General features: G+C 49.0%; 1 protein-coding gene across 1 annotated transcript; it reads right to left on the bottom strand.

The window, feature by feature from the left end:
• Window positions 1-20,683: 20,683 nt before the first annotated feature.
• Window positions 20,684-44,639, bottom strand: PTK7 (protein tyrosine kinase 7 (inactive)). Its single transcript, XM_083175327.1, has 20 exons — window positions 44,486-44,639; window positions 38,631-38,924; window positions 38,156-38,258; window positions 37,880-38,070; window positions 36,212-36,362; window positions 35,474-35,604; window positions 34,029-34,295; window positions 32,435-32,568; window positions 32,192-32,327; window positions 31,989-32,108; window positions 31,542-31,691; window positions 29,844-29,994; window positions 29,072-29,199; window positions 27,997-28,191; window positions 27,768-27,908; window positions 27,399-27,631; window positions 24,442-24,516; window positions 22,845-22,996; window positions 22,430-22,608; window positions 20,684-22,005 (listed from the first exon to the last, which is right to left on the bottom strand). The coding sequence occupies exons 1-20, from the start codon at window positions 44,523-44,525 to the stop codon at window positions 21,845-21,847; spliced, it is 3,132 nt and encodes a 1,043-aa protein (XP_083031453.1). The 5' UTR covers window positions 44,526-44,639; the 3' UTR covers window positions 20,684-21,844.
• Window positions 44,640-57,380: the final 12,741 nt, after the last annotated feature.

Genomic DNA, 57,380 nt, shown 5'->3' with positions numbered 1-57,380 from the left:
GGAAATGGTTGGTTTATTTACTTATATAGAGCCGCATATTTTGTTGCACTTTACAATTGGAAACCGTGATCAAACAAACTTGGTAGTAACAAACTGATATGGAGGTAGGAGGGACCTGCTCGTGAGCTTACAATCTTCCAGTGCCTCGTATCTGCACAGAGAACTCTAAGATGACCACATTTGCATGAGAAGTTCAGTAATTACATTTCCAATACCTTCTCTACATCTGGGAACAGACATTCCGCCATGCTTCTGAAGACAATGTGAAGATGGCATACAGCAGATTGCACCATTGTATATAAATAGGATGCTAGGCCTAGTTAAGAAGGGGGAAGCTTAAGTATGTTGTGTCTAATACAGAAAATGTTGTGAATGGAAGAAGCTTTTGAGCGCTGTATGGGTAATAACCTACGTTGACACGTCCTCTGTTCAAGCTCTCTGCCTTCTATTGAGCACCGGTTTCCTTTTTGGAGGCTTTTGCTAGAGCAGGGGTAGCCAACCCTAGTCCTCGAGAGCTACCAACAGTGCACGTTTTGCAGGTCTCCTCACAGAATCACAAGTGAGCTAATTAGCTCCATCTGTGTATCTTTTAAAATGTGTCAGTGATTGAGTGCAGCTAGGTTGTCTGGAAAATGTGACCTGTTGGTAGCTCTCGAGGGCTAGGGTTGGCTACCACTGTGCTAGAGCAACGAACAGGTACTTACTGCTCACAAACATGGTGGTGCCGGTATTACAGAGGTTGTTAATGGCTCGGATATCTTGCTATTGGTAGTGGGTCACTTGTAATTAATGATTAGCTTAGCAAAAAAGCTGTACCACAACGGTCCAGGTTTTAAGTATATGCATGCATAAGAGGGTAATTCAGTAGCGCTCGCTAAACAGCGGTCATTTGCAGCTTAGCGAGTGGTTTGATGTTAACACACCTCATCTTCAAGCCCATCCCCCTGCGAAGGGCAAATCCCCTTGGTACCATGTGAGAGAATGTACCTGAATATCGCCTGCACGTGGCCGTAGGGGAGAGAAGACATTCAATGAATGCTAACCATCGATTTGACTCCTTTCCGAAACGGAGAGAAAATCCGTTTACTGATCTTGATTTCCATTGGAGTCCGCTGAAGTCTGGGTGGGTGCTGATGACGTGTCATCAGACACCCACCCTGAGAGAGGAATGCCATGCCTGTGTTCCCAGGGGAATGTCCATAAAACACTGGGCATCCCCCCCCCCCATAGGTCATAGGCCAAATCGCACATTGTCAAAATTGGCACCATGCACTTTGCATAGTCAAAATCAGCCATAGCCAATATCTCACCATGTGTATGCCCCTTTAGGAGGATTTGAATTGCAGGGCTACCCATCCGGGTAGGCCAGATCTAGTGCAGGCAATTGTGATATATTCCACAACCCTGCCCCCTGGTGGTTGACTGTACATCTGCTTCGGAGCTGGCTTCCTAATGACTGAGCTCTAGTGTCTTCTTCTTCCAACAGTACTGTTCTAGTAAGCTTATTAATAACGGAGGTGCCATAAGATAAGGGCCAGATGCAAATGGTAAAGTGGATGGATATTGCATTCTTTAAAGAAATTGCCAACTGCATGTGCCGGATCAGACTGGACGTTGTGGAGATTGCTCCTGTGATCGGATTAATACCACTATTGGGTGTTTCTGGCAGCGACAACGTATTTGCAAAGGGATGTTCCATTTCCCATAGACTACCAGAATGATTGCACGGATACCTTATAGTGTGTATCCAGCCATAGAGGGGATGGATTGGATTGTTGTGCATGGACACATCAGCTTTGCCTAAAAAGTGGAGAGCCCATGCTGTGTTGGTGATGGGAATTTCTCTTCCATCATTTCCCCCATGTGACCAAACTTTATAAAAGGAAGGTTTCTATCTCTTTGTCAAATAGTCCACATCACTACTTTCTTGTTTTGTGTGAACACACCTGAGCTGTTGTTGAACTATACCATCCCAGCAGGTGTAGGTCAACAGCTGGAGGGCCAAAAGTTCCCTATCCATTACAGCAGGCCTGGCAAACGAGTGGCTCCCCAGCTGTTGTGAAACTACAGGCTCCAGCATGCCATGCTACAGTTTGTCTATGGGGGAATGTTATAACTGGTCCTGGGCATGCTGGGATGTGTAGTTTCACAACAGCTGGAGAGACACCAGGTCTGGGTTAGAGGATAATGGTAAAAGTAATGAGATTTGGGGGCGTGGCCTGACCGGGACCTGGAGTAGCTGCATTTCCTGAGAGCTCTCCACAAAACTCCCCAATAAAGCCCTTAAAAATTACCCTGCAGCACACTGACCACCTCCCTGTTGCACCCGACCACCGGGGCACCCTGCTGGGAGAAGCCGCGGAGCCGGGAAGCGTCTCTGGACGTTTTTGCGGGTTGCGGCCTACCCGCCGGGAAAAGCCGGGACCTAAATTTGGAGGCCCTGCCGGGTTTGGAGCTCCAGGGCGACGATCGCGGGTATTCGGACCCGCCGACGCAAACGGAGGTACTGTACTGCTCCCCCTTCTCTCCCTAACGCCTGGGGATATCTCCAGAGGCACCCAAAAGCCCTGCATTTATATTTAAAAGAGGAGATTGCTCTGAGGTTGCTGCTGTAGTGTATCAGCATCACAGTAATGACGGCGGCCATCTTGCTACACCTGCATACACAGTACACCCTATGAGTCCAATCTACAATCTCCTGCGATTGAACAACCCCTGGTACTGCTTTGCTTATCCCAGTCTGAGACTTACCTGGCAAAGCTCCTGACTCCTTAAGTGTGCCAAACTTTGATTGAGATTGCTGCAGAGAGTGCCATTTATATTTCACATCAAGGCTGCACTTCTCATCCCTGGTTTATAGCTGCCTGTGGATCCTGTCACCTTCTACACTACCCCCCCACCTGAATTTTCTGTGAACTAAGCTTGCACTGCGTTTATTATTCATCACTTACCATACTAAAAGGTCCTCGCTGCCTAATCTCTAACTGACCTGTTACAGGTCCTATAACAGCTCCAGCACACCCTAGTGGATCTAACGCAGATTTTTGCATCCCTATTTGCATAAATGTGATCACTCTGACTTCATGGCTGCCACTACCTAATACCGGAACTCCAGCAACTACCATGCCTTCTTAGCCTGAGTCAAACACCCCCACGGTGCCATCCTTTAACTGCATCCTAATTCTTTGTCCTTTGTGCCGTCAATATCAACATGCCCGCTAAGAGACCCAAGGACGCTGTCCCGGCAAAAATTTCCATGTCCTCGCGGAGATCCTCTCAAATCCCTGCCCCCCATTCTAGCCCCCCGAAGCACATGCCCTCCCCCCTGGGAGTAACCGAGGAGCTTACCCCTGCAATTGGAGTGGCAGGGATAGACGCAAACTCAGATGAACCGGTAACGGTAAAGTCCCTATGCCAGGTTTTCTCGGCATTCCAGGCTGAGATAGCCAAAGATCTCAAACTAGCCATTCGAGAGGTCAAAACTGAGCTAGTGGCAATAGGCGACAGAACAGACCACCTAGAGCGGAAAATGGAAGAACTGGTTGCGTCCCACAACGACCTGATATCCTCATACGATCAACAACAACAGGAGATCACCCAGTTTAAATCCAAGCTGGCGGACTTAGAGGACAGGTCCAGACGTAATAACGTGAAAATCCGAGGCATACCCGACTCTGTGGCCAACTCCGAGCTTGAAGAATATGCCGTCTCCCTCTTCCGCAAACTTCTCCCCTCTGTTGATCGACCGCATACACCGCCTCCCCAGACCCAAGACGGTCTCCGCCGACCTACCCCGAGATACCCTCCTCAGAGTTCACTTCTTTACGATAAAAGAACAGCTACTAAGAGCGGCACGTGAGCAAAGGAACACTGACGTCCTGGGAGGCCTCCAGCTGTTTCAGGACTTCTCCCCCGCCACCCTGGCTAACAGGAGAGCATTTGCCCCCATCACTTCGGCACTAAGATCCCAGGATATCCGGTACCGCTGGGGGTTCCCAGTCAAACTGATAATATACCATGATGACACCTCGTACACCATATCCTCCCTGGATGTGGGGATCAAGCTCCTACTGGAATGGGACATCTCGATCACAAGACCTCCAGAACCGAGACGCCCGCAGCCCATGCGCCAGGAATGGTCCGACACCTGAAAGACTGTCCCTCTCCACGTTTGTTCATAATTGCTGATCCATGGACCCTACGGTCGTCCCCCCCTGCTTCCTCCTCCACCGGGATGAGGACTTAGCGATGAGTATACTTTCTCTATTTGTTTAGCAAAGTAGGGCGTCAGACGCCTAGTCCCATGGTTATAGTTGTAACTTTTTCTAATTTTAGTTAGTTATATGTTATGGTATTTGATAGTACATTAGACAGTTTATCATAATCTTATACTATCTACTTCTGACTACTTAGATGTGTCAAATGGTTTCTTTGTAATATTCTCAGGTTTTATTACACTATAATATGCTGGTTTTCCCCCCATTATATGTTTATATTTGTTTGTATAATTATGAGTGGCGGCCTTGATTTCTCTCCCCGCTCAAAACACAGGCCACCCCCCTAACCTCTAGTTACTACTGCACGAGTTTCCCCTTCCCTTTTTCTCCCCTGCAGTAGTCATGCGGGCCCAATTACTGGACCCTTTTGTTTTGCCTTTCCCTTTTTCTTACTCTTTCCCTCGCTCTCTGTCCCCACCCTATTCCACATCTTTCATCCCACCCCCTCCCCTCCCTGTAATGGATAGCAGAGACTGTTGCCCTAGCCCTCACCAGACCAGATGCCCTCCACCCTTATCGTACCCCCTTAAGCCCCTGAATGCCTAAGTTCCTATCACTCAATGTTAAAGGTCTGAACTCTCCCAATAAGCGCAGGCTTGCCCTTACATATTTTCACAAGCAAAGGGCGGATGTGGTTGCGCTCCAGGAGACACATTTTGCCTCCCCCAACCCCCCCACCTTTAAGAACTCGAACTATCCCGTAGCCTACTATGCTAACGGCCCATCCAAACGAAATGGAGTAGCAATCCTGATTAGCAGCCGCACCTCCTTTGTCCATCAATCCCAAATAGCAGACAAGAATGGCAGGTATCTAATTCTGACGGGTCTCCTCGAGGACAAGCTGACGACCATTGTCTCCATATACGCTCCTAACTCCAACCAACTCCCCTTCCTACGCAAACTACTCTCTCTAGTTAGGAACTCCGCCAAAGGCTCCCTCATACTGTTAGGAGACTTTAATCTGACCCTAGACCCCTTGCTGGACAAATCCCGACGCCCCAACACCGGCCAATCTTCCTCCAATAACATGTCCTTAGCATTCCGCAACCTCTTGCTAGAATTCGATCTCTATGACACCTGGAGAACTTCTTACCCCACCGGACGTGAATATACGTTTTATTCCCCAGTACTCAACACGTACTCTAGGATCGATTTCATCCTATGTGATAAATGGGCTTTGCAACACACCACCAAGGTGGACATCCTCCCAATTACTTGGTCTGACCACGCGCCAGTTCTGTGGCAGTGGGATTTCCAACCATCTAAAATCCCCCCCAGACCATGGCGCCTTTTCCCACACCTACTGTCTGACCCCACCGCCAAAACATCTATTTTAACATCCATCAACTCCTACATGTCTCATAATGCACCACAAGATACCTCTGTGACCACCCACTGGTGCGCTTTTAAAGCGGTCACCAGAGGGGCGGCCATACAAGCGGGAGCAACCCTAAAAAGAAGGGCCATTGCAACACAGAAAGCCTTGGAGACTAAGCTGAGCGCCCTGGAATCACAAAATAAGTTAGCCCCATCGAATCTCCTGAAGAAGGAGCTGGCCAACATACGTGGCCAACTCCAAAAACTCCTCCTGGCGCGTACCCAGTCCGCCCTGAATAGATTAAGACATAAATTCTATTTCTCCAGCAACAGATCCGGCAGAATGTTAGCCCGCAAATTACGTACCCAACAAGCCAGGAATAGAATCAAATGTATAATCTCCCCGTCCAAAGAGAAATTTAGCAACCCCAAAGATATAGCTAACCAATTTGCAGACTACTACTCCAAACTGTACAATCTATCTTCAGACCCTTCCACACCACAGCCCACCAGTGACACCATCTCAAGTTTCCTACACGACCTACAACTCCCTTCCATAACCCCGGAACAATTAGACTCCCTAAATGCCCCCTGGACACAGTCAGAGGTTCAATCGGCCATTAAATCCCTTCCCCGCAACAAGGCCCCTGGACCCGATGGGTTTATTACAGACTTCTATATCACCTTCAGCGACCTTTTATCCCCATACTTGACGAATCTTTTCAATGAACTGTCCTCCACAGGTCATGCCGCCCCAGAGCTCCTAGAGGCCCGCATAGTAACTATCCCAAAACCAGGTAAAAACCCGGCCTTCTGCCAAAATTATCGACCTATCGCACTATTAAATACCGATATTAAGCTATTTGCTAAACTTATGGCGCTTCGTATTAACCAAATTCTGCCCTTGCTGGTGCACCCGGATCAGGCGGGATTCGTCCCGGGGCGTCAGGCCTCGGACAATACCAGAAGAGTGTTTGATCTGGTCGACTCTCTCTCGGCGGAACAGCACCTCCTCCTCCTATCATTGGATGCCGAAAAGGCATTCGACAGACTAAACTGGAAATATATGGAGGAGGTGCTGTTGCGCTTTGGCTTCAGGGATCGGATTCTCACATCAATCCTATCCTTATATGGCTCCCCGTCGGCCCGGGTGTTCACCAACGGCTTTGTTTCGGACCCATTTAAGATCTCAAACGGCACTAGGCAGGGCTGCCCCCTCTCCCCCCTAATTTTTGTTCTTTCCATAGAACCTCTGGCCATTTCCATTCGTAACAACCCAAATTTCCCAGGTCTGCAAAAAGGATCCAGTAACCATAAACTTAGCTTATTCGCAGACGATGTACTCCTTTTTGTGACCAACCCTATTACCTCCCTTCCGTCTCTCCACTCAACACTAGCTTCATATAGCGCAGCCTCATACTATAAACTTAATACTACTAAAACTGATGCCCTCCCGATAAACATCACTAACTCACTGCCTCAACTGAAATCCATATACAAATACAATTGGCAAACCAAATCAATAAAATACCTTGGCATACACATTACCCCCCTTATGGCAAATGTCTTTGATGCCAACATATCCCCCCTCCTCACCTCCCTTGCCGCCCTTTCCAAATCCTGGCTCTCTTTTGAAATTTCCTGGTTGGGACGCATGGCAGCTTTTAAAATGTCATTACTTCCTAAACTAATGTACCTGTTTCGTACCATCCCATATATCTTCCCCAAAAAGTCCCTACAACTTGCCACTTCCATTCTGACAAAATATATCTGGGCAGCGAAACCCCCGACTATGGCCCGCTCCAGGATGTCAATCCCAAGAGCCTTCGGGGGACTTGATCTCCCCGATCTGTTCCAATACCAAGCAGCATGCCTACTAGCCCCAATTAAGCATTACACTGACCCTTCTTCCCCCAGGGCATGGGTGACCATCGAACAAACCCGCTCCCCCCTCATCCCATTATCAGATCTCCTTAAGATCCCGAAACATGTTAGACCCAGCCTCCCGAACCTGCTTCCATCCACTATAGCTTCCCTCCACACGTGGGACCAACTTATAGCCTCGCTCCCCCCTTCGAACTCTCTTATAGCCACCTTACCTATCACCACAGTAGCGAAATTGATACCCAATCTTCGATTGACGGTCTGGAGAGCCCATGGGATTAAAACCCTAAGCGACATCCTGGAAGCACACTCTGTGACTCCCTTCACCTCCCTTGAACACCAATTCTCTCTCCCCAAATCGGAATATTACCACTATCTGCAACTCGCTCACTGGTGGAAATCTAACTTTCATAACTATTCCCCCCCAGATGCACTCTCCCAAGTAGCCCTCACGAGGCCCAACATGGTACATTCTAAAGGGGATATATCATTTTGGTATAAAGTCTTGGTGACCCCTTCTGAATTTTCCAAAACCTCAGCCCATAAGAAGTGGGAGGTGGACCTAGGCGGACCACTGTCGCCCGCCCAGTGGCGTCAAATATTTCTATCTTCCTACACAATGTCCCGCTGCCTAAATCACACTGAGATGCATATCAAACTCGTCAACAGACTCTACCTAACCCCCGACCGCCTCCACACCTTTTGGCCTTCCTGTTCTAATAAGTGCTGGAGGCAGTGTGGCGGTGTGGGAAACATATACCACATCTTTTGGTCCTGCCCAAAACTCCGGGAGTACTGGGAGGAGGTCTTCAATTTAGCCTCCACAGTCCTCCAGACGTCTATTACTCCCTCCCCCCATATCGCCCTGTTCCATATCTACCCCCAGGATGTCCCGACACAGAAAACTTATGTCCTAGGGCATATCCTCATCGCTGCTCGGGCCAATTTGGCACAGCAATGGAAACAACCCTCCCCCCCTTCTCTCCTTAAGGTTATCCTGAAGACTAACCATCATTATCTTATGGAAACCAATGCCCTACCCCTCTCCTCCAGACCTCCCCCCCCTCACTCTCGCTGGCTGCCTTGGTTTATATACACCTCGGAGGGTGATGGTGCTGGTCACCTCCCCCCCGATACCACTTCGATTTCGCCACAATTCAATCTGACTGAACTTCCTGATGCCTCTCCAGTTCAATGTCAGCCCCGCAGCCCTGCTCCCTCTACCTCCTATAACTGAGAGTCCACTAACCCTAGGCCACAGGGCAGCAATGTACAATGTACAATAATAATCAATGCTTGTGTTGTACTGTTTGAATTTATGCTGTTACCGTGGATCACTCTGCGCAGTGATATGTTATGATCTATGTCTGATTTGTAACCCCCCTTATGTTTGCTATCCACGCCCCTTCCCCCTCCCCCCCTCCCTCCCTGGAATGCCCCCTCTTCTTTTTTGTACCCCATATAAATTTTCTGCACCAATAAAAATCTATTGATGGAAAAAAAAAAAGTAATGAGATTTATAGGCTGATTTCCCATCATGCTTCTTCCTCTGACCACCTTATGAAATGTGCAGGGGAGCTACAACTATCTCCGTATACCTCTAACTACATGTTGGCAACAAGTGGTAGATTAATTAGGCAGGTGTCATGACAGTGATTAGGAAATAAAGAGCCACTTTACATTAACTCCTTCACTTCCACATTCTCAGTACTTCAGAAAAGAGACAAATGCAGGTAATAAGGCACTATTGTAATTAGTATTAACAAATAACATTGATTTAGTCTCAAACACCAAAGTAATTGAACATCTAGGGAACAGTGACTACAACATGGTTTCACTGGAAATCATCTTCAATAAATTACATCATAAGGGACTGGCAAAAATACTAAACTTCAGAAAAGCTAACTTCGAATTATTCAGGGAAGCCCTAAAAGGAATGGTGTGGGAAACGGTGTTTGAGGGGAATAATGCAGAGGAAATGTGGGATACGCTAAAAAATGTGCTTGAATCATTAACTATTAAATACATTCATAAGTAAATAAGGGTAAATTCAATAAAAAAAATCCACCATGGTTGGACAAAACAGTGAGGACAGCAATCAACAATAAAACCAGAGCGTTTAAATCCTATAAAAATAACTTAAATGAGGAGGCTTTCAACAAATACAAAGAATCAAACAAAACTTGTAAAGGGGTAATCAAAGTAGCTAAAAGGGCATGTGAAGAGCGCATAGCCACTAAAAGCAAAACCAACCCCAAGAAGTTTTTCAAATACATAAATAGTAAGTGAATAATTAAGGAAAACATAAGCCCATTAACCAATACCAATGGAAACGTTTTTACAGGGGATAAGGGAAAAGCAGAACTGTTAAATGAGTTATTCTCATCAGTATTTACTAAGGGAGAACAGACAGTGGAACGCACAAGTACCACAAATGGGATGAACAAGCCGGATCTAAATATTGTTTTCACGACCTAGGAAATAATATTGAAGCTCAGCAAACTCAAAACAAATAAATCACCAGGGCCAGATGGGATTCATCCTAGGGTACTAATGGAATTAAGGGAGGAACTAGCGACCCCTCTGCATTACATCTTTGATAATAGATAAAATAAAAGACTGGAGAATAGCAGAGGTAGTGCCAATATTCAAAAAAGGAAAAAGGGAGTATCCAGCTAATAACAGACCTGTGAGCTTAACATCAATAGTGGGTAAACTATTTGAAGGATTTTTAAGGGATGGTATCCAGGAATATTTAGACTGTCATAGTTTAGTCAGTATTAACTTATTAACGAATAAAACTTATATTAACGAATTATCAGGTTCGTGAAGAATCTGAGTAATTCGGGGTACAATTCTCACTTACTTATGAGTACACATCTCCAGTAAGTGAGAATTGTACCCCGAGTCACTCAGATTCTGTGCAGAATACACCTGTATCTTAATCAAGCATATAGACAATATATCCTACTAGGAATATTATCTGGCTTTAAGATAAATCAAATTTAAACCAAGAAATGGTGATGTCTACAGACTTTTAAGGCAAGACCATGTATGAATATTGAGGCTCACACACGGACTCAACATCTGTATGCAATTAGCCTGAGTCACTATGTATCCCAGAGTTTGTGTCATTTAAAGATCAAATTGAACCTTCCTATTGCGGATTTACTCCATCTACGAAATCTGTTGAAAGTAACTTCTGTGAAAGCTGCAGAAAGTAATTTTTTACACAATCTGCAAACCCCTGCTGAAGTCCCGTGTGGGGACGAAACGCATTGGGAATATTTGTTTGCTATTTTGAAATATCTGAACCTTTTAATGGTCTGAACCAACCACCAATACCGAGTGGAAAAAGATACTTTTAATAAACGTTTGAAAATTCATGGACTTTTATTTACTTTTAGAAAGTTTAAGGATTACTTAAAGGCTTGTTTGACCTAATCCGTAAGGTCATCTTAAAGGGCGTCATCTAACAATTGTTTCATATATATATATATAGAGAGAGAGAGAGAGAGAGAGAGAGGACAATAAACCGGCACTCACTTTCTCCACTTATGTATCCTGCTGGGGTGCCTCCTTAGGATTGGCTACTTTGTTCCAGAATATTATATACACACACACACACACACACACGCGTCAACAGCAGTGTAGACCCCTGGGCATAGCAATGTATTGGGGCCCGTACCAATCCTCCAGCGGTGGGGGAAGCTTTGATGTCCCACGGGTGGTAGGGGGTGTTATATCAACCACTCAGCATGTAGGGCCTGGATCAGTAATTTCCACTAATTACCCCTTTACTGCACAGATGGTGGGAGATAGGGTGGGAGAAGGGGGCATTGGGCTGAATGAAAGGGCCCTGATACATAACTTCCAGGGTGGTAGAGGATGTCTAATACGCAGAGGAGGGGTGTATAGTGGAGTGGGCTTATTCATAATTTTCTGGTGGTAGGACAGCTTGCTTGACTGCAGATATCTCCAGTTCCCGGAAATAGATTTCTTAGGTTTTAATGGAATAAAAACTAGAGAATCCCACCTACCAAATGGTACAGGGGACTAGGGGATCAGCGTTCAGGAGGCAGAGCAATCTGCCAACGAGTATATAATACTACATACCAGGTGTGTGGAGCTGGAGCAGTAACCAGCTGCTGCAAGGCTGATATCTCTGGTTCTGGGAACAGTAGAGACAAGCTACTAGTGTCCCTTAAAGGGGGAGAGTCCCAGCTTTTGGAATATACCCTCAGAAAAACTCTAAGTCAGACAGAACCTGAAATATCTGAGTCAGGCTGGAGTTGATTACATAAGGCTTCAGCTCATTTCATCATGGTCTTGGATACCCACGCAGAGGCAATAATAGGGCGTAAGGTAAAGCCCACCCCTTCAAACACAGCCTTAAGAACAGCCCTCAATTTTCTTGTCCACAGTGTCTTTAAATGCAGCACCCCCTTGAACCGGTAAAGCCGTGGATTTGGACAACCTGGCAGCAGGCGCATCCACGAAAGGAGTCTTTTCCCATAATATTACATGCTCCTCTGGCATTGGGTACATGTTAGCAAATCTTTTAGGCATGAGAAGCCTCTTATCATGGGTTTCCTATGCTTCTCCCAGTAAAGCTATCATGCCCTCATCTGAAGGAAAGGTAACTGAATCTCTGCGTATTTTCTTGAATACACAGTGAGCTGGCACTTTATCCTCATCTGATAGAATTAAAGTCTGTTTATCTGCAAGGATCAAATCCTCAATTCCCAGGAGAGAAGATTCAACTTCTTCCCTCTGGTCCCAATAACATCCTCAGCGCACACACCTTCCTCATCAGAATCTAAATTCAACAAGGGGAGGTGTAGATAAGGGGTGTCTGGGTGAAGTAACCTCAGGGGTTTTGGCAAGCTGTTCAATAAATGCATTCATTTTTTGAACACTGCGCAGTGTCATGTATAACCTGCAGTAAAGCTGGGTCCCCCTGAGATGGGGTAATAGAGCCCACAGACGGTTGAGAGGGTTAAAGGGGGCCAGGAGATTTCACAAGGTCATCTCTCTGCCCATTTAAAGCTTGCACCAAAGCATTCATAGACCTCCCCAAGGCAGCTGCCCACGCAGGTTCAGACCTCTGGTGGTGAGCCCCACTGGCCACAGACTCACATAAGGGGCACACATTCCCCTGATCCATCTGTTCAATAGTTAATTTAACACCACAAAATCTGCAGTTAATTAACATGGCAGATGCTCCCTCCCCAAGAGCAGCAGCACTACACCTTTCTGTCATAATTACACCCAGTGCACAATGTCAGGCGAATGTACAGAATAATGTAACAGTGTACTTATCTGTCTGCGCTGCTGCAATGGACACTCAGCAGTCACCAGGGAAAAATCTGCCCAAGAGAAACTTCCACTCTGAACTGCAATGTAAATCCTCCTTCAGCTCCGCAGTGTGGAGAGAAAGGGCACCAGAACAGAGAGCAGGAAGAGACCAAGTCTCTGCTTCAGCGGGGAAGGAAGCCTATTGGCGCCTTTTCTCCCTTTAGCTGCTCCTACAAAGTGTTTCTCCTTACAAATGTCTCCCCTCAAACTGGTACCACTTGGAAGCGTCCAGCTATGCTGGACTCCTGTAATAGGCATCAACTCCATTTCTGGATTTATGCCTTTAAACCCCTGAAAATGGCGGCCGCCATAGCGGGGGGGCCATTCCCCAAGATCCCCCCCCTAAGCAGGGAGCCGATTCAGGACTCCCCCACGGCCCAGGAAACCTCTCTTCCAGGAGGTTAAAGCGATGTGCAGAGAGAGCAGACAGCGTCCCTCTGCACACAGAGAGCTGACAGCTACTCTAACACAAAACGGCTGCAGCCCGCAACCAGTCAGCACAGAACCCACTCCGGTGGGCACCTAAAACGAACTGGGGAATTCTGGGATGCAGAAGGGAGGAGCCTGCCTCTCAAAAGAAGTCAGCATAGGAACCTTGGCTCCTGCGGACCCGCCTACATCCCATGGTTAGCTGTGTCACCAGGATGGACAAAAGAAAAACAACCTTTCTAATGGTATCCCAGTAGATATGTGGTCCCTAGGTCAACCATGTCTAGGTTGACAGTTAGTAGGTCGACGCCTGGAAATAGTTGACATAAGTCGGCAGTGACAGGTTGACACAAGCTTAATGTTGACATGGACATGGTCGACACAAGTATTCCCGTTTATTTGGTGTAGTGTGCAGAGCACAGCGAGGCACCATACCCGAAGCATAGTGCGCGGACGCGGTACACTTATACAGTGTCTGCGTCTACATAGACACCACACTGGCTCCTCCCCTCCTTTACCCCGCCTCCCAGGCTAGTTACTTTCAGTTTTTTCCCCAAGTCAGGCAGGAGACAAGATAGAAGGAAGAGAAACCCATACAGAAACACACTCAAACAATATATGTGTGTGTGTGGTTGCTCAATAGAGAAACCGTAACATGTGTAAATACCCTCAACAGAGGAATTTTTAACTAAGTTCACTCAACGGAGGAACTATGAACGTTAATACCATGAAGCAGGTGCGGTAGGGAGGGATACCTGTGGCCCCTGACATCCTCGAAGAAAGAGATTTAACAGGTAAGACATAAATCTCGGTTTCTTCTGCGGCAGACGTCAGGGGCCCCAGGGATAACAGTGGGACGTCCTAAAGCAGCCACCTAAGGGTGGGGACGCGCCTGGACCGCAGCTAGTACACTTCGGCCAAATGCCGAGTCTTAGAAGCGTAAGAAAGTATGAGGAGATGACCAAGTCGCCGCCCTGCAAAGTTGCTCTGCTGTTGCACCACCCCTAACAGCCCAAGACGCACCCACGGATCTCGTGGAATGAGCCCGGACTCCCGTTGGAACCGGGAGGGAGGCACCCAAGTAAGCTTGTTTGATGACAGACCTCAGCCACCGGGCAATAGTCTGCTTTGTAGCAGGCCAACCTCTCTTTTGAAATCCATAGAGGACAAAGAGAGAGTTAGATTTCCTAAGTGTTTTAGTACGGCGCACATAGACGCACGTACCACATCCAGAAAACGCTGTTCAGGAGAAGCATCCGGCCTGCGAAAGGCCGGGACCAATATCTCCTGGTTAACATGAAACTTGGACACCACCTTGGGGAGGTGTGAAGGGATGGTTCGAAGCACCGCCCTATCAGGATGTAAAACTAGGAGAGGAGACTGACAGGACAGAGCCGACAAGTCAGAAACCCTCCTGGCCGAAGCAATGGTCAACAGAAGAACAGTTTTCCATGTAAGCCAACATAGAGCCACTGATCGCAAAGGTTCAAAAGGGGGACTCTGTAGGGCCTTAAGAACCAGAGAAAGATTCCATGGAGCAACCGGTGGGACAAACGAAGGTTGGATTCGCAAGACCCCCTGCAAGAAAGTGCGGACGTCCTGCAACAACGCCAACCTTCTGCGAAAAAGAATAGACAAGGCAGACACCTGCACTTTCAGCGAAGACAGTCGGAGGCCAGCCTCTAAACCCTTCTGCAGAAAGGACAGAATCCGAGACAAACGATACGTTTTTGGATTAAACTGCCGGGAACTACACCAGGAAAAGTAAGCCCGCCAGATGCGATGATAAGCACCATCCGAAGGCCTACGAGCCCTGAGCATAGTCGAAATCACCCGAGAATTAAAGCCTTTAGCTTTTAACAAGGAGGTCTCAACAGCCACCCCATTGAAGACAACCGCTGCATATCGGGATGGAGGCTCGGCCCTTGGGAGAGCAGATCCGGCCACAGAGGTAGACGGATTGGAGGGGCCACTGACAGGGCCTGCAGATCCGAGAACCAGATCCTCCGAGACCAATGAGGGGCCACCAGGATCAATGTGCCCCCTTCCGCCTTCAACTTGCGAAGAATTTAGAGAAGAAGCGAGAATGGGTGAAAGGCATACGACAGAGCGTCTACCATGCAAGCGCCTGGATCTCGAGACCTGGAACTGTACAGGGTGACCTGGTGATTGTGGCGTGACGCCATCAAATCCACTTCCGGTCTGCCCCACCGGTCCACCAACATCTGGAACGCTTTTGGATGGAGGGTCCATTCGCCAGCATCCAGAGTCTGACGTCTCAAGAAGTCCGCCTCCCAATTGAGGAGACCCGGAATGAAGATTGCGGGGATCTTGTTCTCTGCCCACTGGAAGATATGGGAGGCCTCCGCCATGGCTGTCCGACTCTGAGTGCCACCCTGGTGGTTGATATAAGCCACCGTCGTCGCATTGCCCGACTGGACCTGCACCGGGTGACCTCGAAGCCAAGGCTCCGTCTGGCGGAGAGCCAGTAAGACTGCCCTCAGTTTGAGAATGTTGATGGACAGTAGGGATTCCTGCGGAGTCCAAAGCCCCTGAAAGGATTTCTGACATGTGACCGCTCTGCAACTTCGGAGACTGGCATCCGTGGTGAGGAGAGTCCATCTGTTAACACAAATGGCCTCCCTTCCATGAGGTTCTGATTTAGAAGCCACCATGACAGGGAGCTCCGTGCTGTCGGAGACAAGACAATCAGGTGTGATCGTATGTTGGAGTACGACCCCGACCATTTCCTGAGAATTTCCCGTTGTAGTGGGCGAGAGTGGAACTGTGCCATGTCGAAGGCCGAGACCATGGAGCCCAGGACCCTCATGCAGGCATAGATTGAGACACACCTGGGTGAGAGAAGATGTTGAACAGGGAACTGTAGAGCCTTGCGGCGTACCTCCGGCAAGTAAATCCGCTGATTTACTATGTCCAACAGGGCCCCTAGGTGAACCATGGATTGAGTGGGAATTATGGATGACTTGGGCCAATTGATAACACAGCCGTTGTGTTCCAGGACCGCCACGACCATGGTCAAGTGTGCCTGGAGAACCTGAGGTGACTGTGCCAGGATCAACAGATCGTCCAGGTATGGAAGAATCCGGACACCCTGGTTGCGAAGAGCACTGCCCATCACTGCCAAAAGGTAGTGCCTGAAATTGAAAATGACGGTCCTGCAGCTCAAACCCGGATGATCCCGGATGCAGGGACGGTGCAGTAGAGAGCTTGTCTATTAACTGCGACATGACCTGGGTAAGCTGGGCCCAAGCAGGTTCCTGAGAGACAGCTGCGCATGCGTCTTTATACATGTAAGCATAACCTCTCTACGAGATGGGGTACACTCGCCTTGTAACGCGTGCAGGACACCAGTATAGGGGCCCAGGTGTCATCACTGCTGTCCTCCGACATTGTACAAGAGGCAGCTGACTGTAACAATTAACACAATATACTTTCTGACAGGCAGTGATAGACAATATGAGACACAGCACACAAACTGAGCATACAACGCAAAATAAAAACCTAGCACTTGGCTCTGCAAAGCACAAAGGCCGGCAGGAGCATAAATTACTGTAACCTGGTATCCTTGAAGGAGAGGTACAGGGGGAATTGCCCAGATGGCCCGGCTGTGAAGAGATGGAACTGCAGACTGGCAGAGAGCTCTCTGTGTCCTTCTCACACGTGCAGCAGGCAGTCAGGAAGAGACTAGGGCAGGAAACGCACGTTTTTATATCCTGTACCCTGTCTCCAGGGGAGGGGCTGTGTGTGGAGAGCCTCCCCCTACTAGCAAATGGCCGCCCAGGATTAATGACTCATGTGGCGCCGGTAAAATGGCGGGGATCCGGCACTTGCCAGGCGGCCCCGCATACCGACGCCGCTGCCAACGCTCAATTCTCCCTGGTGGTCCAGCGAAGCAGAATGCACACCCTATTAGAAGTCGGCAGGACTGCCACTTGCTAGTGCATCCCGGCGATCCCCCTCAACGGGCTGCTCAGCCCCTTTATATACACTTGTGCACGGCGGGGAGCGCGTTACCTTAAGCGGTGGTGTGTGAGTGTGTCTATAACGCTGGGTGGAGCCTCTGACTCCGCCCACACACACATAGTGACAGAGAACCAGCCCAGTGAGCCCACAGTGCCGGACACCCTCTGCCTCCCCATTCTGCCGGCAAAGAGGCTGCTACTCCACAGCCACCAGGTTAGCCAAGTTATAGGTTACTAAAAATCGATGGCGTCTGCACCAATGCCCAGCCCTACTCTGCAACAGGCAAAAAAACTTTACTACCCCTCATGCCCACACACCTCTATCACTGCCCTGCCTCCTGTTCTTCTGCCCCGTAACTTCCAGAAGTGGGGACCCGCTCACCCTATGTTGCCCACATTCCCCTATCATGCTTTACCACCAAGCCTCCCGCACCGTAACTCCCAACCAGTAGGAGGAGAAACTGACTCAGGGCCACCATCCTGTACTCCTGTGCTGCCACGCTGGACCCTCACCCACTGGCAGAAGCTGCACAGTATCTCCCACCCTCCTCTTTAGTCTCCAGTATGCCCACACACCCCTATCACTACCCAGCTTCCTGCTCTCCTGAACCGTAACTTCCACTACTGGGAAGTCGCTGACGCTGTGTTGCCCACATACCCCATAGCCCAGCCTCCTGCTCTCATGCACCCTAACTCCCACCCAGTAGGAGGAGATGCTGACTCAGGGCCACCATCCTGTGCTGCCACGCTGGACCCTCACCCACTGGCAGAAGCAGGCAGCAAGAATGCTGGGCGGCCGCACTGTAAGCCCCTGCCACGCGATGATGTCACACCACGCATGCCAGATAGAGGAGATCAAGCCTGAGGAGCCAAAGCCTCTGCCACCGTCGCCATCCTGACTGGGCCTCTATCTAAAGGCATCACTTTAATACACCGGAGGGGGTGTAAGGGGGACCCAGGATTTTGTCAGTCCTGGGCCCCACAATTTCTGATGGCAGCCCTGCCTGCAGCTCCATGAACACGGCCTTGCTTTCTCTACTGTCACTTCCTGTCTATGTGAGGCTGAGCACTGGCTGTGTGCACCTCTCCTCCTGGCTGCGATAGCAGAGCTGGCCGGCTCTGCTCCCCCCCCCCACCCTTTCAGTACCAGCGTCCCCCACCCACCTCTCTTCCTCAACCTGTACCCTGGTCAAAGGGCCATGGAGAACAGCTCCGAATTTAGCATAGCTCTGCCCAAGAGGCTCGTGAAGCAATGCCGCCATATTCTGATGGGCCCATGGGCCAGTCAAAGAGCATAGATGACCATTGATGGTCATCCATTAGACATTACGCTGCCATTGATGGTGACCGCAACGATAGCCATCCCTAGTACAGCCTAAATGCATCATTTGTTACTTAAAAAAACCTAAGTTGCAGAATTGGGGCTAAACCCATATTTACCAATTATTATGGCTACCAGCATTTTAATATTACAGTAGGAACAAGTTAACGGACCACAACTTTAGTGTCTAGTGCAGGGGTTCCCAATCTTTTTGAATCACGGCACCCCTAGAGTATCAGAATTTTTTCATGGCACCCCTAGGCCAAAGAAAAAAAAGCAGAATAAATATAACATTAAGTAGATTGGGTTTCTATGTGATCCTTCTGGTCAGTTATGTGGTAAAGGGCAGGAGTTGCTTCTGTTTGTACACATTGTATGATTGGCAGCCACCAGCACTGGTTTTGCCCATAAACAATTAACCATAAAAAATTTGAATTGGTCCTGGACCACCAACCTGGGGCACCCTTGCAAGTGTCCTGAGGCACCCCTGGGAGCCACGGCACACAGTTTGGGAACCACTGGTCTAGTAGATCCCTCACTGACATCGGACCTACCCAACTCAGATGGGTGCCGGACGGGATCCCGACAGTCATTTACCCGACGTCGGGATCCCGACTGTTAAAATACTAACACACGTGTTCCCGACAGCTAACCGGCTATTCTCCCTCATGGGGGTCCAGGACTCCCATAAAGGGAGAATAGAATAGGTGATGAGCGTAGCGAGCCACCGTTCCCGCAGTGTGGTGAGTGCAGCGAGATGGCCAGTTGGGAGCCCGACATCATTCTAATGACTGTGGGGATCCCGACTGTGGGAACCCTGTACCACACCGACTCAGATTTCAGTCCTACACTAATATGTGCAGGTGAGCCTTACTGGTGTCTTATACCCAATAGTTTTGGCAGCAGTATGGTAAGAATACAGTTATAAGTCATAATAAAGATACATGTCTGACAAGTACTAAATCAACCCAATTCATCTACGCCAATACCTGAACATTCTTACGGCTTTATTTTATGGGAGTTTCCCAGACTGGATGTTACTAGTCTTCTCCAGTTCTGTGGGGTACTATATATTAATTATCACTCCGTGCTGCTTTGCTTGTACATATGGCCATTGCACAGCGGCACCTCTGGAATCTTTAATCCAAGTCCGGATGGACCCTCAGTGAATCTAGGCAACTTTTCATCAGTAAAAAAGGTTTATTCCAACAGTCCAAAAAACATATCGCAACAATAAAAAGACAATTGTGTTGTGTTATTATTTTTATTGTTGTGATATGTTTTTTTTGGACTGTTGGAATATGGAAAGTTATGGTAGAACCCACCTTAGTTAACTTTCTTTCCTTGAAGTCCATGGGAACCACAGGGGACATCGGGGTTGTAGGCGGATCCGAGGCACCAATCAGCGAAGCTTGATAAAGATTTCCCAGGATGCCTAGGACCCTCTCCCCTGCAACCCCGCCTCCAGGCTCATCTAGCTCAGTTTTTGTTTGGTGCCTGCAGGAAGCAGACGCACCTTTTATCAGCAGAGATTACCTCACTGAGGTAATACTATAAGAAGCGGTTTTTATTTTTCATTTTTTTTCACTTTTTACTTAACTAGAAGCCTTTTTTACTGATGAAGTTGCCTGGATTCACGATACTTCACTGAGGGTCCATCCGACTTGGATTAAAAGAAACCTTTTGTTGAACATAGGGCACCATACTAAGGTGAGGCTTCTTTGCATGGGAATGGGAAACGTGGTAACAGAGAAAGATACCTTTATGTGACTATAGAGCCTGTTACACAGGTCCGTGTACCAGAAAGTCCTGTCCCTTGTAAAAAATTGAAAGAGAGGATATTTCAATTGATCTGTGTTTCCTTTCACCATATCTACGTATGACCACCTACCGGTGTGGAATAAACGTCTGATGAGAAAAAGTCTACGCCATATTCACAAATAGAGACAGCGAACCAGTGTCAACCCGTTGCTGTATTCGTATGTCCTTTTTGGGGGGGGTTGGTATCCCTGGGTGATACACTGTGCAGCAGTTTATTGGCCGCAGCTATACCCTTTGTAAAAATCTTTTCGACGTTAGAGAAATACACAAACTCCTCATGCAGGAACAAACAGTAATGTATAAAAAGGCCATCATTTTATTGGGTGCAACCTATTTAAGAAAATCACCAAATAAAAAAACAGCAGTTTGAGCAATAAAAACAGCCCAAAAAATGTCAAAAAAAAATTCTACAATTTGTAACCAAACAAATACAAATTAAAATCTGTAAAAAAAAACTCACTGGATAATAAAAAATAAACAAACACAGTCCTGCATTGAACATATTAAGGCTGAATTATATTGCCAGAGAAATCCTTCATTACACAGGCACTTAGTGTGGGGGGTGCAGATTACACGGAAGACTCTGTGCTTTACAATACAGAATACAAAAACACAACAAGCGATGAGATCGGTGAGAACAAAAAGCTGACCTCGGGGTGTCTTTTTTAAAGGTATATTGGACCGTTTTTTTGTCATTATAGAAAATCTTAGTGTACATTTCAGCAGACATATTAGAACTTTGTAGTAAGAGGTGCAGTTATCTCGTCTTCTTCCTATGGATGATGCAGCCCCTCCGGTAAGTTCATTTGGCCCCTATTTCAGATGTCCTAGATCCAAAGTACTTTCCTACATTACAAAACATCACAGGAATTGTGACTATTGGTCCGCTTGCAGTAAACATGTGCTGAGGTTACTAAATTTTTGTGCTGCATTGCAGAAATAAATCTTCAGCTGCCAATAGGACATCAAATCGAACCGGCGGTGCGTCTCAATACGCATAGCTGCGGATCCCAGGGCAGGATTGCCGCAGAGCACACCCTGAGGCTGTGTCTGTTCTGACCGACTCATGACGTTAAACATTAAAAAAAAAGAGTGAATAAATATCTGTTTCTAGAAGACACGTAACATTAGTGTTAATGACCAGACTGCTGTATGCACATACATGTAACATTAGTGTTAATGACGAGAATGCTGTATGTACATACATGCAACATTAGTGTTAATGACGGGAATTCTGTATGTACATACATGTAACAATTGGTACCCTGTTGGAGGGTGGGGATGCATTTGTGCTTTGACTGAAACACACGGGAGGAACGATCTCCCCCCCTCAGAGGTCCGTAGTTGCCCACTGAAGCACCAGTTGGGGGCGTTGTACCTATATTGCAGCTATACAATGTCTGTTCATTACTTGTGCTTGTTCCTGAGGATGCACATTGGAGGTGGCCCAGGCCTCACATTTTGCTGTCCGTGGGGGCATCGCCAAGCCTGTTGACAATGTCACTGAACGACGGGCGATCTTTAGGGCTGGAAGCCCAGCAGCGTTGCATCAGTTTGTAGAAGCGGGAGGAACAGTTCTCAGGAGCGGAGAGTTTCAGAGTGCCGCTCTGTAAACCTGCAGCAGAACATGGACATGACTGATGTAGCAAGAATAAGGGTTCTAGCACTTCATTTAACAAATAACAATCACACAATGTTAAAGGCAGAATGGAGCCCCACCCCCAGCAAGGTGACTCAAAAAGTACCCCCACCTCCTGCAGGGTGACACAGACAGAAGGGATCCCCACCTCCTGTAGGGTGACACAAACCAAAAAGGCACTCCCACCCCCTGCAGGATGACACAAGTAGAAAGGGAGCCCCAACCCATGCAGTGTGACACACGACACAAAATAATCCCTCCCCACACAGGGCGACAGACCAAAGAGTTACGAGTCACTGAGTCTATGTTCCCCCTGAAGGGTGGTAAAGACAGAAAGCCCCACGTACAGAGTGACACCGTAGGAACCTGGTGGCATAGCAGAGAATATCAGATCACGTACCATTCAGAACCTCATCATCAGGCATGGCTGTATAAGGAAGCTCCCCCATCGTGAAGACCTCCCACATTAACACCCCAAAGGACCAGACATCAGATTTGGTGGAGAAGTCATCATCTTGCACAGCCTCAGGAGGCATCCAGCGTAGAGGAACCCAAGCTTGGCGGAGGTGGTAATATTCACTGTAATACAAGTGTTCCAAGAAAAAAGTCAGAATGCTCCTCACTCATAGCATGGAGCCTTCCATTCTACAAACATCGCTGGCATCATTATTTGTGGGAATGCAACTCCCTCTAAACGAAGCAGTAAAATGATTGCATTGTAAGAACAAAACAAACCAAGCACTTCAACCTTATATAAACTCTTATATCTCCAGTTCATATAAAGTTACCGCACACATTTCCTAGTTCGTTCTCACCTGTTGTACACATCTTTGTTTAGCCCCAAGGCAGACACTTTAACTACACGCTGGGAACTAACGAGACAGTTCCGAGCAGCCAAGTCCTTGTGAACGAAGCGACTGTTGGACAAATGTTCCATTCCCTGAGCGACCTGTGAGCACAGTGACACCTGCAGGAGAGAAATGGCATGTAACGTACTGATTACAGGGGATTTAAAGGTGCCCATAAACTCCCCTCTGGGAAGTTGCCAGTGATCCCCCCTTGAGCTGCCCAGGTTGTATGAGATCCCAGTCAAGCCTGTTCGGCTCGCAAGCAATCTCCATTGCAACGCGCGCATCTCATCTACGGTCATTCACCTGCAATTTGGGCTTGGTTCCAGCGATTGATCACTGCAAACGCAGGAATAGAGCCTAAATTGCAGGTAATTTGCTCAGTGTATGGGGGGCGTTAACCGCAGCTTACATCATTAATCAGCCACATGAGGCTACACGCAAGGAAAGAGCAAAGAATTTAATGAGAAGAACCTCTGTCCAACTGTTAAGCATGGGGGTGGATCAATCATGCTTTGGGGTTGTATTTCAGCCAGTGGCACAGGGAACATTTCTTGATTAGAAGAAAAAATGGATTCAATAAGATTCCAGCAAATTTTAGACGCTAACTTGATGCCATCTGTGAAAAAGCTGAAGTTAAAGAGAGGCTGGCTTCTACAAATGGATAATGATCCTAAACACACCTCAAAATCCACGGTGGATTACATCAAAAGGCGTAAACTGAAGGTTTTGCCATGGCCTTCACAATCTCCTGACCTCAACATAATTGAAAATCTATGGATAGACCTTAAAAGAGCAGTGCGTCACAGCCAGCCCAGGAATCTCAAAGAACTGGAAGATTTTTGTAAGGAAGAATGGGCGAAGATACCTCAAACAAGAATTGAAAGACTCTTGGCTGGCTACAAAAAGTGTTTACAAGCTGTGATACTTACCAAAGGGAGCAGTACAAGGTAATAACTCTGCAGGGTGCCCAAACTTTTGCAGGCGCCCTTTTTTGTTTTCTGTTATTTTGAAAGTGTAAATGATGGAAATAAAATCAAACTTTTTTTTGACATGTTATACGAATGCCTAATATGTAATTTGATGCCTTTTGGAGGTTTTTCCATCTTTCCTTGGCTTCTTTTTGCACATTAAAATTAATTTTTGCCTGGGGTGCCCAAACTTTCGATCCCCACTGTATATATTGCATGTAACTCCCTGGGAGCCGCTGCAGCATTTTTATAAATTCAGCAGCCGCTTTGTGCCCTGCACCTGCAGGTACCACCAGCTTGCCAGACCCAGCTGTCCTGACCCCCGCTTCACATACCTAGGATTGGACCCAACACATTGTGAGTGCTAAAACGCACCTGCGATGTGCCGCTGATGGGTCCGATCCGAGAGATTGAACCTGCAGCAGCTTCAGTCTGTAGGGTCCAACGCGATGCGCACGGGATCGTGCCGGAAGGGGGATGTGGAATACATCCAATTTGGGCCAATTTCTGGGGCCGATCTGTTGGGATGGTGTGAGATGGGATGGGGCCCCAGCTAATGCAGGACACATGCACTGGTAGCCACTGATTCTCACCTTCTGCTTGGTGCTAAGAGACTTCAATTTCTCATCTTTGCTCTTGGAGATTCGCAAGCACTGCTTCAGATCCCCCTGAAGTGACAAACACATAACCCAGGTTATTAAACAGACATGGCTGGAGGGGACAAGTGCACGGACAGGGTTAAACTTCGTAAACTGGACATAAAATACATCATCCCATAAAGCTTATCAAAATAGAATTCTCTCATTCATTGAGGAATACTAAACAGCACCCACCCCTCATCAGCCATTCCCTTCATATAGTACTTCTGATCAATGTATTAACGAATGACCACTGGGCTCCCTACAATCTGGGGATTACACGTACAGGAGGTGATTTCCTTTTAAAGTCCCCATTACATTTCAAAGGGTCGTTAACTTCAAAAGACCAAGGACTGAGGTGTGAACAGTTTCTCCACAGGGGGTGCAGGAAAGAAGAAAACTGGTTTCCTGGGAGTTATATCCTGGACATTTGTCCTGTCTTATACAGCTGACCACAAGGACAGATCTAATTCCCACATGCTGGAACATTACATTGCAACTATTTCAGTGATTATTCCCAATGTAAGGCGTTCACATATGTAGATAGATAGATATGTAGATAGATATATAGCATCCCAGCTCACAGCAGCATAACATACTTTACGTAAACTAACTCAAGAACCAGCCAACAATGACGCCTCTCCACCAGACCTACGGCTGTGTTAGAGATGGGTGTAGAGATTCTGGGCTCATTGTGTAAGGCAGTACAATCCACAGATGCACACTTAGAAACATAGAAACATAGAATTTGACGGCAGATAAGAACCACTTGGCCCATCTAGTCTGCCCCTTTTTTTAAACATGTTACCTCAAACCATATTTGATCCTTATTTTTTTTGTAAGGATATCAATATGCTTATCCCAAGCATGTTTAAATTGTACTGCTGTATTTGCGTCTACCACCTCTGTTGGGAGGCTATTCCACTTCTCTACTAGAATAGAATAGAATCAACTTTATTGGCCATGTGTGCTTGCGCACACTAGGAATTTTTTGTGGATTACAGTGCAGCATCAAGCAGGGATGAAATGGGGGGGGGGGGGGGGGGGGGAACGACGACACATTACATGCATACCATTGAGACATTTTACACATTCCATTGAGACATTAAAAGCATTACATTGAGAGCATTAAGACATCACTTGCGGGGATCACATGCCTGCCAAGCTGCACAGCGCCTAGGCAGCCATCAGCGGCGCCACTGGTCGTTGCAGCAGCCAGGTAAGTAGCAATATAAGCAGGACAGTACATTTATCACATAAGGGATACTACTCTTTCTGTGAAAAAATTCTTCCTCACATTTCCCCTGAATCTTCCTCCCTCTAGTTTCAGTGCATGTCCTCGTGTTCTGTTGCTCCTCTTCCTGTGAAGAATGTCTCCCACCTGTACCTTCCTCCCCCCAGTGTCAGTGCATGTCCTCGGTTCTGTTGCTCCTCTTCCTGTGACTAATGTCTCCCACCTGTACCTTCCTCCCTCTAGTGTCAGTGCATGTCCTTGTGTTCTGTTGCTTCTCTTCCTGTGAAGAATGTCTCCCACCTGTACCTTCCTCCCTCTAGTGTCAGTGCATGTCCTCGGTTCTGTTGCTCCTCTTCCTGTGAAGAATGTCTCCCACCTGTACCTTCCTCCCCCTAGTGTCAGTGCATGTCCTCGTGTTCTGCTGCTCCTCTTCCTGTAAAGAATGTCTCCCACCTGTACCTTCCTCCCTCTAGTTTCAGTGCATGTCCTCGTGTTCTGCTGCTCCTCTTCCTGTGAAGAATGTCTCCCACCTGTACCTTCCTCCCCCTAGTGTCAGTGCATGTCCTCGTGTTCTGTTGCTCCTCTTCCTGTGAAGAATGTCTCCCACCTGTACCTTCCTCCCCCTAGTGTCAGTGCATGTCCTCGTGTTCTGTTGCTCCTCTTCCTGTGAAGAATGTCTCCCACCTGTACCTTGTTAAAGCCCTTGATATATTTGAAAGTTTCTATCATGTCCCCCCTTTCCCTTCTCTGTTCTGAAGTATACATATTAAGATCTTTTAGTCTTTCCTGGTACGCTTTGTGATGTAGGCCATGCACCATTTTAGTTGCCCTTCTTTGTACAGTCTCTAATGTATTTATATCATTCTGGAGATATGGCCTCCAGAACTGAACACAATACTCTAGGTGAGGTCGTACCAATGACCTATACAGTGGCATTATTACTTCTTTCTTTCTACTGCTGATACCTCTCCCTATGCAACCAAGCATCTGACTTGCCTTCTTCATTGCTTTGTTACATTGCCTACCTGCTTCACTAGTTACAAAGTATTGGGAGTCGTAGAGTTTTTACAAAGAACATCTGCTCCATGTGGGGTAATCAGCTTTCAAACCTCTCCGGTCATGTCAGAAAAAGTCACATGGGACAGAGCGTTTAAAGCCCCTATTTATGGTAGAAGCTGTCAGTTGTGGGAAAGTCTATATACCTCGGCTAGGTGATGAAAATATGTGATGTTTAATACCCTTTATTCTTGTTTAAACTGTTGCTAAGGCACAGCCGCTCGATAGGTTGGGCCAGACATGACAACGGAAGACTGTACAGGCAGACATTAGCTGTGGGGGCTTCGTGTACAACAGAGGCACCGTGCTGGAGGGGTGCTCTCCCCACTCTGCTACCCAGCTGCTGTCCACTGTTGCCGCAGGCTGCAGCTGGGCCTGTGAAACTGTACGATAGTCAGGCCTACACAGTATGACGAGCAGCTCCCCCTATCTGCCTCCGCCTTGCTTATGTCCACTGTTGCAGGCAGCTTCAGCCTTTAAGGTTTGGCTTTGATTAACGCCACGCAGAGTCCACGCTGGCACAATTAAATAACGTGGCTGACAATGCCTCGGTCAGCAAACTCTATTTGACCAGGTTATAGATCTAAAGCAAAGCTGAGACGCCTACTCTGTGCCCACTTACCAGGTCCACGTATTCCAGTATCATGTAGTGAGGCTCAGCTTCACGACAATGGCCAAGTAAACGCACCACGTTATTATGGTTGAGTTTGGAAAACATGTCTAGTTCCCGCCTGAAGTCCATCTGTAACTGCTCGTCGCGGGTCTGCAAAGCCTTCACAAGAACCATGGCATCTTTTGCCCCAGAGTCAATCCCCTGAGCCTTCGCCAAGAACACCTCCCCGAATTCACCACGGCCTACAGAAAATGCAGAAACACAATAGTAAGTGTTAATCTAAGTCATTCGTGATTGGTACGGACAGGATCTGGGGCAGGCAGGAATAGTCTGGGGCTAAATATACTGTGATTTTCTATAGCCATAGTCCTTCCATACCCAGCGTAGTGATGTGGTGTAGGTTGGAACGGGGAAAGTTGATCTTGTCACCAGAACTCAGCCTCTTGTTCCCCAGTGTGGTCAGTGGTACTTCCTCCTGGATCTCCGCTGTAGTCTGCCCATTCTGAAGTGTAGCAACGCCTGAAGTGCACAAGACATCAAAATCACCTCTAGGTCGCCGCACTCTCAGCCCAAGCCGGTCATCGTGCGCCCCAGCATCCTCACCCACCATTCAGACACTCCATCTCCGGCTCCTCGCCCTCGTTCTTGCCCAGTCTTTTTGCCTTCCGCCGTTTTTTGCAGTAGAACATGAGTCCCAGCACGATGATGATGTAGGCCACCGCTGCTCCCACCGACAGCCCGATGGTCTGGATCATTTTGTACGGAGTGCTGGTCTCGGATTCTGATCGCTCGTTCGGCTTTTCTAGAACAAGGAGAAAAACGTTCTTAGGAGAAGGAGGACAACCAATCTACTTATTTAGCACCTTCTAGAAGATCGAATCTGATTGGTTGCCCATGTACAATAGACTACTATCTTCGTAAATAAAACCCTGTAGTGTCTGTATGCCAAACAGGGCGCAGTTTGAAATATAGTATTTATTTTTGTATCACAGACTCAGCAGAACACCAGTCAAGAGGGGCAGAATTTGGCGTGAGAAAAAGTTGCGTTCGCTGTTTTGCAAAACTTTGTATGCAGTATTCAATGCACATTTACGAAATGTGCAGCGAATCCTGTTTAGGATTCGCTGCACAATCGCAGGGTTCCGGAGGGCTGGATCAATCGCTGCCAGCCCTCCATGTCACCCTATTCAACTCGTCAGGGGCAGCGAGCCCCTGGTGGCGAATTTTAACCGCCGCAGGGAGCTGGGGGTAGGCGGCAGGCAGGAAGATGGAAGTCTCCCTGCCTGCGCCTGACACTGAGGAGGGCTGCCAGGACACTGGCAGAGACCCCCCAGAGCTGGGATCATCAGCCTCTGCACTCCCTGGTCCCCATCATGCATATGTAATGATCAGGACCAGAGTGCAGTGAATAAATGAATATTAATGAGCTGCTCTCGGTTCCCGGCCCCCTACTGGCCAAAGTGTGTATATATATATATATATATATATATAAAAAAAAAGTAAAATAAAATTAAATCTATATTAATGTGCTTTAAGCACATGATTACAAATAGCATGCCCCTTCTTAGAAAAAAAAAAATCAGATTTTTTTACTCCACCCATGCGCTTCACAGACTGCTTGTAGGAGAACAGAACAGTACAAAGCGGAGGAACCGGGACAATTTCTCAGCTTCTCATCTCACCTACAACGTAGAGGAAGGAGTCGCGGTGCACAATGTTACACACGTTGCCAGCGATGCAGGTGTATTTCCCAGAATCCTCGCTGGACACATGGTAGATAACCAGGGAGTTGTTCGGCAGAATCTGAATCCTAAATATAAAAACAGAATTTTAGCAATTTCCCTGGATCAATGCAGCTCCCGAAGCATGTACCTGACCAGCTTCTAGCTGTATCCCCAGCAGCCCCTCCACATATTACCAGCTGGTTCTACTCCCAACACATACAGTGTCCAGGTATAGCCCACTCCCAATCAGCCATTGTATAATATCCAAGCCGTACCATCTCCCTACGCAGTCAGTGGAAAGTATGTACCCGCCAACTACATTGTGCTCTGCCAGGCTTGAGCATCAGGACAGCTCACTTTACCTCCTGGCCGTCACATGACTCCGGTCAGCTGACTGCATATTAGTCAGAGCTGACAGCTGCCCGGAGAGGCCGGGTGGGGAAACGTGCATGTGATAGGAGCAACCGCTGCTAGTGCTTCCTGTACGTGACACCCCAAGGTGGCGCTGCACTCTGACTCTAGCAGAATACGCGAGACCTAATGTGCCACAAGCAGGCATTTCTCCCTCTCCCACCAATCCGTGGCCTATCCCTGATGGGGTCTCACTCCTCTAGATTACTAACCTATCCACAGCCCCAGCACAGACAATGTGCCCCTCCTCCAGCCCTCCTCTCCCTACCAGAACTGACCGCCCCCTGACCTTAGTGCAACAGCAGAACATGGAGCTTACCTAGGATACGACTTGGTGCTGTCCAACAATCCCTCGCGTCCTCTCCACTGAATAAGTGGGACGGGATCACCGGTAGCCTGGCAGTGCAGGATCGCTGGGTTGCCATGGTAAACCGTTGTGTTGTCCGGGACAATCGTGAAGCGGATATAGACTTGATCACAAGAAAAAAAAAAGTGTGTGCGTCACTTATTATATAAAATCTTAAGACATCTACCATAACATAGATTTTTGTATTTGAACCAGGCCCTACTTCATTTCCCTACCCACTAGCAATACTATGGGCCACAGAAAGGAGAAGGGGCTGTGCCCGCTGTACAACATTCAGAACTGACAGTCTCACCCACCACGCACAGTCCCCCATGAGCACCAGCATGACTGGCATTTCAGGGTGGCTGCTGGCTGCATTCCAGACCCATTTTTTGGGCATGCCGAAGCAGCGACTAAGCCCTTGGACGCAGGATCACTGGCTCCGGCAGAGCGATTTCACTGGACATCCTCAGGCTTACTCAGATCCCATAAGACCTGGCATCATTCTGCACAAGCCTAAATATTGCAAAAATATATATGTTCTCCCATATTTGCCAAGATGGTGATGGGAGCGGCTAGGCCCCACACAGGTTCATAGCAGCGCCCTTGTGTATAATCATGTGATAATGTATGGCTGAAGTAGTGATGCCGCTTTATGTACATGGTAATATGTTGTGGTGATGTTCCAGCAATTCGGGTGTTCTACTGTACACAATGGGGCGTGTTAATTGTGAAGGCCTGTGAATTCACATAGGGTTATATGATCTCATACCAACGGTAAAAAGGCAGAGCAGCTGTGATGTGGCCCTTACTACAAATTGGTGCCATGGAGAAGAGGGGAATAAATGAAGCAGGGAACAAATCACCAACTGAATCCTTACACCATGCCGTAAAGAGGTGGCCGGATCTACTTTCCACAAACAGAAAATGTGAAACAAATCAATGGTCATATTGGCACTGCACACCTCATCATATGGAGAATGCAGTGATATTACCTGTTACAGGTATTCGGGAGTAAGAGAGACTTAACTCAAATGTGACTTCTGCACCCTTCCGCGGAAACTGCTACCTTCCCGCTCTACCGAAAGGCTCTCAAAGCAAAAATCTCTCTAATGGACAAAACCATGCTGCATTGCAGGTGGGGCAGATGTAACATGTGCAGAGAGTTAGATTTGGGTGAGTTATTTTGTTTCTGTGCAGGGTAAATTCTGACTGCTTTATTTTTACACTGAAATTTAGATTTTAGTTTGATCACACCTCACCCAAATCTAACATTCTGCACATGTTACATCTGCCCCACCTGCAGTGCAGCATTGTTTGACATCCTTACTGAATAACACCCATAATGCGTGTCAGGAGGAATGGCATACAGGTGGAGTATCCCTTATCGGTACCTCGCAAAACCAAAATATTTTAAAAACCGTAGCTTTTTTTTCCCCCCACATGGGGGATCAGTATAAAACAAGGTTGGCTTAGTGCAGGCATGTCCAAACTGTGGCCCCCCAGCTGTTGTGAAACTACACATCCAAGCATGCTTTGCCATAGTTTAACTATTCCCCAATAGCAAAACTGTGGCAAGGCATGATGGGACTTGTAGTTTCACAACAGCTGGAGGGCCATAGTTTGGACATACCTGGCTTAGTGTGATCATCCACAAAATCTTAGACTTACCTGCTACAGTGAGATTGACAGAAGCTTTGATCTCCCCCTGCAGGCTGTTGGAGGCAATACAAGTGTAATTGCCAGCATCGCTTCGGCTCACTTTGTGAAAGCTCAAGAGTCCGGCTTCGGAATGCACGTGAGCAGGTAAATTACCTCCACCTGCAAAAAGGAAAAAAAAAAAAAGAGATGATGATACAATCTCTAACGAGGTCCAAGACCCAATGACAATAGCGCTCATTCTGCACTCAGTGCCATACACGTTCATCGCAGGAGAAGGGACATCTGTCAGTAACCAGGGTCCTTCTTGTGCATGCAGGGGCGAATGAAGTGTAGGCTCAAAGGGCCACACTGGTCAAGCCGGGACAGGTGTAATGTAGGAACAAGGAGCCACAAAGTGCATGGCAGGAGATGTTAAGGGTTAGATTAACCAGCGGCCTCCTAGTGCCTGGAACTTACCCGCTTTCACCCACTGTATTGTGGGCTTTTCCCGGCCTGTTGCAGAGCAATGTACAGTAACCTCTTTATCCAGCTCCATGCACTGCTGTGGTTGGGGGGGTGGAGTAAACTTCAAGTTCTCTGTAATAGAATTCAGCCAGCGATCAGTACTAGAGGTGACCGGGGATGTTCCCATCTCCCCCTCTATAAACAGCGGCTCTCACCTTGCACGTGGACGCGGGCCATGGCCTCGATGCTCCCGGCGGGTGTGCTGCTCACACACATGTACACCGTCCCATCATACACCTCCACCGTGACGATCTTCAGGGTCCCGTTCTGGAACACCTGAAACCGCGAGTCCTGTGGGAGAGAGAGCAGATTAATCACCACAGCACAGATAGAAAACTTAGAGGCAACAGACAAGTTACACAGGAACGAAGACAGGGGACAGCTCTAGGTTTGCCAACCTTGGAGATGGGGATGCCATTGCGATACCAGGCCACACTGGGTTCCAGAGACGCTTTGCTGTGACAGTGCAGAAAGCCGGACTTCCCTTCATCCATCCCGGTGTCCTGAGGCTTTTCAATCCATTCTGGAGCAGCTACAAAAAGGTCAGAAGAAGAAGGGAGACTCAGAAATGGCTGCAACAGAGCAGGGGAGCAGCTGGCAGGGATCCAAGTATGGGCGCAGAAGGTTCTGTGGTCCTGCACTCTACTTGGGTCACATGGCTGAGCCCCCAGGGTCCCACTACCTGTACCCTACAGCACAATATTCTGTATGCGCGGGAGCGCGCATCGCACCACCCCATCGCACCATGTATGGGCACCTTAAGTCTTGGAAGCGGACTTTGTCGAAAAGCCCTGAAAAGAATATATTTGGGCACGTTCTAGACTAGTCACGTTCCAACATAAAGTTCTGCTTATTATTTATGTGGTCTTGAGACCACCAAACACAAGAACACTAAAGCTGGATCTAGCACTTTAAGACTGAACAAAACTGTTAAGTTTTATCACCAGGACCCCAGCTGAACGTGCAGTCATTGTCGATATACAGTAGGCAAGTTTGGGCTGCATGTTCAGACAACAGGGGGGGGGGGTCATTAATGATATAGTGGGTACACACTAGACGGTATACATAATATCGGTAACTTTATTGTTATCCTGCATATCATTTGCAAATATCACATAGTACGTGCCCAACTTAAGATGCCACATGAGCGGAAAATGAATTCTACCCTTTCAAATAAGAGTGACCCTGAGTTAATTAGGGATACGGTCATATGTCGACCACATGGGGGAAGGTCGACATGGGGTTTTTCACAATTTTTTTGAACCAACATGCGGTATTTCATGCCCTACCATCCACTAGGGCAGGAAAGGCCAACCTGTGGCTCTCCAGATGAAACTACAAATCCCAGCATGCCTTGCCACAGTTTTAACACTCTCTTATAGCAAAACTGTGGCACGGCATCATGGGATTTGTAGTTTGACAACATCTGGAGAGCCACAAGTTGGCCAGGCCTGCACTAGGGCGTGGTGGGAGAATACAATAGTGTGCATTGCATAGTGAGGCACCTTGTCCGAAGCATGGCGAGAGCAGCGAGCCACGGGAGGGGACACTGTGCTACGTTTCAGTGTCCATGACGACTTTGTTGACATTCGGGCCAAAAAAAATAGAAAAACCCCATGTCGACCTTTTGACTGTCGACCAAATGGTGTCGACAAACATGCTGGTGACCTAATGATCCATACCAGTTAATTGAAGCCAGAAAAGGCGATATTTGTGTCGTGTCCGTGAGTCTCCGAAAGCACAAACACAGAAGGTAGCAGACTAGTTTTCGAAGCTTTTGCTTCAAGCGGGCTTAATAGTATAGTACAAGGGTGTGATCACCACAGAGGGCAGAAAGTAAGGCGAAGGTCAGATGGTGGGGGCAGAGAAAGTAACGCAGGACAGACAAGTGTAAGGTAGGGGACAAAGCGAGAAGGGAAGGGCTATGGTGGAGGGAGGGATGGAGAGAGTAGCTCAGACACAATCACTAACACAGCGAGTTGTTGCTCTTACTTGCCACAGTGACGGTCACATCTTGCTTGCGCTCCCCGGCAATATTCGCAGCATGGCAGGTGTAAACGCCGCTGTCCTCCTCCGCTATGGGGCTGAAAACCAAATAATTACCATCCTGGTAAACCCTGCCCTGTGTGGGAAGACGTTGCCCATGCCTTGTCCACCACAGAGTAGGCGGTGGCTGGCCCCGTGGCTGTCCGCAGGAGATGCGCTGAAGGGTGTCCGCGGTGACAACCCGCGACGTCAGAGGGCGTATATCGTCTATATCTGTAGGGAGATAGAAAGTTATGGGGATAAGAGGGAGAGGAGATAACGACACACCATGCAGTACATACTCAATGGCATCAGAAAGCTAAGTGTTCTATAAAAAAAAAAAAAAAATTATAAAGGGGCACAACCAAAAAAAAAAAAACTGTGTGGGCCCCGCTCTACTGCAAATAATTTGATGCCCCATGCCCCATAGTGCCCTAGTTTATTTTATGAACCATTGTAGTTCCCTAGTTTATGATGATACAGGTACACCACCGATTTAATGGTAGCCGATGGTCCGGAACCTCCTTTAAAGGTGGTGTGCCGGGGGGAGGGTATTGGGATGCAGGTGGGGGATAGAGTTGCGGGTAGGGGGGGGGGGGGGGGGGGGGTCGCGCTGCGGAAGCTGAAATGATCTGTGAGGCGGAGACAAGCTGCGGGTGGTGTGGCGGAGGAGAGAGCCAGGCTGCGGGGATCACGGTGCTTTAAAATGGTACCACCGAAAATCCAGCAAATTCGGTAATCTGGCTCAGTGCTGGAACCGACGATGCCGGATAATCGGTGTTAAACCTGTATCATATTGTACGACTGCCAGTACACATTATGTGACACAGCATCCCCAACTCACACTATGACATGCATTGATCCCCCCACCTCAGCTTCATTCTGTGCCACATTACAACCCCCCCGTTCATTCTAAGCCACATTAGAATCCAATAATTCAAAAGTACAGTGCTGCAGTCCATATGCCAAACTTCCGTGCCTCCATTGCATATTGTGCCAGATTAAAAAAGGTCCCAGTTCTTATTATGTAACATTATAATGGATCCACGTTACAAAGAGCAGATGAGAATAAGACACATTACCGTGGCCTCCAGTTCAACATCTGCCACATTACATTGCCCCCTTTCCATTAACAACCACTACACACTGATGTCACACAATCCAGGCTGGGCAATGGATCAGACAATTACTTAGCTGGGAAATCGGTAACCATCTTTATAACCTAGGTCCAGGCCCCCCTAAGCCAAAGGCCCCACAGCAATGGCGTCCCTTGTACCTTCTATAGGAACGCTCATGGATATTAGGGTATAGATGACATCATACAGATATTAGGTTAGGGATCATGTCCTACAGGTCAGGGGAAATGACATCATAAAGACTATAAACATAAGAATACATCACTGATATCTTACCAGCCAGGCCGAGTTTGGCCTTGAGAACCACCTTCTGCCCAGTTTGCCCAGTGCCCACACAGCTATAGATGCCAGTACTGCGCGGCCTCACAGAGCTGAGAAGTAGGGAGCCATTGTTGAACACTGTGATGCTACCAAAAGAGAAGAGATAAAATGTCAGGTTGTCCCTGATTTACAGGGAAAGGGCAGGTTGAACAGTCACTCGGTAGGCAATGCGGAGACTATGGGCCTGATTCATTAAAGCAAATTCTCTCTTATGGACAAAACCATGCGCACTGCAGGTGGGGCAGATGTAACATGTGCAGAGAGAGTTACATTTGGGTGGGGTTTGTACTTCAAACTAATAACTATATTGCAGTGTAAAAATAATGCAGTCAGTATTTACCCTGCACAGAAACAAAATAACTCACCCAAATCTAACTCTCCCTGCACAAGTTACATCTGCCCCACCTGCAGTGCAGCATGGTTTTGTCCATTAGAGAGAATTTGCTTTTGTGAGTGAACCAGAGTGTTGCTGCATATACTACTGGCAGGCCCTGCAATGAGTGGGTGGAGCATGTACAAAATGAGAGAACAGAGGGGCAGATCTATTAAGTCTGGTGAAGCGATAAAGTGGGAGGGGTTATAGGAGCTGATTGACTGATCACCTACCACTTTATCACTTCAACAGGTTTAATACATTAAGCCATTACCCCGCCCACCACAGCTGATCTTTTCCTTCTCTCCAATCTGACTCACCGAGACTTATTGGTTAAAGGGGTGCTGTCATTGAAGAACCACTCCAGAATTGGGGGTGGAGTGGCACTGAATCTACAGTGAAATAAAGCGTCTTCAGTCTTATTAACAATCTGATCCTCGGGGTAAACTTCAGCTCGCGGAAAACTCTCATCTGGAAAGAATAAACGGAACAGATCACAACACAGACAGTGAAACAACCAGCCACAGATTTACTGGTGCAGACATCTGCGATGGACCCTACAGACAGCCAGATAACATCCTCATTATAATCTAGCACACAAATTACACACTATACCAGTGATGGCTAACCTGAACACTCCAGCTGTTGTTGAACTACACATCCCAGCATGCCCTGCATCAGTTTTAGCATGGCAAAATAGCAAAACTAAAGCAGGGCATGCTGGGATGTGTAGTTCAACAACATCTGGAGTGTCAAGGTTAGCCATCACTGCACTATACACTATAGAAGATCTTACGTATGACTACGCTCTGTAAGAGGACACAAAGCATCCACACTGCACTCACTTCATGGTATGTTACACATATACGTCTTACACTGCTTCATCCGGGATCAGCCTATGTGATGTTCTCTAGATGCTACTGAATAACATAAAGGTGATTCTAGAACCAACAGAATAATATCCATGAACGTGCAATTCCAGGAGTGAACAGAGGGTGTCACTAGCTCCCCTACTGGCATTTGTTACAGCAGGGCCTATACCTGTAGGGCAGGACATTGAGCACTGCTTAAGTAAAATGAGGAGAAAAAGATAGGGGATCAGGTAGAAGATCCCTGGCTCATTAGGAGGTGCATAACTTGCCATGACATCAGGCTGGCACTCAGAAGCCTGACTGCAGATCCATAGATACCTGTTCAGAATGTGGGAGGTAAAGGTGGACTGAAGCAAGTTTAGTGCACTTATGCAGAAAGGGGAGTGGGCTCAGCTCTAGATTTTCTGTCTACTGCCTACTGAAGTTGGGCAGCATGGCCATTAGCATTCTTGCCTCACAGCACTGAGGTCATGGGTTCTATCCCCACCATGTGTTATATATGGGGCAGTACGGATGGTGTAATGGTTACATTACCGCCTCACAGCGCTGAGGTCATGGGTTCTATTCCCACCATGTGTTATATATACAGGGCAGTACGGATGGTGTAATGGTTAGCATTACTGCCTCACAGCGCTGAGGTCATGGGTTCGATTCCCACCATGGCCCTAACTGTGCGGAGTTTGTATATTCTCCCCGTACTTGTGTGGGTTTCCTCTGGGTATTCCGGTTTCCTCCCACAATCCAAAAATATACTGGTAGGTTAATTGGCTCCCAACAAAATTAACCCTAGAATGTCTGCGTGTACATGTGGTAGGGAATATAGATTGTAAGCTCCACTGGTGCAGGGACTGATGTGAGTGTTCTAATAGTCTCTGTAAAGCGCTGCGTAATATGTGTGCGCTATATAAGGAACTGTTAATAAATAATACTATGCATGTACCCCAAACCACAGATAAAGGGGTTAATTTACTCAGATTAGGGGGCTCACTGTTCAGCATTACCACTAAACCACAGAACATTCCTTTACCTTCCACACCTGAACTGACAGAATTACTGGTTGTCATCCATACACCTCAGATACAAATAGTGGGAGGTTGATATTCGCAGGCCTCTCACCAATGATGTGAAGTGTGAAGTTGCGGTTACTGCAGACTGTTCCAGCAGCGTTGTGTGCACAGCAGTAATACTGTCCGCTATCATCCGGTGCCGCTCGGTGTAGTGTTAGCGTTCGCTCTTTGTTATTTACAGAATACGACTGTCCGGTGTCCGTCAATGCCGCCGCGTCTCTGAACCACTGACAAAGGGGCCTGTAAATAAGGAGAAAATGTCCGATATACAGTACGGGGCCCCTGGGTGTTAGCTGTGATCAGGAATCTCAGGTCCTGCTCTTACCGCGGATGCCCGTCTATGTGACAGCGCAAAGTGACTGGTGAGAGGTTCTGGATGTCACTGACACTGGACGGATCTTGCAAGGACACTGCTCCACTCTCTATCCCTGCAAGAGGGGGAAAAAAGTCAGGTTCGAGAGAGAGAGTGGGGGGGGGGGAATGTCACAGACTTGTCACATATATATCATTTACCCTCATAACTCTCTCCTGACCTATACAGGTACCTTAATAATAAGGATCAGAAAAGTCTACACCAGGAATGGCCAACCAGCTGTTGTGAAACTCAGAGTCCCAGCATGCATTGCCACAGATTTGCGAGTAGGGAATGCTAAATCTATGACAAGGCATGCTGGGATGTGTAGTTTCATGCTGGGATGGAGGGCCACAGCTTGGTCATGCCTGGTATACACAGAAGAGCGATTCCCAGGAGCCCAAACAAAGGGACTGGGGGGTGGCACCAGTCTACTGGCAGTACTTACATTTAATATTGAAAGATGCGTTCACACTCTTCTCCTCTTCGCCCGTACTCGGATTCCGCGCCACACACTGAAAGTTCCCTCCATCCAGTCTCCTGTCCACGGATGTGATTGTCAAACTGCCCCCATCGTGGTATCGCCGCTCCGTGTCCTTCACAGGGATCCCGTTGTGCAGCCACTGAAACTGAACCTCCGCTTGGTCCTCCACCTCACAGCGCAGGAAGGCGCTACGGCCATGCAATGCATCCTGGGAAGACGGCTGTTTGGTGAACACGATGGCGGCTCTTGTGCAGACAACTGGGGAGACAAACTGGGCATCAGACCACCGCCAAACCTGGCCTTCACCTTATTCTATATAAGACAATCCCTTGCACAACCCTCTACCCTTCAAAAGTGGCTCCCTCATCACGCCCAAAAAAAGGGAAACCGCTCAATAGGAATTTCATTGTTTGTCGAATAAAGTATAGATGTGTAATTACAGTATTACTAAGAGGGAGAACAGTGGTTTCCTCCATTTGCACCAGAAAACGAACTTTGTTACAATACTTGACATTCCTTTACATTTGTGTTCTCCTGCACCAGGTGGTATAATGCAAAGCACCAACCCCACTGCATTGTGGTTAATCGCCCAGCCCACAGATACATGAACCCTCTCACCAGACAAAGAAGGATCGCGGACCAGTTTACGGTGCTCACGTATTACAGAAGTATAAGTACACAGTGCTATAGGAGAGTGCAGGCAGAGCAGAGGGTAGGAATGCGATTGGGAGGGGGCAACCACAAGGATCTTATTTCAATACACAGCAAAGCTTAACCCTCTCTCTGCCAGACATTCAGTGCCCACAAAAGATCTGCTAGGGCCAGCCAATCGGTGACATGGGACAACCATGCCAGAGCCAAATAGCAATACTGGGCCACTGCCACCCAGAGACACAGAGCCACAGTCATACAGCGACACAGAACCATCCTACTACAGCAACACTGAGAATATGGGACTATTGCCACCCAGAGACAGGGGGCCATCATGCCACAGCTAGCCAACAGGACTGGTAATATGACACAAGGCACCCGGCTGATCGGTCAACACCATATGGCCCACAAGCACAAATGCATGGAAAGTGTTGACGCATAAAAAGGCCGACATTCCATTTTTCTCTGTTTATAAAGTTTTTCATTCTATACCATCCACGTGGACTGGCTGAGAACAGTAAAGCACCAAGCGAGGTACCAGGTCTGACATGTGGCAAGCGATTAAGCCTGGTGAGGGGACGCAGTACACCAAATTAGTCACACATACTAAAATCTACAGATTGATACCAGAAAAAAATAGGTAAAAACTCAAGCTGACCTCTTCATATGTCAACATTTTCCATATCGACCGGACTGTCGACAGACTGCGTTGACCCTTTATACCATAACTGAGACACAAGCTCAGGTACTCATACGCAGCAGAATTCTCCAGTATTCAGAGCTGTATCTGAACCCAGAGACATTCCAGCTGATTGGCCGAGAGCTGCATTTTCCCCAGCTGATCGCCCTGATGTATGTGATGTACTGTGTTCCCCCATACATCAGGACAAACAGCAGGGAAAAAAATAAAAATCAAACCGGTTTGATTTTTCCCAGCTAGTTGGAACGACCGTTCTTGGCCGTGTGGGAGCAAACGTCTGATAATTGTTTTCTCCCACACACACACACATTAGACAGATATCATTCCAACCGGCCAAAAAGTCGCCTGGTTGGAACGATATCTTTCTGGTGTATGGCCCGCATTACAGTGAGTACAGTCTCTAGCTAGTTAACCAGCCAGTAATTACACATGTAAAAAAGAATTCAGTGTCAGATAACCACAGGACATAAATCTTCCAGCAGAGTCACTGGATGGACAATACAGGATGAGCTGCACCTGGAGTACAGGACATAGCCAGGGGGGACACCACATCCATAGCACTAAGGACACTGTATATTCAGAGATCAACAATAAGACGTTCTGCATTGATGCCGTCCCGCAGCCCATAAATGCTGGTAATAATGGAAGTAGCACATGCATGCGAGCTCTACGGGTATAAAACAATTCATTGGCAGACGCACAGGGAGATTATAACACGGTAATAACAAGAGAAGTAGTGTCCTATTTCCTGTTTCAGGAATTCCTTCACGCTATCCTACATCATGATGCTGTATTCCTGCACTCACAGCAAACGTGCAAAGCTCTGGAGCCAATGATTCAGGTTACACATAGAAAGTACTTGCCCTGGTCCAGTGCCAGAACCGGGGATCCCCCACACACACCGTGCCTGAACCCGGGATCCCCACACACACACACACCGCCTGAACCCGGGATCCCCCCACACACACCGCCTGAACCCGTGATTCCCCCCCACACACACACACACACACCGCGCCTGAACCGGGGATCCTCCAACACACACCGCGCCTGAACCGGGGATCCTCCAACACACACCGCGCCTGAACCGGGGATCCTCCAACACACACCGCGCCTGAACCGGGGATCCTCCAACACACACCGCGCCTGAACCGGGGATCCTCCAACACACACCGCGCCTGAACCGGGGATCCTCCAACACACACCGCGCCTGAACCGGGGATCCCCCCACACACCGCGCCTGAACCGGGCATCCCCCCCACACACCGCGCCTGAACCGGGGATCCCCCCCACACACCGCGCCTGAACCGGGGATCCCCCCCACACACCGCGCCTGAACCGGGAATCCCCCCCACACACCACGCCTGAACCGGGGATCCCCCCCACACACCGCGCCTGAACCGGGGATCCCCCCCACACACCGCGCCTGAACCCGGGATCCCCCACACACACACCGCGCCTGAACCCAGGATCCCCCCCACACACCGCGCCTGAACCCAGGATCCACCCACACACCGCGCCTGAACCCAGGATCCCCCCACACACACACACACACCGCGCCTGAACCCGGGATCCCCCCACACACACCGTGCCTGAACCCGGGATCCCCCACACACACCGTGCCTGAACTCGGGATTCCCCCCCACCCCACCCCACTATGATCTGGCCAGGACTGAGGGTTGGACAGTATTTGGGATCCCAAAGTCTGGACCCCCATGTAGGAATCAGGAAAGCAGAGCCCCGAACAGGACTATAATTACTCCTGTTGCTGCACTGTCCCCTGGAGAAAGGGCTCTAGCTTGGGTAACTTGCAGGACTGATGCCCCACGCTGGAAGCAGATAAGTGGTTGCAAATAGCACAGGGAATAGTTACTTGTCCATTAGGACAAGAGATTCCCTGACTACCATCAGCAATCTGACGGTGAGAGATGTGCGGATGGGCAGGTGACACTGAATGCAAGCTTCCCCTGTACCTTCACTAGGGCGACGTATCCTGGTAACACGTCTCCATATATATAGGCTACTAATATGTGACATATGTAGGAGATAGTACTCACTCTCTACATGAGGTGCTACTAATATGAGACAGCAGTGTCCTAGAATGGGATTACCAAGACCCCTTTCAGACATAAGCAAAAACAGTCTCCTCAACGCATCAAAACCATTTGATACCAACGTTAATGTATCAGTATTCCACATTAACACAGTATTCTCTTCCTGTATCACAAGCCCTCACTGTACCCCTCCACACAGTGTCAGCGCGCCCTCACTCTACCCCTCCACACAGTGTCAGCGCGCCCTCACTCTACCCCTCCGCACAGTGTCAGCGCGCCCTCACTCTACCCCTCCGCACAGTGTCAGCGCGCCCTCACTGTACCCCTCCGCACAGTGTCAGCGCGCCCTCACTGTACCCCTCCGCACAGTGTCAGCGCGCCCTCACTGTACCCCTCCGCACAGTGTCAGCGCGCCCTCACTGTACCCCTCCGCACAGTGTCAGCGCGCCCTCACTGTACCCCTCCGCACAGTGTCAGCGCGCCCTCACTGTACCCCTCCGCACAGTGTCAGCGCGCCCTCACTGTACCCCTCCGCACAGTGTCAGCGCGCCCTCACTGTACCCCTCCGCACAGTGTCAGCGCGCCCTCACTGTACCCCTCCGCACAGTGTCAGCGCGCCCTCACTGTACCCCTCCGCACAGTGTCAGCGCGCCCTCACTGTACCCCTCCGCACAGTGTCAGCGCGCCCTCACTGTACCCCTCCGCACAGTGTCAGCGCGCCCTCACTGTACCCCTCCGCACAGTGTCAGCGCGCCCTCACTGTACCCCTCCGCACAGTGTCAGCGCGCCCTCACTGTACCCCTCCGCACAGTGTCAGCGCGCCCTCACTGTACCCCTCCGCACAGTGTCAGCGCGCCCTCACTGTACCCCTCCGCACAGTGTCAGCGCGCCCTCACTGTACCCCTCCGCACAGTGTCAGCGCGCCCTCACTCTACCCCTCCGCACAGTGTCAGCGCGCCCTCACTCTACCCCTCCGCACAGTGTCAGCGCGCCCTCACTCTACCCCTCCGCACAGTGTCAGCGCGCCCTCACTCTACCCCTCCGCACAGTGTCAGCGCGCCCTCACTCTACCCCTCCACACAGTGTCAGCGCGCCCTCACTCTACCCCTCCACACAGTGTCAGCGCGCCCTCACTCTACCCCTCCACACAGTGTCAGCGCGCCCTCACTCTACCCCTCCACACAGTGTCAGCGCGCCCTCACTCTACCCCTCCACACAGTGTCAGCGCGCCCTCACTCTACCCCTCCACACAGTGTCAGCGCGCCCTCACTCTACCCCTCCACACAGTGTCAGCGCGCCCTCACTGTACCCCTCCACACAGTGTCAGCGCGCCCTCACTGTACCCCTCCGCACAGTGTCAGCGCGCCCTCACTGTACCCCTCCGCACAGTGTCAGCGCGCCCTCACTGTACCCCTCCGCACAGTGTCAGCGCGCCCTCACTGTACCCCTCCGCACAGTGTCAGCGCGCCCTCACTGTACCCCTCCACACAGCGTCAGCGCGCCCTCACTGTACCCCTCCACACAGTGTCAGCGCGCCCTCACTGTACCCCTCCACACAGTGTCAGCGCGCCCTCACTGTACCCCTCCACACACAGTCAGCGCGCCCTCACTGTACCCCTCCACAGTGTTATCACACCATCACTTTAGGGTGGGTACACACTTGCACGCACAATGTCTGAACGATTTGCCGTATCGGAATGATAAATAATCTACATCGTGCAGTGTATACACAAGATTGCGTGCTCCCACAAATCACATGCAACATCTTCCAGACAGCTGTGCTGCACAGCCAGAAAGAAGATATGGCATGCAAACCCGGGCATATTAACGAAGGATGGAACGGTGATTCTCCAGCTGTTCATAAAAACTTAGGGTACTGTACCCCACCACTATCATCATATTATGTCTAACCTCCTGACCCTCTATCAGCCATCACACTGTGGTACAACTTCCCATACACCCCCCCCCCCCCCCACAAAAAAAAAAAAAAACATTATCACATCCCATGTAACCTCCCACCCCCACTTTCCCCTTGCACCCAAACACAATCACCCCTCTGTACACTCAACCCACCCCCCATACACCCCCAGTTATCACTCCCTCTAGTGCTTCCAGGCCCCTCTATATCACTACCTCTACCACACACACACACACACACACACACATACTGTACATATATATATATATATATATATATATATATATATATATATATATATACACACACACAGTCTTAACACCGCTTCCAATAATAACACACGATATCTCCGCCCCCTTCCGGAAGAGCCCCCCCCCCTACTCACTACCCCCCAAAGTTCCACTTAACATAACTACCCCTGAACCCCCATAGTGACCCCCGCTCCCCCTCAGGATAGCCCCATACCGGCACCCGTACTGATACCCCCGGGGTCACTGACCGCTGAGCAGGGTCAGGGCGGCGATCAGGCTCCAGCTCATGGTCTGAGGTCTCCGTTCCGCTCAACCCTCAATACATGCCGGCGGCTGCTGGGCCCGGACTCCGCTCTCCACTCTTCCCAAGTTCCCACAATCCGCTGCGAGAGACCGGGGCGTGTCTTGCAGCGAGGCCGCCATCTTCAGCCTGGGCAGGAGCGCGTCTTGATTGCGTCATTGCGTCTCAGCGGCCATATCTAGTGTGGGCAAATGCCAGAGAGTTTCACATTCCCTCTTGGCAAGACGCCTGTATTGCTGATATTTTTTTTACAGGGTCGTCTCATTGCATTTAATCTAACCAATCACAACTTATAACTAACCAGTCAGTATTACTAGTCTGACTGTGGAAATAGGGGTGTACAGTATATAGGTATATAATAGGGACGACTGATCCTCTCCAGGGATTGTGGTATTTTAGATCTATGTCTAGGTCTACAGTCATATGGTCGACCACTAATGGTTGACAGGGTCAAAAGGATAACAGGGTCCAAAGGTTGACAGTGAAAAGGTCGACAGGGTCCAAAGGCCGACAGTGAAAATGTTGACAGGGTCAAAAGGTCAATATGAGTTTTTCATGTTTTTCTATGTCAACACGCTCGCCATGCTTTGATACTATTATATCCTCTCTCCATGCCGTAGTGGATGGTAGGGTATGAAATACTTCCTGTCGACACATGTCGGCTCAAACTTTTGTAGAACAAGTCATGTCAACCTTTTTCATGTCAACCTTTTGATCCTGTTGACCTTTTGACCCTGTCGACCTTTTCACTGTCGACCTTTGGATGCGGGAACGTACTCAAAAAATGGGACATTGCCGCAGAAAGTGGGACAGTTGGGACTGGGAGGTATGCATCTACTGACACCATCAGGACACAAAGCCACAGAGCTGCTTCAAATAATTAGCATTGGGTCAAGTTGGCTGTCAGCGGTGTTGTTCCCGGAGCAGAGATAAGTCTTCCTGTTAGCTGCATGATGTAATGAATTATCCAAGGGTGAGATATTGCAAGCCTTGGAGCTCCTTTCATTTATCTAGCAGTGTCTGGAAGCTGATTGGCTGCTTTGTGCACTATCTCCAATTTATCGCTCTCCAAGACTTTATTCATCTCCCCAACATTCAGATGTGGACAATTTTTTTCCTCTCTGAAACAATGCTTTATTCATCCCGAAAGCTGGTGAACTGTAAAGCTATTGTCTCATGTATACCTGCGTGCCTTTGCTAGACCATAGAATAAAGCAAAGAAACTGAAATAACCTTTTGCTTATTTTCCAAAGGTAAATGAATATCAGAAACAGGTTTGTTGGTTCCCGTTAGTAAAGATAATAAACAATTAGATTTATGGTGTTATTTCAAACTAATTGCTCCCTTGATTTAGCATCATACATCTTCTAATCAGTCAATTAACCTATTTAAAAATGTCTCTCTATTTGGTATCATCGTGTGCACCACACTGAACATTTACCAGAGAAAGCAAAGGAAAGAGTTGTCTGAGGAAAATAACTATAAAGCGTCCAGGTTAAAAAGAGGGTACACCAATACCCAGTCCCTCTGACCCTGGCCGGGGATCAGGGAGACAAAATATGGGGACTCAGCGCTTCATGCTTTGTTAACTGATTGCCTGCCAGCCAACAATAAACATGACAGCATGGCCACGCCTCCTCCCAGGACCATAGGAAAGCCAAAATTAATTTATTTCTATGCCCGCCCTGCCCAGCTGAAAACATTCTGGTGCCCCTGACCCTAACTCCCATATACTGCCATCTACACCTAATGCCCCCACCCCGCAGCCCAAACCTAACTCTCCCTTCTAAGTGCCTAACCCTTACCCTCCTTCCCTGCAGCCTAACCCCAACCCACCCTCTGCCTAACCCTATGTCCCTCCCTAGTGTCTAAGTCTAACGCCCCTTTCCCATCCTAACCCGTCCCGGAATACTTCTGTTATGCATCCCAGCATTCGGGATTACAGTGCTGGCATCCTCATTGATGCTGTGCGGCCGCTGTATCTAGACGAATAACGCAATGACTGCCATAGGAAAGGAGTGAATTAAACATCCAAGGCTGTGTGTACACTATGGAGCATGTGACTCGGAGCCAATAGGAAAACAGGGGAGGGCAGAGTTAGCTGGGATAATAGGAACAGGGAAGGAGGAGTCTTCCTCTTTTCCCTGTGGAATTTCATTGGAATGGTCCTGGTGAGTGATGTCCCTTATTTACACTATTAGGCCTTACTGCAGTGCTAGCATACACATTTAGCTAACTAATAGAGCAGTTGCACTTAGGTGGCCATGAGATTAGCAGGGTATTGCAGGGAACGTAGAGCAGATAACAGAGCCTGGAGAAGTTTTGGAGGAAGTCTTTTGTCTTCCACTGTGACCCTGCTGTAAAATCTAGGCCGGGGTTTAACTAGCCTGCATGGACCTAGCCATTTTGATTTTGATTATCTGCTTATTCTAAGGCCAGGGGGATTGTTGCTGGGGTTGTTGCCCCCCCCCCCCCCCCCCTTTTGTGGTTTGTTTTGTGCCCGCATGCCCGCTAAAACAATGGCGTCCACATCGCCCCTTCTGCCCGCCCGCACGCTTTATTGCGGCTGCCGGTCCGAGCTTCAAAGCCTCAGAGCCATCGCTCTGTTCCCCACGGCTCACCGCTGCCGCCACGCAATGCCGGTCCATTAGCAAGGCACTGGACAGTGCCGCAGCGACCGACACATCAGCTGTGTAGCCGCAGCACCGCGCATTGTTCCCTCCTACTTACGTCCGCCTGCCGGGCCCTCTGCGGCAGAATCCAGGGGTAATGCAGCGACGGGGCTGCCATACACACCCACCCGTGGATGGCGGAAGGGAGGGGGAGAGCGCATGCGATCACGCGGCTGGGGGGGAGCGCCGGGTTAGGCGCACGCCGGAGGGAGCCAGGTCAGCAGAAGCACCATGGCTCCAACCGGCAAGGCCTCGCAGGGAGCCGGAAGCTGCTGGTCAAGGGTCAGCGGGGGGTCGACACGGGATAAGCAGCGCGGGGGGGGGTTGAGTAATGCCAGCAACAGCAACAAGCATAACAGGGGGAGCCGGATCAGACACGGAATATGAGGCGGGGGAATGCGGGGCTCAGAGGCAGAGGAACACTCCAGGTCTTTTCCAAGGTCTGGTAGGGACTCTAGGTCAATCCCACCTGCCCCCGCATTGGACCCCTCACTCCTCTCTGTTTTCCTTAAAGGGAGCCCTACATGGCAGGGGTTTTAACACTGCAAAAGGGGGGATCTTCATGGGGAAATAGGAAAGAATAGGAAAGCAAAGGCAGAGGCTGGAGAGGCCTGGCAGGGAAAAGGGGATAACTTGGACTGCCATGCTTTACAGTTATCCGTTGGCCCATCCGTCTGCCCAATTAACCTAACAGCATGTTTTTAGAGTGTGTGAGGAAACCCTGAGTAACTGCGGGAGGCACACATTACACTGTTATATTTTGCCTCAAAATAACTGCATCGGGCCTCACCTACATTGGGATATAAGGCAATTTAAAAACAAAAATAATAATAATAATTCCCCTCAGATGTAGCAGTACACACCCACTCTGCTAAGTGCCACGTACACAAGCTTTACTTATAGGGAACTAGACACGCCGCCTCATAAGGCACCGTGCAAAAATTATTCAACCAACTATCATCTCCCTGAAACTAGTAGTCAAAGTAGCTTGGTATATCCCAACCGCTGGTTAGGACACGGAGGCCACATAGATGTCATATGGCAATTGATTGCACCCCTGACAGGGGCCTCCTAGGTTAATGGCCCACCCCCAGGACAGACGGACGGTATTAGGTTTATATACTGTTACAATTGTAAAAAAGAAAAAGCATGCTGGTACAGTATGTTTTTAAACGGTTGGACAAGGTATTGCAATTACGCAATAACCAAGGCTAGTAGCAGTGATGCTAACCACTGTACTGCCATACTGCACAGATGCTGCCATATTGCCCACTGGCAGCAATTTCCTGCCATAATTGCTACGTTTGAATATTGATTTAATTAATTATTTAGAGTTTCCCGTATAGGGCAGGAGATTCTGTTGCGCTTCACAGCAGTAGACAGTGATAAAACAAACTGGGTACAAGTTAACAAGGTATACATATTCTGTCATATTGTCCACTAACAGCAAGCTCTTTCTATAATTGACACGTTTGCCCTTTGTGTTTTTCATGTCACAATAAGATCAGCCGCAATCCCTAGGCATACAGTAAAAGGCGTTTGGCTCAGGGATCACCGTTCTCCAGGGCATTTGTCTGGAAGTTGCACCCTTATAACAGCATAATAAATAGACTACATAATACGATGGTGGAAGTACAGGGCAACGCATAATGAGTAATCAAAAGCAACAGCCGTTAACGGTGAGAGCAGCTATATTCTAGGACAGGAGTCAAACTTCCTTCTACAATTGTCACATTTGCGCATTGATCTATTGATTTGCAGTTTCCTATATATCGCAGCAGATTCTGTTGCGCTGTACAATCAGAGAGAAAGGGGAAACCAAACGGGGGAACAACAGACAGACAGGGAAGTAGGAAGACCCTGATGCAAGCTTACAATCTATAGATATTCTGCCATATTGCCCACTAACCGCAATCTCTTGCTATAATTGACACTTGGCCCCCCCTTTTTGTTTTATGTCTCAACAAGATCAGCCGCAATCCCTAGGTATACAGTGGTTAATAAAAGGTGTTTTGTCTCAGGGATCACTGTTATCCAGGCATTGGTCTAGAAATTGAGGCCTTATAACGGCATAATAAATGGATGACATAATATGACAGTAGAGGCACGGGGCGCAGCACAATGAGTATTGAAGAGCACTAGCCTTTAAGGGTCAGATTAGCTACATTCTAGGACAGAAGAGCCGCCATCTGCTACTCAGATCTGCTATTAAATAACAGCAACGGAAAAATTATGCCGTGCTCGGCCGCAGAACACAGAAGTGAGGTGCATGGACAGAGCTAGGTTCCCGCTCAGATATTCCCTAGGGCTTGGCAACAAGCAGCAACATAGGTAAAGCTAACACCGCCAGCATTACAATATTAACCAATAGTCCCAATTATAATATTCCACACTCATACTGGTACATGCATGGGTGCTGACAGCGAAATGAGCTTTAGTGGGCATATGCGTCCATATGGAAGGAAGTATAGAATTTAAGATCCAGGGCAGTGCGCTATGGGTAAAAGGTTCCCTAGAAAGCACTATGTTATATGGGAACAACATGAATCACCGCCAACACATAGATAGTAGCAATTGCAGGAATACATACATCGGGATGATAGCATCCTTCAACCTATTATTCGCTAGCCATAGCGTAAGGAGCTGGCGTATATGGCCATATGTCGCAATACCATATTAACATTTTTGAAACCCCCCCCCCCAATCCTACTTCACCCTCTGCGGATCGCACTATATATTAGTATATAACATAGCTCCAGCATCAGGGAAGTGTGAGGGCAGTAGGACAGGGACCAGTCACATGTCTCCACAGATGACAAATGGCTCGAGAAAACGTGGAAGGAATGGGAAATCAAATCCAAATCGAACACTGAGGTTGATGAGGTGTGGACAGCCGAGTCAGAGCAAGCAGGTGACGGTCCTTCCAGTGGTGAGACAATGTTTTTTAGTGTTCTTCCCTTTCTGCGCATGCTGGCCCTCACACCAGCCACTCTTGATAGGAAGGGGCCGGAAGTAAGTAGCACGGCCAGGGCTCCCAAGGGCACAGCCAGCCAGGTATGCCAGTAGGCGGAGGGGGCGCGAGCAAGCAAGGACACAGCAATAAGAGCAGGAGGGAGGCTTGGCCTGGGGTGGTCCAATACGGCTACACCGCAGATACGCGAGGCTTGAAAGAGAGCCGCAGGCACAACAGCCAATTACAGCTATACGTCATGGCCCTTTCTTTCTAAAGGAAACACGGCTTAATGTGGAAGCTCACAGATCAGGGGGCCCACGGCCATCGCTACAGGGCAACCTTCACAATGGTTACAGCAGCCTTCAGCGGCGCAGTATTGTAATCCCTCTTACTTAACTACAGTAAGGGGAGTAAGTGGGGGCTAAAAAAGGGACATGCCGACCTTAAGGGGTCTAATGCATACTAGCGCAGCAGGGAAGCTGCGGGCCCTGACCTGTAAGTGGTCAGTTGGCCATGGGCACAGCATGGAAGCTGGGGCCCACGACCTTGACGGGTCTGATGCATATTAGCGCAGCAGGGAAGGTGCGGGCCCTGACCGGTAAGTGGTCAGTTGGCCATGGGCACAGCATAGAAGCTGGGGGCCCACGACCTTGAGTGGTCTGATGCATATTAGCGCAGCAGGGAAGCTGCGGGCCCTGACCTGTAAGTGGTCAGTTGGCCATGGGCACAGCATGGAAGCTGGGGGCCCACGACCTTGACTGGTCCGATGCATATTAGCGCAGCAGGGAAGCTGCGGGCCCTGACCTGTAAGTGGTCAGATGGCCATTGGGCACAGCAGGGAAGCTGCGGGCCCTGACCTAGAAGTGGGGTACCCATTCAGCTGGATGTTGCGCTGATGCCTTGAAGGGTGGCCTCTCCCTAAGGGAATCCTGCACACACTCTCACAGAATAGGGGCGGCTACAACCGCGGCAAGGGCAGGCCGCACGGCGGAAGAGCTTGAGGCTTTAGGCCGATGGCGTTCCGCTTGTTACAATAAGTACATCTGCCCGCATCTACTGCCATGAGGGCAGTGCGCCAGCCTGATTGCGCTAGCGCTTGGGTGGATGTTTGTATGTCAAGTGTGCCCATCCTACTCGGGGATTAACTACGCTCTGTTGTTGGGCAGAGCGTCCGGAGTTTTCACGCTTTTTTACCTGAACTGACAGACTGAATTCTATAGTCAATAGTCCCTCAGCAGGTCCAGACGTTTTTGTCCTCCGGCCGAGTAATCCCCATTCCCCAGAACCCTTCCCCCTTTGTGTCAGAAATGGGCGTTCTATTGGTACTTTACCAAATTATATGCTACCAAAATTGGGCATCAGAAATTTTTATTTTCTTTGGCAGATCCTCCTAAAATACGCTAACATATCATAGCCTTACAAACCAGTGCACAATTCTTGTACCTAGCGCAGCAGGGACGCTGCGGGCCCTGACCGGTAAGTGGTCGGTTGGCCATGGGCACAGCATGGAAGCTGGGGGCCCACGACCTTGAGTGGTCTGATGCATATTAGCACAGCAGAGAAGCTGCGGGCCCTGACCTGTAAGTGGTCAGTTGCCCATTGGGCACAGCATGGAAGCTGTGGGCCCATGACCTTGAGTGGTCTGATGCATATTAGCGCAGCAGGGAAGCTGCGGGCCCTGACCTGTAAGTGGTCAGTTGCCCATTGGGCACAGCATGGAAGCTGTGGGCCCATGACCCTGAGTGGTCTGATGCATATTAGCGCAGCAGGGAAGCTGCGGCCCCTGACCTGTAAGTGGTCAGTTGCCCATTGGGCACAGCATGGAAGCTGTGGGCCCATGACCTTGAGTGGTCTGATGCATATTAGCGCAGCAGGGAAGCTGCGGGCCCTGACCTGTAAGTGGTCAGTTGCCCATTGGGCACAGCATGGAAGCTGTGGGCCCATGACCTTGAGTGGTCTGATGCATGTTAGCGCGGCAGGGAAGCTGCGGGCCCTGACCTAGAAGGGGTCAGTTGGCCAAGGGCACAGCATGGAAGCTGCGGGCCCTGACCTCGAGTGGTCTGATCCACACTAGCGCAGCAGGGAAGCTGCAGGCCCTGACCTGGAGCGGTCCAGTGGCCTTGCCCGGTTAGAATCCCCTATGTAAGGAAAGGGAGGATCAGAGTTGAGGAGGATCTATTTCTAGGAGCGTCCTTATGGTGCTCTAGTCTGGTGGCGGGGCGGGGGTGTCCTGGGACCAGGACCCCCGCTTTGGCGGGAAAGAACGGCAGATTAATTGATTTAGGCCTTCAGTAAGCGATGTTTATACATCACATCGGTTGTTCTCGGTGCGCTCACCTCCATTGACTATAGGCCTGCGCTAGATCTCCCGCTCGGGGGGCAGTGAGACCACCCAGTCGGGTGGCAGTCAATGGAGTAGGTGGAGCCATACCGCTTGTGTAGGGAATACGTCATTACATACGTCAGTCGTGGGGTGGAGCTTAGATCACTAGCCGTTCTTTCTGGGCCACCATTTTATTAAGGAATTCTAATACAAGCAATTAGCTTAAAGTGTTTTCAATAAATTCAGCTAACAATTTCTGCCAGATCCAAGTCTCCGAGTCGTTATTTCAGGTTTATATAAGTAAGTGTTGAAATACGAAAATGTATACATGCACAAGGTCACACATCAGCTGCTAGGATGTTTAGAATAACGCAATGACTGCCATAGGAAAGGAGTGAATTAAACATCCAAGGCTGTGTGTACACTATGGAGCATGTGACTCGGAGCCAATAGGAAAACAGGGGAGGGCAGAGTTAGCTGGGATAATAGGAACAGGGAAGGAGGAGTCTTCCTCTTTTCCCTGTGGAATTTCCCACCCTACCCGCCCTATTACGATTTAGTAAGGGGGGGATAAAGGGGGGCTGTAAACGCGTTGGCTGAAAGGCGGGAAAGAACGGCAGATTAATTGATTTAGGCCTTCAGTAAGCGATGTTTATACATCACATCGGTTGTTCTCGGTGCGCTCACCTCCATTGACTATAGGCCTGCGCTAGATCTCCCGCTCGGGGGGCAGTGAGACCACCCAGTCGGGTGGCAGTCAATGGAGTAGGTGGAGCCATACCGCTTGTGTAGGGAATACGTCATTACATACGTCAGTCGTGGGGTGGAGCTTAGATCACTAGCCGTTCTTTCTGGGCCACCATTTTATTAAGGAATTCTAATACAAGCAATTAGCTTAAAGTGTTTTCAATAAATTCAGCTAACAATTTCTGCCAGATCCAAGTCTCCGAGTCGTTATTTCAGGTTTATATAAGTAAGTGTTGAAATACGAAAATGTATACATGCACAAGGTCACACATCAGCTGCTAGGATGTTTAAGTTAATTGTGCTCTGTACAATCTAATAATATAAGTATTCTCTTGACATCCGTCCATTAAAAATATTTTATTGTAAAGATCACTGAGGACAAACCCTGTTAACAACAAACAGAATAATAAAAGGTTTTAGCATTGATCTTGAGGAAACCGATAAGACCTCCTACTGGTCCACAAGGGAGCCAAGGCGTATGTTCCAGGAAACGGATCGATCTGTAGCTTCAGTGGAAGATTTAAGTGCAGACGGAGATGTCAGGGGAGCCCGCGGAAACGGGAGGCCTGCGGAAGTTCTAATCACAAGTTGTACCGAGAGAGGGGATCTTACCTACATGTCTCCTCATTGTACAGTGCTGCAGAGTATGTTGGTGATATAGGCCCTCATTCAGATGTGGTTGGAGGGTCGATCGCTGCTGATAACATTGAATCACTAATATCAAAGTCCGGGATTTTGCGGGTCCGCAGCAAAGGGGCGGAGTTAAAATCACATTTAGCGCCTTTTTTGCTTTTTTTTTGGAACTGGCCCGCGTCCGGCAGTGTCCTACGGTCAGGGCAGTTGGGATTTTCCATGCCTGTTGCTGCTTTACTTAGCAACGGGGAATAGCAGCAAATGGTCTGGAGGCATGACCAGTAGCTCACAGAGTGCTGAGTATTGTGTCGAAAATTAGAGAGCAGCCTCAAAGGCACGGGCATTCTGATTAGAGATGTGCAGACTCGGATTCCAGAGACCCAAGCCCCCACGGACGTCGTCTTTCCGAGCCCGGTTCCGAGCAGCGCTCGGAGATTCCCGCCTGACTTGGGTCCGTCTGCGTGGGCAGAATGTCATCGCCCGGCGCCGGATTTAGCGAGGCTTTAAATAGCGGCTGCTGCGCCCGCCATCTTCACTCCAGTCTAGTAGTGGGTTGGGAGAGCGTGTGTTGGTGCTGCTGCTGGGGGTTCAACTTGAGCTTGACCTTGAACGCAAAATTTTATTCGCTGGATCTGTCTCCCTCAGTGCTGCTGTGTACTCTGTTCTCCTCTCTGCTTAGGGTGGGATCACCCTAGCAAGGAGGACAGTCTAACTGTGTACCTGTAGTACTACTGTCTCCTCTGTGCTGGGGCCTACCTCTGGTGCTGTGCTGTAATATTATATATTATATTAATAATTAATTATATATATAGTCCACTGGTGCTGCCTGCACTGAATCTGCCAGTATTATTTACTTAGTCCACTGTTGCCACTGGCAGTGCTACTGCCTAAGTGTACCTACCTAGTATATACTAGGCTGCTATATATAATTTAATTAAAAAATAATACCTGTGCTGCGTGTGACTGTAAAAAATAATTCCATGCTGCTGGTGCACTGACGTGTGCCACTGTCAAGCAGTACCTAATAATAAAATAAAAAATTATTATAAATTCTGCTGGTGCACATATACTAGTATTGCTGACGTATCTACCTGTCTAGTGCCCACTGCCTAATACTGCCGTATCTACCGTCTGGTCTGGGGCCCACTGCCTAATACTGCCGTATCTACCTGTCTGGTCTGGGGCCCACTGCCTAATACTGCCGTATCTACCTGTCTGGTCTGGGGCCCACTGCCTAATACTGCCATATCTACCTGTCTGGTCTGGGGCCTACTGCCTAATACTGCCGTATCTACCTGTCTGGTCTGGGGCCCACTGCCTAACACTGCCGTATCTACCTGTCTGGTCTGGGGCCCACTGCCTAATACTGCCGTATCTACCTGTCTGGTCTGGGGCCCACTGCCTAATACTGCCGTATCTACCTGTCTGGTCTGGGGCCTACTGCCTAATACTGCCGTATTTACCTGTCTGGTCTGGGGCCCACTGCCTAACACTGCCGTATCTACCTGTCTGGTCTGGGGCCCACTGCCTAATACTGCCGTATCTACCTGTCTGGTCTGGGGCCCACTGCCTAATACTGCCATATCTACCTGTCTGGTCTGGGGCCCACTGCCTAATACTGCCGTATCTACCTGTCTGCCGCTGCAGTGCCACTCCTAGATGAGCCACGTGTTTGTGCCGCCCACTTGTGTGGCTTAGCATAGTTATCCAGCTACCTCGGTGCAACCTTTTTCCCTAAAAACAATATTGTGAGGTGTGAGGTGTTCAGAATAGACTGGAAATGAGTGGAAATGAATGTTATTGAGGTTAGTAATAGCGTAGGAGCAAAAAAAAAAAAAAAATCTGCGATTTTAGCAGTTTTTATGCTTTAAAAAAAAAAAAAAAAAAAACAGAACCCAAAACAAAAAAAAATCCAAACACAAAACGTTCAGGGGGCGTTTTGTCAAAACCCATTAGAACCCAAAACCTCAAGGTAATGAGAACCCAAAACACAAAACACGAAAAGTGGCCGGTGCACATCCCTAATTCTGATGCAAGTCAGATCACTACAGCAATAGGAGGAGTCAGCTTGTAATAGACCCCTCCTACCTCATTAACATACAGTGCTATCACTGCTGCCACCACAGAGTGATAGCAACTTCCACCACACCTGAATGACTCCTGTGGTGGGCTGCCGTCTACCTGTGCTTAATGGTGAAAAATGTAAATAACAAAATAAGAGCTGTTAAGCTATCTCTAAAGTATCACACACTGGCATATGGGTGAGAGGTGTGCCTGACACATGGGACTATGGGGGAGATTCTGTAAGCTAAAAATGCGGTAAAAACCCCATTATCTGGGTTTTTACCCCATTTTGGGATGCTGTAAGCAGCGGGGGGCATCGCCAGAAAAGTCTGGCGATGCCCCATAGAAGCCTATGGGCTTCTACCGCAACCCTCCGCCGCGCCGCACTGACCCACCGCCGCCCCGCATCGCCCCCCTCCCCTGTGTCCAGGCAGCACAGAGCTGTGTTGCCTGGATCTCTGACCTCCTCCTCCCTGCACTGATCCTCTTCCGGGTGCAGGGAGGAGGAGAGCTGCTCCGGGTAAGGGAGGGAGGGGAGAGCCGCGGCGGGTCCCCATGGGACCCGCTGACTCTATCGCAAAGGACAGCTCTTAATGCAGCTGGGGTGGGGTGCGGATGTTAGAGCATCCCTCCCTCTGGGTCCAGGGACCTGCACACCCTGCACCCATGATTCACACATGCATATTAAAGTTGTCCTTCTGGAACGTAGCACGGGCGCCATGTTCCTGGAGACCGGCACATGCCCAGTAGACATTATCACAATGCTAGAGTCTACTGCACCACCAGAGAGGAGGGGGACCAATCAGAGCTTGCGCACGGACCCCCTCCTCTCTTAAAGTGCCTTTGGTATCACAGCAATACTATTCATACACCTGTGGAATGTAATAATAACGCTGTAAGAACATTAAAACATACATTTTTTGTACTTACGGACGGGAGCATGTTCTGCGTCTATTTCTACTTTTGATTCCGATGCTGCGGGTCCGCACATCCAGGGTCTTACTGGCCTGGCGGAAGACCAGGGGATTCACAGGCAGTGACCATGCCCACTTTTTAGGTGGAGCCTGATGAAAACATTTATCTCCCGTACCCCTGCTGGGCCAGTTCGAGCAGGCTCCATGGGCGCCGGAACGGGGGGGGCGAGGGGGCAGCTTGCCCCCCCCAAAATTACTGAGGCGCTAAAGTACCGTTGTCTGGGGGCGCTGTCAGGGCCGGCGACAGGGGGGGTCAAGGGGGACATGTGTGACAGTCTTGATGTATGTGTGAGGTCTTTTCTACACTCACGTATCCTGCAGTGCTATGCGCGCTGGCGCCGCTGCGCCGGGTCTCTCCATCCGTCCTCCCTGTCAGACTCAGTCCCCTCCCTGCCGGCCGCCCTGCCCAGCGGTGTTTGATTGACACTTACAGTGTCCGACGCCGCGGCCGCCCGCCCCCTGCTGCTTCAGCGACG

The sequence above is a fragment of the Crinia signifera genome, chromosome 3, assembly GCF_055691185.1.
Source record: "Crinia signifera chromosome 3, ASM5569118v1, whole genome shotgun sequence".
Classification (NCBI taxonomy): Eukaryota; Metazoa; Chordata; class Amphibia; order Anura; family Myobatrachidae; genus Crinia; species Crinia signifera.
Note: the sequence above shows the minus strand (reverse complement) of the source record. Positions and strands in the feature narration are given on the sequence as shown.

Excerpts from the sequence above, each read along its gene's own strand:
- PTK7 (XM_083175327.1), bottom strand. The coding sequence starts at position 44,525 with ATGAGCTGGAGCCTGATCGCCGCCCTGACCCTGCTCAGCG. Across the intron at positions 36,363-37,879 it reads CTTCACACTTCACATCATTG|ATGAGAGTTTTCCGCGAGCT; the intron begins GTGAGAGGCCTG and ends TATTCTTTCCAG. Across the intron at positions 29,995-31,541 it reads TGTCAATCTCACTGTAGCAG|TCTATATCCGCTTCACGATT; the intron begins GTAAGTCTAAGA and ends CTTGTGATCAAG.